The 71602-nt window shown below is 44.1% G+C and overlaps 2 protein-coding genes and 3 non-coding genes across 12 annotated transcripts in view; 3 read left to right on the top strand and 2 right to left on the bottom strand.

Moving 5' to 3' along the window:
- The window catches only part of LOC116716573 (V-set and transmembrane domain-containing protein 5-like), an 8442-nt gene extending 6555 nt beyond the window's left edge, over positions 1-1887 (bottom strand). The window contains exon 1 of one of the 2 annotated variants that reach the window (XM_032557413.1): positions 1494-1887. In XM_032557413.1, coding sequence (XP_032413304.1) covers positions 1494-1557 — 64 coding nt within the window. In that variant the 5' untranslated portion in view covers positions 1558-1887. The remainder of the gene's footprint in view (positions 1-1493) is intronic. The other variant, XM_032557412.1, reaches the window with a different exon arrangement.
- Positions 1888-47636: 45749 nt separating this feature from the next.
- LOC116716582 (U1 spliceosomal RNA) lies at positions 47637-47799 on the top strand. The gene has a single exon (XR_004338549.1). It is a non-coding gene; the product is annotated as a U1 spliceosomal RNA (small nuclear RNA).
- Positions 47800-51014: 3215 nt separating this feature from the next.
- LOC116716580 (U1 spliceosomal RNA) lies at positions 51015-51177 on the top strand. Its single transcript, XR_004338547.1, has one exon. It is a non-coding gene; the product is annotated as a U1 spliceosomal RNA (small nuclear RNA).
- A 579-nt stretch (positions 51178-51756) lies between these two features.
- LOC116716578 (U1 spliceosomal RNA) lies at positions 51757-51920 on the top strand. The gene has a single exon (XR_004338545.1). It is a non-coding gene; the product is annotated as a U1 spliceosomal RNA (small nuclear RNA).
- Positions 51921-52797: 877 nt separating this feature from the next.
- LOC116716563 (heterogeneous nuclear ribonucleoprotein L-like) lies at positions 52798-70772 on the bottom strand. Of its 7 annotated transcripts, none has more exons than XM_032557394.1 (14): positions 70640-70717; positions 69437-69552; positions 66175-66412; positions 64945-65030; positions 64679-64775; positions 62521-62593; positions 58832-58864; positions 57333-57404; positions 56633-56880; positions 56439-56560; positions 56157-56358; positions 56020-56077; positions 55016-55126; positions 52798-53648 (listed from the first exon to the last, which is right to left on the bottom strand). In XM_032557394.1, the coding sequence occupies exons 1-14, from the start codon at positions 70715-70717 to the stop codon at positions 53590-53592; spliced, it is 1593 nt and encodes a 530-aa protein (XP_032413285.1). In that variant the 3' UTR covers positions 52798-53589. The 7 variants fall into 7 exon arrangements, with proteins under 7 accessions (XP_032413285.1, XP_032413280.1, XP_032413282.1 ...); XM_032557389.1 differs by having other exon boundaries at positions 53190-53648; positions 54980-55126; positions 70640-70772; XM_032557391.1 differs by having other exon boundaries at positions 53190-53648; positions 54980-55126; positions 57333-57401; positions 70640-70772.
- Between the last annotated feature and the right edge of the window lie 830 nt (positions 70773-71602).

Here is a 71602-nt window from a genome sequence, read left to right as displayed (position 1 = left end):
ACTGAGTTCCCTTAAATTAAGGCTACAGCCCTTTTTCTCTAGAGCTGCATTAATAACAACTTTAGGATTCCCTGGAGAGTCAGAAAGTTTCAGTCTGGGCTGAACGGCTTCCTGCAGAAACCTGCTGCACAAACAAACCTGAGGTGGATGAAACTTATGAGCTGCAGCAGATCGTGAAACTGAACAGTTAAAAATTTTTTAACTGGAGGATCCGGTTGAAATTCTTCCAACAAACCAGCAGGCAGAGCGAAGCTTCAGACGGAGAGTGAAGCTTCAGAGAACGAAGCTTCAGAGAACGAAGCTTCAGAGAGTGAAGCTTCAGACGGAGAGTGAAGCTTCAGAGAACGAAGCTTCAGAGAACGAAGCTTCAGAGAGTGAAGCTTCAGACGGAGAGTGAAGCTTCAGACGGAGATCGAAGTTTCAGACGGAAAGCGAAGTTTCAGAGAGCGAAGCTTCAGAGAGTGAAGCTTCAGAGAGCGAAGCTTCAGAGAGTGAAGCTTCAGACGGAGAGTGAAGCTTCAGACGGAGATCGAAGTTTCAGACGGAGAGCGAAGTTTCAGACAGCGAAGCTTCAGAGAGCGAAGCTTCAGAGAGCGAAGCTTCAGAGAGTGAAGTTTCAGACGGAGAGCGAAGCTTCAGACAGAGATCGAAGTTTCAGACGGAGAGCGAAGCTTCAGACGGAGAGCGAAGTTTCAGACGGAGAGCGAAGCTTCAGACGGAGAGCGAAGTTTCAGACGGAGAGCGAAGCTTCAGAGAGCGAAGCTTCAGACGGAGAGCGAAGTTTCAGACGGAGAGCGAAGCTTCAGAGAGCGAAGCTTCAGACGGAGAGCGAAGTTTCAGACGGAGAGCGAAGCTTCAGAGAGCGAAGCTTCAGAGAGCGAAGCTTCAGACGCAGAGTGAAGCTTCAGACGCAGAGTGAAGCTTCAGACAGACAGACAGACAAGCTTTCAGGAGAGCAGCTTGGAAATTTGTGAGCGCCAAAAGCTCACAAATTTCTGAGAAAAAACTCAGAAATGTAGAGATTAATCACGGAAAAAAACTTGCCATTTTATTAGTTTGAGAAGTCGAAGGTTCGTAAGAGAAAAAACTCAGAAATTTTGAGCTTCCACTTAGAAATTTTCTAGAAAAAAAACTTTAAATATTATGAGGTTCAAAAGTAGAAAATATTTGACTTTTCAAGGTTAGAAATGTCTAAGATTTTCCTAAAAAAAATCTGAGATTAATCTGAACATGTGATGTTTCTAGCAGAAATCGTCTCCTGTTTTCTGTCAGCAGTGGCCCTGATGCGGCAGGTCCGACTGGTTCCATAGTTTCAGTTCTGGTTCTGCTGGAATGTGTTTATTTAAACATTTCAGGCCCGAGAGAAGGAAGGCAGATGATTAAACATTAAACTTCCGAGGTTCTGTTCGACAGAAATGTTGATTTTTCTAACCTAAGCAGCAGATTAACGCGCGCAGCTGCACAAAATCCCGCTTTGAGTTGGAGAAACTCACCTGAGTGGCACAGGTAGAGCGTGATACTGAGGAACAGCGCGGCGTCGTGGACCTCCCACAACATTAGAACCGCAGGCCCATCTGATGATCCAATTCTGGACCGTCCCGGTTCCGTTTCCTTCCTCGCTCACCTGGTTCTCGCGTTTTCTTGGAAATCGGAGAGAAGAAGCGGAGTTCCGCCTAAGACTGCGAGCTGTTCCTCCTCATACCTGCAGTCAGCTCCGGCCCGGTCCACACCCTCCAGACAGGTTGAGCCGCAGATTACACAGACCCGGGACCAGAACCGGAACCACTCACCTGGAGGATCGCAGTCCGACGCACCTGGAAAAACGTGCCAAACAGGAAGTGCACACGTATGCAAAACACAAACCCCGTGAACACGTTTTAGAACATTTTAACGCAAAGTGGGAAGAACTACGGAGCCCCCTGCAGGACAAACTGCGAAACAGCAACAAACAAAAACGAGATGGTTTGGTTTTTATTACAAACAACATTTGAAATTGGACAAAACTAACTTACAAGTAACTTTTTGAGAGAGATAGGAGCGTGTTTTAAGCAAATAATTCCTTAATTTAAATAAAAAGTACAAATTCCACTTACAGATTATTTTACTTAAAACATGACATTGTTACAAATAAGTAAAATAATCTGCCAGTGGAACTGTTTTAAAATCAATACTAAGAAATTATTAGTTAAAATAGGCTTAATTCACGTGTTCTAAGGATATTTGCATGAGAGACTAGATAAATGCTAGATAAATAATAATAATAATTAAAGCTGCAAGCAGCCTCGGGCGGCCCTCGCAGCAAGCGCCGCTCCGGCCTATTGGCCACCGCGGGGGTTCCGGCCACCGCAGAAGCTCTCGCTCGGTTTCCAGAGCCGCAGCCCGCTCCCCACCGCGGAAGCTCCGCCGCAGTTTCCAGCACCGCCGCCCGCCAGCCGCCGCAGAAGCTGTCGCGCATTTTCCCCGCCCGTCCACCGGGCGATACGCGTGAATGCGTTCGGCGGCGCTGCCCGACGACTGTCGAAAAATCTGGCGCAGATCGGTCGATGCGTCGAGGAGATACAACCCATGTATTAACTTAGGGGGCGCAGTGGAGCCAAATTACATTTCAAACCCGTTGGGCTCTTTAGAGGTGAACAAAGGTCATACATATCCAGTTTGGCGCCAATCGGATGATCCATGCCTGAATAAGAGCCAAACGTATGCATATGGCGAGGGACTGATATTCGCCATTTGGCCACGCCCACACGGTTCAGCCAGCAGCGAGCATTGACAGAGTTTATCATCCGAATCATCTTGATTAGGTCAAGAGAGCCATAAACGGAGCTTTCCAAGTAAAAAAACGGCACTTCCTGTTCTGAGGGGGCGGGGCTTAGATGACGTCATAATATGATGACATAGGGTCGTCAAGGATCCCACCAGGGTCACTCGTGCAAAGTTTGGTGCAGAAGCTATCGACCGTTCACAGTAAAATACAAGACTTCCTGTTGTCAGAGGGCGTGGCCTACGTGATGTCATCATTTGACCATTGGATATTATTCTACACCCGAGGATGATCAATAACTCAAACTTTGGTGTCTCTGTCAGTTTTTGTGTTAGAATTACAAATTATTTAATTTTTTCCTCTATAATTCAACATTGAACTGTCATTCCGTAGGGCAATGCTGCCCTCTGGTGTCGAATTACTGAAATTACTGAAATAGTTTCATTATTTCAGTAATTCGACACCAGAGGGCAGCATTGCCCTACACATGACAAAGCCCTTTGTATTACACAGTCGATCACAGGGGAACTTTGAGCCTTGCTAACCCCCCTTCAACATGCTCCAAAACTCACCAATTTGATAACTTTAAATCAGACATGCCTTATGATCAGACTGACCAAGTTTGAAGTCGATCAATCGAAATCCCTAGGAGGAGTTTGATCAAATACGAAGGCTGTAAACGTCAAAATCGAGGTCAAATGAACTTCAATCTAAAATGGCCGACTTCCTGTTGGGTTTAGAGCATGGCTCTAAGAGACTTTTTTGTACGTCCCGACAAGATACACATGTGTACCAAGTTTCGTAATTCTAGGTTTAAGCATGGCCTGGGGCTGTTCATTTAAAATACTCTAGGGGTCGCTATAGAGAAATTAGGCCACGCCCACCAAATTTTGTTATGAATTCCTGTCGGAGGGTGGATAAGGATCCATCCTAGTGAGTTTGGAGCAGCTCACCCCGAAACTGTGGAATTCAGAGCCAAACGAAATTCGACGGCGTTCGCAATGCCGCCACGCCCACCTGCTTCATCGCAGCCGGTCGGTGTTGGAATCCACAACACACCAACATGTCTTCTGTCTCTGGACACAGTTTCATGTTGATTAGGTCAAAGGGCTAAGATAGCGACCGTTCACAGTAAAACATGACACTTCCTGTTCTCAGGGGGCGTGGCCTACTTAAAAAAATAATTTCACCACAGGGTATTTTAGGACACCCGATGTCGATCAATCAATGAAAGTTTGGTCCCTCTCTGTGTTTTTGTATAGGAAATATAAGAGTTTCGTGTTTCATGGCGAGTAGGTGAACTTTGACCCCTGCTAACCCCCCTTCAACATGCTCCAAAACTCACCAATTTGATAACTTTAAATCAGACATGCCTTATGATCAGACTGACCAAGTTTGAAGTCGATCAATCGAAATCCCTAGGAGGAGTTTGATCAAATACGAAGGCTGTAAACGTCAAAATCGAGGTCAAATGAACTTCAATCTAAAATGGCCGACTTCCTGTTGGGTTTAGAGCATGGCTCTAAGAGACTTTTTTGTACGTCCCGACAAGATACACATGTGTACCAAGTTTCGTAATTCTAGGTTTAAGCATGGCCTGGGGCTGTTCATTTAAAATACTCTAGGGGTCGCTATAGAGAAATTAGGCCACGCCCACCAAATTTTGTTATGAATTCCTGTCGGAGGGTGGATAAGGATCCATCCTAGTGAGTTTGGAGCAGCTCACCCCGAAACTGTGGAATTCAGAGCCAAACGAAATTCGACGGCGTTCGCAATGCCGCCACGCCCACCTGCTTCATCGCAGCCGGTCGGTGTTGGAATCCACAACACACCAACATGTCTTCTGTCTCTGGACACAGTTTCATGTTGATTAGGTCAAAGGGCTAAGATAACGACCGTTCACAGTAAAACATGACACTTCCTGTTCTCAGGGGGCGTGGCCTACGTAAAAAAATAATTTCACCACAGGGTATTTTAGGTAACCCCATAACGATCAATCCCAGAAAGTTTGGTCCCTCTATGTGTTTTTGTATAGGAAATATAAGAGTTTCGTGTTTCATGGCGAGTAGGTGAACTTTGACCCCTGGTAACCCCCCTTCAGCAAGCTCATACAGTCACCAATTTGATAACTTTAAATCAGACATGCCTTATGATCAGACTGACCGAGTTTGAAGCCGATCAATCGAAATCCCTAGGAGGAGTTCGATCAAATGCAAAGGCTGTAAACGTCAAACTCGAGGTCCAAAATGGACGTTCAATACAAAATGGCCGACTTCCTGTTGGGTTTCGACCATGGCTCTGATAGACTTTTTTGTACGTCCTGACAAGATACACATATGTACCAAGTTTCGTAATTCTAGGATAAAGCATGGCCTGGGGCTGTTCATTTAAAATACTCTAGGGGTCGCTATAGAGAAATTAGGCCACGCCCACCAAATTTTGTTATGAATTCCTGTCGGTAGCTGGATAAGGATCCATCCTAGTGAGTTTGGAGCAGCTGGGCCCGAAATTGTGGAATTCAGAGCCAAACGAAATTCGACGGCGTTCGCAACGCCGCCACGCCCACCTGCTTCATCGCAGCCGGTCGGGGTTGGATTACTCAACACACCAACATGTCTTCTGTCTCTGGACACAGTTTCATGTTGATTAGGTCAAAGGGCTAAGATAGCGACCGTTCACAGTAAAACATGACACTTCCTGTTCTCAGGGGGCGTGGCCTAAGTGATGTCATCATTTGACCACAGGGTATTTTTGGACACCTAATGATGATCAATAATTTAAAGTTTGGTATCTCTGTGAGTTTCTGTGCAGGATATATAAGAGTTTCGTGTTTCATGGCGAGTAGGTGAACTTTGACCCCTGGTAACCCCCCTTCAGCAAGCTCATACAGTCACCAATTTGATAACTTTAAATCAAACATGCCTTATGATCAGACTGACCGAGTTTGAAGCCGATCAATCGAAATCCCTAGGAGGAGTTCGATCAAATACGAAGGCTGTAAACGTCAAACTCGAGGTCCAAAATGGACCTTCAATAGAAAATGGCCGACTTCCTGTTGGGTTTCGACCATAGCTCTAATAGACTTTTTTGTACGTCCTGACAAGATACACATATGTACCAAGTTTCGTAATTCTAGGTTAAAGCATGGCTTACGGCTGTTCATTTAAAATACTCTAGGGGTCGCTATAGAGAAATTAGGCCACGCCCACCAAATTTTGTTATGAATTCCTGTCGGTGGGTGGATAAGGATCCATCCTAGTGAGTTTGGAGCAGCTGGGCCCGAAATTGTGGAATTCAGAGTCAAACGAAATTCGACGGCGTTCGCAACGCCGCCACGCCCACCTGCTTCATCGCAGCCGGTCGGGGTTGGATTACTCAACACACCAACATGTCTTCTGTCTCTGGACACAGTTTCATGTTGATTAGGTCAAAGGGCTAAGATAGCGACCGTTCACAGTAAAACATGACACTTCCTGTTCTCAGGGGGCGTGGCCTAAGTGATGTCATCATTTCACCATAGGGTATTGTAGGGCACCCGATGCCGATCAATCACTGAAAGTTTGGTCCCTCTATGTGTTTTTATATAGGAAATATAAGAGTTTCGTGTTTCATGGCGAGTAGGTGAACTTTGACCCCTGCTAACCCCCCTTCAACATGCTCCAAAACTCACCAATTTGATAACTTTAAATCAAACATGCCTTATGATCAGACTGACCGAGTTTGAAGTCGATCAATCGAAATCCCTAGGAGGAGTTCGATCAAATACGAAGGCTGTAAACGTCAAAATCGAGGCAAAAAATGGACTTTCAATACAAAATGGCCGACTTCCTGTGATAGTTGGCTTATAACATTAAATGTAAGTTCTGAGTCTTTTGGTGAGCTCTACAAGTGTACCAAATTTCATGTCTGTACGATGAAGTACGTTCATACCATTGTGTCAACAGAAAATTGCTAGTTGCTGCCGTTGAGCAATTTTTTTGGCGATTTTTGCGACAACCTTAAAATTCAAAATTTTTAATTTTTCTAGTTGCGACCGCCAAGTTTGGTGAGTTTTTGAATATGATAAAGCCCCCAAAAAGGCTCCTCTTTGGGGGGGCAGAATAATAATAATAATTAAAGCTGCAAGCAGCCTCGGGCGGCCCTCGCAGCAAGCGCCGCTCCGGCCTATTGGCCACGGCGGGGGTTCCGGCCACCGCAGAAGCTCTCGCGCGTTTTCCAGAGCCGCAGCCCGCTCCCCACCGCGGAAGCTCTGCCGCAGTTTCCAGCACCGCCGCCCGCTAGCCGCCGCAGGAGCTGTCGCGCATTTTTGCCGCCCGTCCAAGGGCGACATGTGTGAATGCGTTCGGCGGCGCTCCCCGACGACTGTCAAAAAATCTGGTGCAGATCGGTCGATGCGTCGAGGAGATACGGCCGATGTATTAACTTAGGGGGCGCAGTGGAGTCAAATTACATCTCAAACCCGTTGGGCTCTTTAGAGGTGAACAAAGGTCATACATATCCAGTTTGGCGCCAATCGGATGATCCATGCCTGAATAAGAGCCAAACGTATGCATATGGCGAGGGACTGATATTCGCCATTTGGCCACGCCCACACGGTTCAGCCAGCAGCGAGCATTGACAGAGTTTATCATCCGAATCATCTTGATTAGGTCAAGAGAGCCATAAACGGAGCTTTCCAAGTAAAAAAACGGCACTTCCTGTTCTGAGGGGGCGGGGCTTAGATGACGTCATAATATGATGACATAGGGTCGTCAAGGATCCCACCAGGGTCACTCGTGCAAAGTTTGGTGCAGAAGCTATCGACCGTTCACAGTAAAATACAAGACTTCCTGTTGTCAGAGGGCGTGGCCTACGTGATGTCATCATTTGACCATTGGATATTATTCTACACCCGAGGATGATCAATAACTCAAACTTTGGTGTCTCTGTCAGTTTTTGTGTTAGAATTACAAATTATTTAATTTTTTCCTCTATAATTCAACATTGAACTGTCATTCCGTAGGGCAATGCTGCCCTCTGGTGTCGAATTACTGAAATTACTGAAATAGTTTCATTATTTCAGTAATTCGACACCAGAGGGCAGCATTGCCCTACACATGACAAAGCCCTTTGTATTACACAGTCGATCAAAATTGAACTCTGTCATTCCGTAGGGCAATGCTGCCATCTGGTGTCGAATTACTGAAATTACTGAAATAGTTTCATTATTTCAGTAATTCGACACCAGAGGGCAGCATTGCCCTACACATGACAAAGCCCTTTGTATTACACAGTCGATCACAGGGGAACTTTGAGCCTTGCTAACCCCCCTTCAACATGCTCCAAAACTCACCAATTTGATAACTTTAAATCAGACATGCCTTATGATCAGACTGACCGAGTTTGAAGCCGATCAATCGAAATCCCTAGGAGGAGTTCGATCAAATACGAAGGCTGTAAACGTCAAAATCGAGGTCAAATGAACTTCAATCTAAAATGGCCGACTTCCTGTTGGGTTTAGAGCATGGCTCCAAGAGACTTTTTTGTACGTCCTGACAAGATACACATGTGTACCAAGTTTCGTAATTCTAAGCTAAAGCATGGCTTGGGGCTGATTTTTTGAAATATTCTAGGGGGCGATATAGAGAAATTAGGCCACGCCCACCAAATTTTGTTATGAATTCCTGTCGGGGGCTGGATAAGGATCCATCCTAGTGAGTTTGGAGCAGCTCTCCCCGAAACTGTGGAATTCAGAGCCAAACGAAATTCGACGGCGTTCGCAATGCCGCCACGCCCACCTGCTACATCGCAGCCAGTCGGGGTTGGAATCCACAACACACCAACATGTTTTCTGTCTCTGGACACAGTTTCATGTTGATTAGGTCAAAGGGCTAAGATAGCGACCGTTCACAGTAAAACATGACACTTCCTGTTCTCAGGGGGCGTGGCCTACTTAAAAAAATAATTTCACCACAGGGTATTTTAGGACACCCGATGTCGATCAATCAATGAAAGTTTGGTCCCTCTCTGTGTTTTTGTATAGAAAATATAAGAGTTTCGTGTTTCATGGCGAGTAGGTGAACTTTGACCCCTGCTAACGCCCCTTCAGCAAGCTCATACAGTCACCAATTTGATAACTTTAAATCAGACATGCCTTATGATCAGACTGACCGAGTTTGAAGCCGATCAATCAAAATCCCTAGGAGGAGTTCGATCAAATGCAAAGGCTGTAAACGTCAAACTCGAGGTCCAAAATGGACCTTCAATACAAAATGGCCGACTTCCTGTTGGGTTTCGACCATGGCTCTAATAGACTTTTTTGTACATCCTGACAAGATACACATATGTACCAAGTTTCGTAATTCTAGGATAAAGCATGGCCTGGGGCTGTTCATTTAAAATACTCTAGGGGTCGCTATAGAGAAATTAGGCCACGCCCACCAAATTTTGTTATGAATTCCTGTCGGTGGGTGGATAAGGATCCATCCTAGTGAGTTTGGAGCAGCTGGGCCCGAAATTGTGGAATTCAGAGCCAAACGAAATTCGACGGCGTTTGCAACGCCGCCACGCCCACCTGCTTCATCGCAGCCGGTCGTGGTTGGAATACTCAACACACCAACATGTCTTCTGTCTCTGGACACAGTTTCATGTTGATTAGGTCAAAGGGCTAAGATAGCGACCGTTCACAGTAAAACATGACACTTCCTGTTCTCAGGGGGCGTGGCCTACTTAAAAAAATAATTTCACCACAGGGTATTTTAGGACACCCGATGTCGATCAATCAATGAAAGTTTGGTCCCTCTCTGTGTTTTTGTATAGGAAATATAAGAGTTTCGTGTTTCATGGCGAGTAGGTGAACTTTGACCCCTGCTAACCCCCCTTCAACATGCTCCAAAACTCACCAATTTGATAACTTTAAATCAGACATGCCTTATGATCAGACTGACCAAGTTTGAAGCCGATCAATCAAAATCCCTAGGAGGAGTTCGATCAAATACGAAGGCTGTAAACGTCAAAATCAGGGTCCAAATTTGACCTTCAGTCCAAAATGGCGGACTTCCTGTGATATTTGCACTTCTAAATCTATACCTAATTCTGAGCATCTCGGTGAGCTCTACATGTGTACCAAATTTCATGTTTCTGCGATGAAGTAAATGAATAGCAAAATTTCCTTTGAAAATTGCTAGTTGGCGCCGTTGAGCCATTTTTTTGGCGATTTTTGCATTGACCTTAAAATTCAAAATTTTTAAACCGCCTAGTCGCGACCGCCAAGTTTGGTGAGTTTTTGAATATGATAAAGCCCCCAAAAAGGCGCCTCTTTGGGGGGTAAGAATAATAAGAATAATAATAAACAGTACAGATACAATAGGCCTTCGCAGCGCTTTGCTGCTCGGGCCTAATAATAATTAAAGCTGCAAGCAGCCTCGGGCGGCCCTCGCAGCAAGCGCCGCTCCGGCCTATTGGCCACCGCGGGGGTTCCGGCCACCGCAGAAGCTCTCGCTCGGTTTCCAGAGCCGCATCCCGCTCCCCACCGCGGAAGCTCCGCCGCAGTTTCCAGCACCGCCGCCCGCCAGCCGCCGCAGAAGCTGTCGCGCGTTTTCCCCGCCCGTCCACCGGGTGATACGCGTGAATGCGTTCGGCGGCGCTGCCCGACGATTGTCGAAAAATCTGGCGCAGATCGGTCGATGCGTCGAGGAGATACAACCCATGTATTAACTTAGGGGGCGCAGTGGAGCCAAATTACATTTCAAACCCGTTGGGCTCTTTAGAGGTGAACAAAGGTCATACATATCCAGTTTGGCGCCAATCGGATGATCCATGCCTGAATAAGAGCCAAACGTATGCATATGGCGAGGGACTGATATTCGCCATTTGGCCACGCCCACACGGTTCAGCCAGCAGCGAGCATTGACAGAGTTTATCATCCTAATCATCTTGATTAGGTCAAGAGAGCCATAAACGGAGCTTTCCAAGTAAAAAAACGGCACTTCCTGTTCTGAGGGGGCGGGGCTTAGATGACGTCATAATATGATGACATAGGGTCGTCAAGGATCCCACCAGGGTCACTCGTGCAAAGTTTGGTGCAGAAGCTATCGACCGTTCACAGTAAAATACAAGACTTCCTGTTGTCAGAGGGCGTGGCCTACGTGATGTCATCATTTGACCATTGGATATTATTCTACACCCGAGGATGATCAATAACTCAAACTTTGGTGTCTCTGTCAGTTTTTGTGTTAGAATTACAAATTATTTAATTTTTTCCTCTATAATTCAACATTGAACTGTCATTCCGTAGGGCAATGCTGCCCTCTGGTGTCGAATTACTGAAATTACTGAAATAGTTTCATTATTTCAGTAATTCGACACCAGAGGGCAGCATTGCCCTACACATGACAAAGCCCTTTGTATTACACAGTCGATCAAAATTGAACTCTGTCATTCCGTAGGGCAATGCTGCCCTCTGGTGTCGAATTACTGAAATTACTGAAATAGTTTCATTATTTCAGTAATTCGACACCAGAGGGCAGCATTGCCCTACACATGACAAAGCCCTTTGTATTACACAGTCGATCACAGGGGAACTTTGAGCCTTGCTAACCCCCCTTCAACATGCTCCAAAACTCACCAATTTGACAACTTTAAATCAGACATGCCTTATGATCAGACTGACCAAGTTTGAAGTCGATCAATCGAAATCCCTAGGAGGAGTTTGATCAAATACGAAGGCTGTAAACGTCAAAATCGAGGTCAAATGAACTTCAATCTAAAATGGCCGACTTCCTGTTGGGTTTAGAGCATGGCTCCAAGAGACTTTTTTGTACGTCCTGACAAGATACACATGTGTACCAAGTTTCGTAATTCTAAGCTAAAGCATGGCTTGGGGCTGATTTTTTGAAATATTCTAGGGGGCGATATAGAGAAATTAGGCCACGCCCACCAAATTTTGTTATGAATTCCTGTTGGCGGGTCAATAAGGATCCATCCTAGTGAGTTTGGAGCAGCTCACCCCGAAACTGTGGAATTCAGAGCCAAACGAAATTTGACGGCGTTCGCAACGCCGCCACGCCCACCTGCTTCATCGCAGCCGGTCGGGGTTGGAATCCACAACACACCAACATGTCTTCTGTCTCTGGACACAGTTTCATGTTGATTAGGTCAAAGGGCTAAGATAGCGACCGTTCACAGTAAAACATGACACTTCCTGTTCTCAGGGGGCGTGGCCTACGTAAAAAAATAATTTCACCACAGGGTATTTTAGGACACCCGATGACGATCAATCCCAGAAAGTTTGGTCCCTCTATGTGTTTTTGTATAGGAAATATAAGAGTTTCGTGTTTCATGGCGAGTAGGTGAACTTTGACCCCTGGTAACCCCCCTTCAGCAAGCTCATACAGTCACCAATTTGATAACTTTAAATCAGACATGCCTTATGATCAGACTGACCAAGTTTGAAGCCGATCAATCGAAATCCCTAGGAGGAGTTCGATCAAATGCAAAGGCTGTAAACGTCAAACTCGAGGTCCAAAATGGACCTTCAATACAAAATGGCCGACTTCCTGTTGGGTTTAGAGCATGGCTCCAAGAGACTTTTTTGTACGTCCTGACAAGATACACATGTGTACCAAGTTTCGTAATTCTAGGATAAAGCATGGCATGGGGCTGTTCATTTAAAATACTCTAGGGGTCGCTATAGAGAAATTAGGCCACGCCCACCACATTTTTTTATGAATTCCTGTCGGTGGGTGGATAAGGATCCATCCTAGTGAGTTAGGAGGAGCTGGGCCCGAAATTGCGGAATTCAGAGCCAAACGAAATTCGACGGCGTTCGCAACGCCGCCACGCCCACCTGCTTCATCGCAGCCGGTCGGGGTTGGATTACTCAACACACCAACATGTCTTCTGTCTCTGGACACAGTTTCATGTTGATTAGGTCAAAGGGCTAAGATAGCGACCGTTCACAGTAAAACATGACACTTCCTGTTCTCAGGGGGCGTGGCCTACTTATAAAAATAATTTCACCACAGGGTATTTTAGGACACCCGATGACAATCAATCAATGAAAGTTTGGTCCCTCTCTGTGTTTTTGTATAGGAAATATAAGAGTTTCGTGTTTCATGGCGAGTAGGTGAACTTTGACCCCTGCTAACCCCCCTTCAACATGCTCCAAAACTCACCAATTTGATAACTTTAAATCAGACATGCCTTATGATCAGACTGACCGAGTTTGAAGCCGATCAATCAAAATCCCTAGGAGGAGTTCGATCAAATACGAAGGCTGTAAACGTCAAAATCGAGGTAAAAAATGGACTTTCAATACAAAATGGCCGACTTCCTGTGATAGTTGGCTTATAACATTAAATGTAAGTTCTGAGTCTTTTGGTGAGCTCTACAAGTGTACCAAATTTCATGTCTCTACGATGAAGTACGTTCATACCATTGTGTCAACAGAAAATTGCTAGTTGCCGCCGTTGAGCAATTTTTTTTGCGATTTTTGTGACAACCTTAAAATTCAAAATTTTGAATTTTTCTAGTCGCGACCGCCAAGTTTGGTGAGTTTTTGAATATGATAAAGCCCCCAAAAAGGCGCCTCTTTAGGGGGGCAGAAAAATAAGAATAATTAAAGCTGCAAGCAGCCTCGGGCGGCCCTCGCAGCAAGCGCCGCTCCGGCCTATTGGCCACCGCGGGGGTTCCAGCCACCGCAGAAGCTCTCGCACGATTTCCAGAGCCGCAGCCAACTCCCCACCGCAGAAGCTCCGCCGCAGTTTCCAGCACCGCCGCCCGCTAGCCACCGCAGAAGCTGTCGCGCATTTTCCACACCCATCCACCAGGCGACACGCGTGAATGCGTTCGGCAGCGCTCCCCGACGACTGTCAAAAAATCTGGCGCAGATCGGTCGATGCGTCGAGGAGATACAGCCCATGTATTAACTTAGGGGGCGCAGTGGAGTCAATTTACATTTCAAACCCGTCGGGCTCTTTAGAGGTGAACAAAGGTCATACATATCCAGTTTGGCGCCAATCGGATGATCTATGTGTGAATTAGAGCCAAACGTATGAATATGGCGAGGGACTGATATTCGCCATTTGGACACGCCCACACGGTTCAGCCAGCAGCGAGCATTGACAGAGTTTCTCATCCGAATCATCTTGATTAGGTCAAGAGAGCCATAAACGTAGCTTTCCAAGTAAAAAAACGGCACTTCCTGTTCGGAGGGGGCGGGGCTTAGATGACGTCATAATATGATGACATAGGGTCGTCAAGGATCCCACCAGGGTCACTCGTGCAAAGTTTGGTGCAGAAGCTATCGACCGTTCACAGTAAAATACGAGACTTCCTGTTGTCAGGGGGCGTGGCCTAAGTGATGTCATCTTTTGACCATTGGATATTATTGTACACCCGATGATTATCCATAGCTGAACGTTTGGTGTCTCTCTTAGTTTTTGTGTTAGAATTACAAATTATTTAATTTTTTCCTCTTCAATTCAACATTGAACTGTCATTCCGTAGGGCAATGCTGCCCTCTGGTGTCGAATTACTGACATTACTGAAATAGTTTCATTATTTCAGTAATTCGACACCAGAGGGCAGCATTGCCCTACGGAATGACAAAGGATCCCCTTTGTAATTACATATTACACAGTCGATCACAGGGGAACTTTGAGCCCTGCTAACCCCCCTTCAACATGCTCCAAAACTCACCAATTTGATAACTTTAAATCAAACATGCCTTATGATCAGACTGACCGAGTTTGAAGCCGATCAATCGAAATCCCTAGGAGGAGTTCGATCAAATACGAAGGCTGTAAACGTCAAAATCGAGGTCAAATGAACTTCAATCTAAAATGGCCGACTTCCTGTTGGGTTTAGAGCATAGCTCCAAGAGACTTTTTTGTACGTCCTGACAAGATACACATGTGTACCAAGTTTCGTAATTCTAGGTTTAAGCATGGCCTGGGGCTGTTCATTTAAAATACTCTAGGGGTCACTATAGAGAAATTAGGCCACGCCCACCAAATTTTGTTATGAATTCCTGTCGGTGGGTGTACAAGCATCCATCCTAGTGAGTTTGAAGCAGCTGGGCCCGAAATTGTGGAATTCAGAGCCAAACGTATGGCAACGGCGTTACAGGTCACTTCGCCACGCCGCCACGCCCACCTGCTATGTCAAAGCCGGTCGGGGTTGGAATCCACAACACATCAACATGTCTTCTGTCTCTGGACACAGTTTCATGTTGATTAGGTCAAAGGGCTAAGATAGCGACCGTTCACAGTAAAACATGACACTTCCTGCTCTCAGGGGGCGTGGCCTATTAAAAAAAAAAATTTCACCACAGGGTATTGTAGGACACCCGATGTCGATCAATCTCTGAAAGTTTGATACCTCTATGTGTTTTTGTATAGGAAATATAAGAGTTTCGTGTTTCATGGCGAGTAGGTGAACTTTGACCCCTGCTAACCCCCCTTCAACATGCTCCAAAACTCACCAATTTGATAACTTTAAATCAAACATGCCTTATCATCAGACTGACCAAGTTTGAAGTCGATCAATCGAAATTCCTAGGAGGAGTTCGATCAAATACGAAGGCTGTAAACGTCAAAATCGAGGTAAAAAATGGACGTTCAAGACAAAATGGCCGACTTCCTGTGATAGTTGGCTAATAACATTAAATGTAAGTTCTGAGTCTTTTGGGGAGCTCTACAAGTGTACCAAATTTCATGTCTCTACGATGAAATACGTTCATACCATTGTGTCAACAGAAAATTGCTAGTTGCCGCCGTTGAGCAATTTTTTTTGCGATTTTTGCGACAACCTTAAAATTCAAAATTTTTAAATTTTCTAGTCGCCACCGCCAAGTTTGGTGAGTTTTTGAATATGATAAAGCCCCCAAAAAGGCGCCTCTTTGGGGGGGCAGAATCGTAATAATAATAATAATAATAATAATAATTAAAGCTGCAAGCAGCCTCGGGCGGCCCTCGCAGCAAGCGCCGCTCCGGCCTATTGGCCACCGCGGGGGTTCCGGCCAGCGCAGAAGCTCTCGCACGTTTTCCAGAGCCGCAGCCCGCTCCCCACCGCAGAAGCTCTGCCGCAGTTTCCAGCATCGCCGCCCGCTAGCCGCCGCAGAAGCTGTCGCGCGTTTTCCCCGCCCGTCCACCGGGCGACAGGCGTGAATGCGTTCGGCGGCGCTCCCCGACGACTGTCGAAAAATCTGGCGCAGATGGGTCGATGCGTCGAGGAGATACAACCCATGTATTAACTTAGGGGGTGCAGTGGAGCCAAATTACATTTCAAACCCGTTGGGCTCTTTAGAGGTGAACAAAGGTCATACATATCCAGTTTGGCGCCAATCGGATGATCCATGCCTGAATAAGAGCCAAACGTATGCATATGGCGAGGGACTGATATTCGCCATTTGGCCACGCCCACACGGTTCAGCCAGCAGCGAGCATTGACAGAGTTTATCATCCGAATCATCTTGATTAGGTCAAGAGAGCCATAAACGGAGCTTTCCAAGTAAAAAAACGGCACTTCCTGTTCTGAGGGGGCGGGGCTTAGATGACGTCATAATATGATGACATAGGGTCGTCAAGGATCCCACCAGGGTCACTCGTGCAAAGTTTGGTGCAGAAGCTATCGACCGTTCACAGTAAAATACAAGACTTCCTGTTGTCAGAGGGCGTGGCCTACGTGATGTCATCATTTGACCATTGGATATTATTCTACACCCGAGGATGATCAATAACTCAAACTTTGGTGTCTCTGTCAGTTTTTGTGTTAGAATTACAAATTATTTAATTTTTTCCTCTATAATTCAACATTGAACTGTCATTCCGTAGGGCAATGCTGCCCTCTGGTGTCGAATTACTGAAATTACTGAAATAGTTTCATTATTTCAGTAATTCGACACCAGAGGGCAGCATTGCCCTACACATGACAAAGCCCTTTGTATTACACAGTCGATCACAGGGGAACTTTGAGCCTTGCTAACCCCCCTTCAACATGCTCCAAAACTCACCAATTTGATAACTTTAAATCAGACATGCCTTATGATCAGACTGACCAAGTTTGAAGTCGATCAATCGAAATCCCTAGGAGGAGTTTGATCAAATACGAAGGCTGTAAACGTCAAAATCGAGGTCAAATGAACTTCAATCTAAAATGGCCGACTTCCTGTTGGGTTTAGAGCATGGCTCCAAGAGACGTTTTTGTACGTCCTGACAAGATACACATGTGTACCAAGTTTCGTAATTCTAAGCTAAAGCATGGCTTGGGGCTGATTTTTTGAAATATTCTAGGGGGCGATATAGAGAAATTAGGCCACGCCCACCAAATTTTGTTATGAATTCCTGTTGGCGGGTCAATAAGGATCCATCCTAGTGAGTTTGGAGCAGCTCACCCCGAAACTGTGGAATTCAGAGCCAAACGAAATTTGACGGCGTTCGCAACGCCGCCACGCCCACCTGCTTCATCGCAGCCGGTCGGGGTTGGAATCCACAACACACCAACATGTCTTCTGTCTCTGGACACAGTTTCATGTTGATTAGGTCAAAGGGCTAAGATAGCGACCGTTCACAGTAAAACATGACACTTCCTGTTCTCAGGGGGCGTGGCCTACGTAAAAAAATAATTTCACCACAGGGTATTTTAGGACACCCGATGACGATCAATCCCAGAAAGTTTGGTCCCTCTATGTGTTTTTGTATAGGAAATATAAGAGTTTCGTGTTTCATGGCGAGTAGGTGAACTTTGACCCCTGGTAACCCCCCTTCAGCAAGCTCATACAGTCACCAATTTGATAACTTTAAATCAGACATGCCTTATGATCAGACTGACCGAGTTTGAAGCCGATCAATCGAAATCCCTAGGAGGAGTTCGATCAAATGCAAAGGCTGTAAACGTCAAACTCGAGGTCCAAAATGGACCTTCAATACAAAATGGCCGACTTCCTGTTGGGTTTAGAGCATGGCTCCAAGAGACTTTTTTGTACGTCCTGACAAGATACACATGTGTACCAAGTTTCGTAATTCTAGGATAAAGCATGGCATGGGGCTGTTCATTTAAAATACTCTAGGGGTCGCTATAGAGAAATTAGGCCACGCCCACCAAATTTTGTTATGAATTCCTGTCGGTGGGTGGATAAGGATCCATCCTAGTGAGTTAGGAGGAGCTGGGCCCGAAATTGTGGAATTCAGAGCCAAACGAAATTCGACGGCGTTCGCAACGCCGCCACGCCCACCTGCTTCATCGCAGCCGGTCGGGGTTGGATTACTCAACACACCAACATGTCTTCTGTCTCTGGACACAGTTTCATGTTGATTAGGTCAAAAGGCTAAGATAGCGACCGTTCACAGTAAAACATGACACTTCCTGTTCTCAGGGGGCGTGGCCTACTTAAAAAAATAATTTCACCACAGGGTATTTTAGGACACCCGATGACAATCAATCAATGAAAGTTTGGTCCCTCTCTGTGTTTTTGTATAGGAAATATAAGAGTTTCGTGTTTCATGGCGAGTAGGTGAACTTTGACCCCTGCTAACCCCCCTTCAACATGCTCCAAAACTCACCAATTTGATAACTTTAAATCAGACATGCCTTATGATCAGACTGACCGAGTTTGAAGCCGATCAATCAAAATCCCTAGGAGGAGTTCGATCAAATACGAAGGCTGTAAACGTCAAAATCGAGGTAAAAAATGGACTTTCAATACAAAATGGCCGACTTCCTGTGATAGTTGGCTTATAACATTAAATGTAAGTTCTGAGTCTTTTGGTGAGCTCTACAAGTGTACCAAATTTCATGTCTCTACGATGAAGTACGTTCATACCATTGTGTCAACAGAAAATTGCTAGTTGCCGCCGTTGAGCAATTTTTTTTGCGATTTTTGTGACAACCTTAAAATTCAAAATTTTGAATTTTTCTAGTTGCGACCGCCAAGTTTGGTGAGTTTTTGAATATGATAAAGCCCCCAAAAAGGCGCCTCTTTAGGGGGGCAGAAAAATAAGAATAATTAAAGCTGCAAGCAGCCTCGGGCGGCCCTCGCAGCAAGCGCCGCTCCGGCCTATTGGCCACCGCGGGGGTTCCAGCCACCGCAGAAGCTCTCGCACGATTTCCAGAGCCGCAGCCAACTCCCCACCGCAGAAGCTCCGCCGCAGTTTCCAGCACCGCCGCCCGCTAGCCACCGCAGAAGCTGTCGCGCATTTTCCACACCCATCCACCAGGCGACACGCGTGAATGCGTTCGGCAGCGCTCCCCGACGACTGTCAAAAAATCTGGCGCAGATCGGTCGATGCGTCGAGGAGATACAGCCCATGTATTAACTTAGGGGGCGCAGTGGAGTCAATTTACATTTCAAACCCGTCGGGCTCTTTAGAGGTGAACAAAGGTCATACATATCCAGTTTGGCGCCAATCGGATGATCTATGTGTGAATTAGAGCCAAACGTATGAATATGGCGAGGGACTGATATTCGCCATTTGGACACGCCCACACGGTTCAGCCAGCAGCGAGCATTGACAGAGTTTCTCATCCGAATCATCTTGATTAGGTCAAGAGAGCCATAAACGTAGCTTTCCAAGTAAAAAAACGGCACTTCCTGTTCGGAGGGGGCGGGGCTTAGATGACGTCATAATATGATGACATAGGGTCGTCAAGGATCCCACCAGGGTCACTCGTGCAAAGTTTGGTGCAGAAGCTATCGACCGTTCACAGTAAAATACGAGACTTCCTGTTGTCAGGGGGCGTGGCCTAAGTGATGTCATCTTTTGACCATTGGATATTATTGTACACCCGATGATTATCCATAGCTGAACGTTTGGTGTCTCTCTTAGTTTTTGTGTTAGAATTACAAATTATTTAATTTTTTCCTCTTCAATTCAACATTGAACTGTCATTCCGTAGGGCAATGCTGCCCTCTGGTGTCGAATTACTGACATTACTGAAATAGTTTCATTATTTCAGTAATTCGACACCAGAGGGCAGCATTGCCCTACGGAATGACAAAGGATCCCCTTTGTAATTACATATTACACAGTCGATCACAGGGGAACTTTGAGCCCTGCTAACCCCCCTTCAACATGCTCCAAAACTCACCAATTTGATAACTTTAAATCAAACATGCCTTATGATCAGACTGACCGAGTTTGAAGCCGATCAATCGAAATCCCTAGGAGGAGTTCGATCAAATACGAAGGCTGTAAACGTCAAAATCGAGGTCAAATGAACTTCAATCTAAAATGGCCGACTTCCTGTTGGGTTTAGAGCATAGCTCCAAGAGACTTTTTTGTACGTCCTGACAAGATACACATGTGTACCAAGTTTCGTAATTCTAGGTTTAAGCATGGCCTGGGGCTGTTCATTTAAAATACTCTAGGGGTCACTATAGAGAAATTAGGCCACGCCCACCAAATTTTGTTATGAATTCCTGTCGGTGGGTGTACAAGCATCCATCCTAGTGAGTTTGAAGCAGCTGGGCCCGAAATTGTGGAATTCAGAGCCAAACGTATGGCAACGGCGTTACAGGTCACTTCGCCACGCCGCCACGCCCACCTGCTATGTCAAAGCCGGTCGGGGTTGGAATCCACAACACATCAACATGTCTTCTGTCTCTGGACACAGTTTCATGTTGATTAGGTCAAAGGGCTAAGATAGCGACCGTTCACAGTAAAACATGACACTTCCTGCTCTCAGGGGGCGTGGCCTATTAAAAAAAAAATTTCACCACAGGGTATTGTAGGACACCCGATGTCGATCAATCTCTGAAAGTTTGATACCTCTATGTGTTTTTGTATAGGAAATATAAGAGTTTCGTGTTTCATGGCGAGTAGGTGAACTTTGACCCCTGCTAACCCCCCTTCAACATGCTCCAAAACTCACCAATTTGATAACTTTAAATCAAACATGCCTTATCATCAGACTGACCAAGTTTGAAGTCGATCAATCGAAATTCCTAGGAGGAGTTCGATCAAATACGAAGGCTGTAAACGTCAAAATCGAGGTAAAAAATGGACGTTCAAGACAAAATGGCCGACTTCCTGTGATAGTTGGCTAATAACATTAAATGTAAGTTCTGAGTCTTTTGGGGAGCTCTACAAGTGTACCAAATTTCATGTCTCTACGATGAAATACGTTCATACCATTGTGTCAACAGAAAATTGCTAGTTGCCGCCGTTGAGCAATTTTTTTTGCGATTTTTGCGACAACCTTAAAATTCAAAATTTTTAAATTTTCTAGTCGCCACCGCCAAGTTTGGTGAGTTTTTGAATATGATAAAGCCCCCAAAAAGGCGCCTCTTTGGGGGGGCAGAATCGTAATAATAATAATAATAATTAAAGCTGCAAGCAGCCTCGGGCGGCCCTCGCAGCAAGCGCCGCTCCGGCCTATTGGCCACCGCGGGGGTTCCAGCCACCGCAGAAGCTCTCGCACGATTTCCAGAGCCGCAGCCAACTCCCCACCGCAGAAGCTCCGCCGCAGTTTCCAGCACCGCCGCCCGCTAGCCACCGCAGAAGCTGTCGCGCATTTTCCACACCCATCCACCAGGCGACACGCGTGAATGCGTTCGGCAGCGCTCCCCGACGACTGTCAAAAAATCTGGCGCAGATCGGTCGATGCGTCGAGGAGATACAGCCCATGTATTAACTTAGGGGGCGCAGTGGAGTCAATTTACATTTCAAACCCGTCGTGCTCTTTAGAGGTGAACAAAGGTCATACATATCCAGTTTGGCGCCAATCGGATGATCTATGTGTGAATTAGAGCCAAACGTATGAATATGGCGAGGGACTGATATTCGCCATTTGGACACGCCCACACGGTTCAGCCAGCAGCGAGCATTGACAGAGTTTCTCATCCGAATCATCTTGATTAGGTCAAGAGAGCCATAAACGTAGCTTTCCAAGTAAAAAAACGGCACTTCCTGTTCGGAGGGGGCGGGGCTTAGATGACGTCATAATATGATGACATAGGGTCGTCAAGGATCCCACCAGGGTCACTCGTGCAAAGTTTGGTGCAGAAGCTATCGACCGTTCACAGTAAAATACGAGACTTCCTGTTGTCAGGGGGCGTGGCCTAAGTGATGTCATCTTTTGACCATTGGATATTATTGTACACCCGATGATTATCCATAGCTGAACGTTTGGTGTCTCTCTTAGTTTTTGTGTTAGAATTACAAATTATTTGATTTTTTCCTCTATAATTCAACATTGAACTGTCATTCCGTAGGGCAATGCTGCCCTCTGGTGTCGAATTACTGACATTACTGAAATAGTTTCATTATTTCAGTAATTCGACACCAGAGGGCAGCATTGCCCTACGGAATGACAAAGGATCCCCTTTGTAATTACATATTACACAGTCGATCACAGGGGAACTTTGAGCCCTGCTAACCCCCCTTCAACATGCTCCAAAACTCACCAATTTGATAACTTTAAATCAAACATGCCTTATGATCAGACTGACCGAGTTTGAAGCCGATCAATCGAAATCCCTAGGAGGAGTTCGATCAAATACGAAGGCTGTAAACGTCAAAATCGAGGTCAAATGAACTTCAATCTAAAATGGCCGACTTCCTGTTGGGTTTAGAGCATAGCTCCAAGAGACTTTTTTGTACGTCCTGACAAGATACACATGTGTACCAAGTTTCGTAATTCTAGGTTTAAGCATGGCCTGGGGCTGTTCATTTAAAATACTCTAGGGGTCACTATAGAGAAATTAGGCCACGCCCACCAAATTTTGTTATGAATTCCTGTCGGTGGGTGTACAAGCATCCATCCTAGTGAGTTTGAAGCAGCTGGGCCCGAAATTGTGGAATTCAGAGCCAAACGTATGGCAACGGCGTTACAGGTCACTTCGCCACGCCGCCACGCCCACCTGCTATGTCAAAGCCGGTCGGGGTTGGAATCCACAACACATCAACATGTCTTCTGTCTCTGGACACAGTTTCATGTTGATTAGGTCAAAGGGCTAAGATAGCGACCGTTCACAGTAAAACATGACACTTCCTGCTCTCAGGGGGCGTGGCCTATTAAAAAAAAAAATTTCACCACAGGGTATTGTAGGACACCCGATGTCGATCAATCTCTGAAAGTTTGATACCTCTATGTGTTTTTGTATAGGAAATATAAGAGTTTCGTGTTTCATGGCGAGTAGGTGAACTTTGACCCCTGCTAACCCCCCTTCAACATGCTCCAAAACTCACCAATTTGATAACTTTAAATCAAACATGCCTTATCATCAGACTGACCAAGTTTGAAGTCGATCAATCGAAATTCCTAGGAGGAGTTCGATCAAATACGAAGGCTGTAAACGTCAAAATCGAGGTAAAAAATGGACGTTCAAGACAAAATGGCCGACTTCCTGTGATAGTTGGCTAATAACATTAAATGTAAGTTCTGAGTCTTTTGGGGAGCTCTACAAGTGTACCAAATTTCATGTCTCTACGATGAAATACGTTCATACCATTGTGTCAACAGAAAATTGCTAGTTGCCGCCGTTGAGCAATTTTTTTTGCGATTTTTGCGACAACCTTAAAATTCAAAATTTTTAAATTTTCTAGTCGCCACCGCCAAGTTTGGTGAGTTTTTGAATATGATAAAGCCCCCAAAAAGGCGCCTCTTTGGGGGGGCAGAATCGTAATAATAATAATAATAATAATAATAATAAGAAACAGTACAGGAACAATAGGCCTTCGCAGCGCTTTGCTGCTCGGGCCTAATAATAATAATAAGAAACAGTACAGGAACAATAGGCCTTCGCAGCGCTTTGCTGCTCGGGCCTAATTAAAGCTGCAAGCAGCCTCGGGCGGCCCTCGCAGCAAGCGCCGCTCCGGCCTATTGGCCACCGCGGGGGTTCCAGCCACCGCAGAAGCTCTCGCACGATTTCCAGAGCCGCAGCCAACTCCCCACCGCAGAAGCTCCGCCGCAGTTTCCAGCACCGCCGCCCGCTAGCCACCGCAGAAGCTGTCGCGCATTTTCCACACCCATCCACCAGGCGACACGCGTGAATGCGTTCGGCAGCGCTCCCCGACGACTGTCAAAAAATCTGGCGCAGATCGGTCGATGCGTCGAGGAGATACAGCCCATGTATTAACTTAGGGGGCGCAGTGGAGTCAATTTACATTTCAAACCCGTCGGGCTCTTTAGAGGTGAACAAAGGTCATACATATCCAGTTTGGCGCCAATCGGATGATCTATGTGTGAATTAGAGCCAAACGTATGAATATGGCGAGGGACTGATATTCGCCATTTGGACACGCCCACACGGTTCAGCCAGCAGCGAGCATTGACAGAGTTTCTCATCCGAATCATCTTGATTAGGTCAAGAGAGCCATAAACGTAGCTTTCCAAGTAAAAAAACGGCACTTCCTGTTCGGAGGGGGCGGGGCTTAGATGACGTCATAATATGATGACATAGGGTCGTCAAGGATCCCACCAGGGTCACTCGTGCAAAGTTTGGTGCAGAAGCTATCGACCGTTCACAGTAAAATACGAGACTTCCTGTTGTCAGGGGGCGTGGCCTAAGTGATGTCATCTTTTGACCATTGGATATTATTGTACACCCGATGATTATCCATAGCTGAACGTTTGGTGTCTCTCTTAGTTTTTGTGTTAGAATTACAAATTATTTAATTTTTTCCTCTTCAATTCAACATTGAACTGTCATTCCGTAGGGCAATGCTGCCCTCTGGTGTCGAATTACTGACATTACTGAAATAGTTTCATTATTTCAGTAATTCGACACCAGAGGGCAGCATTGCCCTACGGAATGACAAAGGATCCCCTTTGTAATTACATATTACACAGTCGATCACAGGGGAACTTTGAGCCCTGCTAACCCCCCTTCAACATGCTCCAAAACTCACCAATTTGATAACTTTAAATCAAACATGCCTTATGATCAGACTGACCGAGTTTGAAGCCGATCAATCGAAATCCCTAGGAGGAGTTCGATCAAATACGAAGGCTGTAAACGTCAAAATCGAGGTCAAATGAACTTCAATCTAAAATGGCCGACTTCCTGTTGGGTTTAGAGCATAGCTCCAAGAGACTTTTTTGTACGTCCTGACAAGATACACATGTGTACCAAGTTTCGTAATTCTAGGTTTAAGCATGGCCTGGGGCTGTTCATTTAAAATACTCTAGGGGTCACTATAGAGAAATTAGGCCACGCCCACCAAATTTTGTTATGAATTCCTGTCGGTGGGTGTACAAGCATCCATCCTAGTGAGTTTGAAGCAGCTGGGCCCGAAATTGTGGAATTCAGAGCCAAACGTATGGCAACGGCGTTACAGGTCACTTCGCCACGCCGCCACGCCCACCTGCTATGTCAAAGCCGGTCGGGGTTGGAATCCACAACACATCAACATGTCTTCTGTCTCTGGACACAGTTTCATGTTGATTAGGTCAAAGGGCTAAGATAGCGACCGTTCACAGTAAAACATGACACTTCCTGCTCTCAGGGGGCGTGGCCTATTAAAAAAAAAAATTTCACCACAGGGTATTGTAGGACACCCGATGTCGATCAATCTCTGAAAGTTTGATACCTCTATGTGTTTTTGTATAGGAAATATAAGAGTTTCGTGTTTCATGGCGAGTAGGTGAACTTTGACCCCTGCTAACCCCCCTTCAACATGCTCCAAAACTCACCAATTTGATAACTTTAAATCAAACATGCCTTATCATCAGACTGACCAAGTTTGAAGTCGATCAATCGAAATTCCTAGGAGGAGTTCGATCAAATACGAAGGCTGTAAACGTCAAAATCGAGGTAAAAAATGGACGTTCAAGACAAAATGGCCGACTTCCTGTGATAGTTGGCTAATAACATTAAATGTAAGTTCTGAGTCTTTTGGGGAGCTCTACAAGTGTACCAAATTTCATGTCTCTACGATGAAATACGTTCATACCATTGTGTCAACAGAAAATTGCTAGTTGCCGCCGTTGAGCAATTTTTTTTGCGATTTTTGCGACAACCTTAAAATTCAAAATTTTTAAATTTTCTAGTCGCCACCGCCAAGTTTGGTGAGTTTTTGAATATGATAAAGCCCCCAAAAAGGCGCCTCTTTGGGGGGGCAGAATCGTAATAATAATAATAATAATAATAATTAAAGCTGCAAGCAGCCTCGGGCGGCCCTCGCAGCAAGCGCCGCTCCGGCCTATTGGCCACCGCGGGGGTTCCGGCCACCGCAGAAGGTCTCGCACGATTTCCAGAGCCGCAGCCCGCTCGCCACCGCAGAAGCTCTGCCGCAGTTTCCAGCACCGCCGCCCGCCAGCCGCCGCAGGAGCTGTCGCGTATTTTCGCCGCCCGTCCACTGGGCGACACGCGTGAATGCGTTCGGCGGCGCTCCCCGACGACTGTCAAAAAATCTGATGCAGATCGGTCGATGCATCGAGGAGATACAGCCCAGGTATTAACTTAGGGGGCGCAGTGGAGTCAAATTACATTTCAACCTCGTTGGGCTCTTTAGAGGTGAACAAAGGTCATACATATCCAGTTTGGCGTCAATCGGATGATCCATGTGTGATTTAGAGCCAAACGTATGTATATGGCGAGGGACTGATATTCGCCATTTGGCCACGCCCACACGGTTCAGCCAGAAGCGAGCATTGACAGAGTTTATCATCCGAATCATCTTGATTAGGTCAAAAGAGCCATAAACAGAGCTTTCCAAGTAAAAAAATAGCACTTCCTGTTCCGAGGGGGCGGGGCCTAAGTGATGTCATCATTTGACCATTGGATATTATTGGACACTCGATTATGATCAATCACTGAACGTTTGGTGTCTCTGTGAGTTTTTGTGTTAGAATTACAAATTATTTAATTTTTTCCTCCATTACAACATTGAACTTTCATTCCGTAGGGCAATGCTGCCCTCTGGTGTCGAATTACTGAAATAATGAAACTATTTCAGTGGGCAGCAGAGGGCAGCATTGCCCTACAAACAACGAACATGGACTGTTTATTATGTAATTACACAGAAGATCTCTCTAATTCATTCTGAGGGGGCGGGGCTTAGATGACGTCATAATATGATGACAAAGCATTGTCAGGCATCAGACCAGGATGAGTCAGGCCAAGTTTGGTGCAGCTCGGTCGAAACATGTGGAATCTAGAAGCAAACGTATGGCCTCGGCGTTACAGGTCACTTCGCCACGCCGCCACAGCCAGCTGCTTCATCGCAGCCAGTCAGGGTTTGAATCCACAACACACCAACATGTCTTCTGTCTCTGGACACAGTTTAATATTGATTATGTCAAAGGGCTAAGATAGCAACCGTTCACAGTAAAACATGACACTTCCTGTTCTCAGGGGGCGTGGCCTAATTGATGTCATCATTTGACCACAGGGTATTTTTGGACACCTAATGATGATCAATAATTTAAAGTTTGGTATCTCTGTGAGTTTCTGTGCAGGATATATAAGAGTTTCGTGTTTCATGGCGAGTAGGTGAACTTTGACCCCTGGTAAGCCCCCTTCAGCAAGCTCATGCAGTCACCAATTTGATAACTTTAAATCAAACATGCCTTATGATCAGACTGACCGAGTTTGAAGCCGATCAATCGAAATCCCTAGGAGGAGTTCGATCAAATGCAAAGGCTGTAAACGTCAAAATCGAGGTCAAATGAACTTCAATCTAAAATGGCCGACTTCCTGTTGGGTTTAGAGCATGGCTCTAAGAGACTTTTTTGTACGTCCCGACAAGATACACATGTGTACCAAGTTTCGTAATTCTAGGTTTAAGCATGGCTTGGGGCTGTTCATTTAAAATACTCTAGGGGTCGCTATAGAAAAATTAGGCCACGCCCACCAAATATCGCTATGGATTCCTGTTCGGGGATGGATAAGGATCCATCCTAGTGAGTTTGGAGCAGCTCACCCCGAAACTGTGGAATTCAGAGCCAAACGAAATTCGATGGCGTTCGCAACGCCGCCACGCCCACCTGCTTCATCGCAGCCGGTCGGGGTTGGAATCCACAACACACCAACATGTCTTCTGTCTCTGGACACAGTTTCATGTTGATTAGGTCAAAGGGCTAAGATAGCGACCGTTCACAGTAAAACATTACACTTCCTGCTCTCAGGGGGCGTGGCCTACATAAAAAAAAAATTTCACTGCAGGGTATTTTAGGGCACCCGATGACAACCAATCACTGAAAGTTTGGTCCCTCTATGTGTTTTTGTATAGGAAATATAAGAGGTTTTTGTTTCATGGCGTGTAGGTGAACTTTGACCCCTGCTAACCCCCCTTCAACATGCTCCAAAACTCACCAATTTGATAACTTTAAATCAGACATGCCTTATGATCAGACTGACCGAGTTTGAAGCCGATCAATCGAAATCCCTAGGAGGAGTTCGATCAAATACGAAGGCTGTAAACGGCCAAATCAGGGTCCGAAATGGACCTTCAATCCAACATGGCCGACTTCCTGCGATACTTGCACTATGACATTACTTGTAAATTCTGAGCGTCTTAGTGAGCTCTACAACTGTACCGAATTTCAAGTCTCTACGATGAAGTAAGTGAATAGCAATGGGTCTGTTGAAAATTGCTAGTTGCCGCCGTTGAGCAATTTTTTTTGCGATTTTTGCAACGACCTTAAAATTCAAAATTTTTAAACCGCCTAGTCGCTTCCGCCAAGTTTGGTGAGTTTTTGAATATGATAAAGCCCCCAAAAAGGCACACGAAGAGGTGGGAAGAATAATAATAATTAAAGCTGCAAGCAGCCTCGGGCGGCCCTCGCAGCAAGCGCCGCTCCGGCCTATTGGCCACCGCGGGGGTTCCGGCCACCGCAGAAGCTCTCGCTCGGTTTCCAGAGCCGCAGCCCGCTCCCCACCGCGGAAGCTCCGCCGCAGTTTCCAGCACCGCCGCCCGCCAGCCGCCGCAGAAGCTGTCGCGCGTTTTCCCCGCCCGTCCACCGGGCGATACGCGTGAAGGCGTTCGGCGGCGCTGCCCGACGATTGTCGAAAAATCTGGCGCAGATCGGTCGATGCGTCGAGGAGATACAACCCATGTATTAACTTAGGGGGCGCAGTGGAGCCAAATTACATTTCAAACCCGTTGGGCTCTTTAGAGGTGAACAAAGGTCATACATATCCAGTTTGGCGCCAATCGGATGATCCATGCCTGAATAAGAGCCAAACGTATGCATATGGCGAGGGACTGATATTCGCCATTTGGCCACGCCCACACGGTTCAGCCAGCAGCGAGCATTGACAGAGTTTATCATCCGAATCATCTTGATTAGGTCAAGAGAGCCATAAACGGAGCTTTCTAAGTAAAAAAACGGCACTTCCTGTTCTGAGGGGGCGGGGCTTAGATGACGTCATAATATGATGACATAGGGTCGTCAAGGATCCCACCAGGGTCACTCGTGCAAAGTTTGGTGCAGAAGCTATCGACCGTTCACAGTAAAATACAAGACTTCCTGTTGTCAGAGGGCGTGGCCTACGTGATGTCATCATTTGACCATTGGATATTATTCTACACCCGAGGATGATCAATAACTCAAACTTTGGTGTCTCTGTCAGTTTTTGTGTTAGAATTACAAATTATTTAATTTTTTCCTCTATAATTCAACATTGAACTGTCATTCCGTAGGGCAATGCTGCCCTCTGGTGTCGAATTACTGAAATTACTGAAATAGTTTCATTATTTCAGTAATTCGACACCAGAGGGCAGCATTGCCCTACACATGACAAAGCCCTTTGTATTACACAGTCGATCAAAATTGAACTCTGTCATTCCGTAGGGCAATGCTGCCCTCTGGTGTCGAATTACTGAAATTACTGAAATAGTTTCATTATTTCAGTAATTCGACACCAGAGGGCAGCATTGCCCTACACATGACAAAGCCCTTTGTATTACACAGTCGATCAAAATTGAACTCTGTCATTCCGTAGGGCAATGCTGCCCTCTGGTGTCGAATTACTGAAATTACTGAAATAGTTTCATTATTTCAGTAATTCGACACCAGAGGGCAGCATTGCCCTACACATGACAAAGCCCTTTGTATTACACAGTCGATCACAGGGGAACTTTGAGCCTTGCTAACCCCCCTTCAACATGCTCCAAAACTCACCAATTTGATAACTTTAAATCAGACATGCCTTATGATCAGACTGACCAAGTTTGAAGTCGATCAATCGAAATCCCTAGGAGGAGTTTGATCAAATACGAAGGCTGTAAACGTCAAAATCGAGGTCAAATGAACTTCAATCTAAAATGGCCGACTTCCTGTTGGGTTTAGAGCATGGCTCCAAGAGACTTTTTTGTACGACCTGACAAGATACACATGTGTACCAAGTTTCGTAATTCTAAGCTAAAGCATGGCTTGGGGCTGATTTTTTGAAATATTCTAGGGGGCGATATAGAGAAATTAGGCCACGCCCACCAAATTTTGTTATGAATTCCTGTTGGCGGGTCAATAAGGATCCATCCTACTGAGTTTGGAGCAGCTCACCCCGAAACTGTGGAATTCAGAGCCAAACGAAATTTGACGGCGTTCGCAACGCCGCCACGCCCACCTGCTTCATCGCAGCCGGTCGGGGTTGGAATCCACAACACACCAACATGTCTTCTGTCTCTGGACACAGTTTCATGTTGATTAGGTCAAAGGGCTAAGATAGCGACCGTTCACAGTAAAACATGACACTTCCTGTTCTCAGGGGGCGTGGCCTACTTAAAAAAATAATTTCACCACAGGGTATTTTAGGACACCCGATGACGATCAATCCCAGAAAGTTTGGTCCCTCTATGTGTTTTTGTATAGGAAATATAAGAGTTTCGTGTTTCATGGCGAGTAGGTGAACTTTGACCCCTGGTAACCCCCCTTCAGCAAGCTCATACAGTCACCAATTTGATAACTTTAAATCAGACATGCCTTATGATCAGACTGACCAAGTTTGAAGCCGATCAATCGAAATCCCTAGGAGGAGTTCGATCAAATGCAAAGGCTGTAAACGTCAAACTCGAGGTCCAAAATGGACCTTCAATACAAAATGGCCGACTTCCTGTTGGGTTTAGAGCATGGCTCCAAGAGACTTTTTTGTACGTCCTGACAAGATACACATGTGTACCAAGTTTCGTAATTCTAGGATAAAGCATGGCATGGGGCTGTTCATTTAAAATACTCTAGGGGTCGCTATAGAGAAATTAGGCCACGCCCACCAAATTTTGTTATGAATTCCTGTCGGTGGGTGGATAAGGATCCATCCTAGTGAGATAGGAGGAGCTGGGCCCGAAATTGTGGAATTCAGAGCCAAACGAAATTCGACGGCGTTCGCAACGCCGCCACGCCCACCTGCTTCATCGCAGCCGGTCGGGGTTGGATTACTCAACACACCAACATGTCTTCTGTCTCTGGACACAGTTTCATGTTGATTAGGTCAAAGGGCTAAGATAGCGACCGTTCACAGTAAAACATGACACTTCCTGTTCTCAGGGGGCGTGGCCTACTTAAAAAAATAATTTCACCACAGGGTATTTTAGGACACCCGATGACAATCAATCAATGAAAGTTTGGTCCCTCTCTGTGTTTTTGTATAGGAAATATAAGAGTTTCGTGTTTCATGGCGAGTAGGTGAACTTTGACCCCTGCTAACCCCCCTTCAACATGCTCCAAAACTCACCAATTTGATAACTTTAAATCAGACATGCCTTATGATCAGACTGACCGAGTTTGAAGCCGATCAATCAAAATCCCTAGGAGGAGTTCGATCAAATACGAAGGCTGTAAACGTCAAAATCGAGGTAAAAAATGGACTTTCAATACAAAATGGCCGACTTCCTGTGATAGTTGGCTTATAACATTAAATGTAAGTTCTGAGTCTTTTGGTGAGCTCTACAAGTGTACCAAATTTCATGTCTCTACGATAAAGTACGTTCATACCATTGTGTCAACAGAAAATTGCTAGTTGCCGCCGTTGAGCAATTTTCTTTGCGATTTTTGTGACAACCTTAAAATTCAAAATTTTGAATTTTTCTAGTCGCGACCGCCAAGTTTGGTGAGTTTTTGAATATGATAAAGCCCCCAAAAAGGCAATTCATTTGGGTGGAAGAATAATAAGAATAATAATAATAATAATTAAAGCTGCAAGCAGCCTCGGGCGGCCCTCGCAGCAAGCGCCGCTCCGGCCTATTGGCCACCGCGGGGGTTCCGGCCAGCGCAGAAGCTCTCGCGCGTTTTCCAGAGCCGCAGCCCGCTCCCCACCGCAGAAGCTCTGCCGCGGTTTCCAGCATCGCCGCCCGCTAGCCGCCGCAGAAGCTGTCGCGCGTTTTCCCCGCCCGTCCACCGGGCGACACGCGTGAATGCGTTCGGCGGCGCTCCCCGACGACTGTCGAAAAATCTGGCGCAGATCGGTCGATGCGTCGAGGAGATACAGCCGATGTATCAACTTAGGGGGCGCAGTGGAGTCAAATTACATCTCAAACCCGTCGGGCTCTTTAGAGGTGAACAAAGGTCATACATATCCATTTTGGTGCCAATCGGATGATCCATGCCTGAATAAGAGCCAAACGTATGTATATGGCGAGGGACTGATATTCGCCATTTGGCCACGCCCACACGGTTCAGCCAGCAGCGAGCATTGACAGAGTTTATCATCCGAATCATCTTCATTAGGTCAAGAGAGCCATAAACGGAGCTTTCCAAGTAAAAAAACGGCACTTCCTGTTCTGAGGGGGCGGGGCTTAGATGACGTCATAATATGATGACATAGGGTCGTCAAGGATCCCACCAGGGTCACTCGTGCAAAGTTTGGTGCAGAAGCTATCGACCGTTCACAGTAAAATACAAGACTTCCTGTTGTCAGAGGGCGTGGCCTACGTGATGTCATCATTTGACCATTGGATATTATTCTACACCCGAGGATGATCAATAACTCAAACTGTGGTGTCTCTGTCAGTTTTTGTGTTAGAATTACAAATTATTTAATGTTTTTCCTCTATAATTCAACATTGAACTGTCATTCCGTAGGGCAATGCTGCCCTCTGGTGTCGAATTACTGAAATTACTGAAATAGTTTCATTATTTCAGTAATTCGACACCAGAGGGCAGCATTGCCCTACACATGACAAAGCCCTTTGTATTACACAGTCGATCAAAATTGAACTCTGTCATTCCGTAGGGCAATGCTGCCCTCTGGTGTCGAATTACTGAAATTACTGAAATAGTTTCATTATTTCAGTAATTCGACACCAGAGGGCAGCATTGCCCTACACATGACAAAGCCCTTTGTATTACACAGTCGATCACAGGGGAACTTTGAGCCTTGCTAACCCCCCTTCAACATGCTCCAAAACTCACCAATTTGATAACTTTAAATCAGACATGCCTTATGATCAGACTGACCAAGTTTGAAGTCGATCAATCGAAATCCCTAGGAGGAGTTTGATCAAATACGAAGGCTGTAAACGTCAAAATCGAGGTCAAATGAACTTCAATCTAAAATGGCCGACTTCCTGTTGGGTTTAGAGCATGGCTCCAAGAGACGTTTTTGTACGTCCTGACAAGATACACATGTGTACCAAGTTTCGTAATTCTAAGCTAAAGCATGGCTTGGGGCTGATTTTTTGAAATATTCTAGGGGGCGATATAGAGAAATTAGGCCACGCCCACCACATTTTGTTATGAATTCCTGTTGGCGGGTCAATAAGGATCCATCCTAGTGAGTTTGGAGCAGCTCACCCCGAAACTGTGGAATTCAGAGCCAAACGAAATTTGACGGCGTTCGCAACGCCGCCACGCCCACCTGCTTCATCGCAGCCAGTCGGGGTTGGAATACTCAACACACCAACATGTCTTCTGTCTCTGGACACAGTTTCATGTTGATTAGGTCAAAGGGCTAAGAGAGCGACCGTTCACAGTAAAACATGACACTTCCTGTTCTCAGGGGGCGTGGCCTACTTAAAAAAATAATTTCACCACAGGGTATTTTAGGACACCCGATGACAATCAATCAATGAAAGTTTGGTCCCTCTCTGTGTTTTTGTATAGGAAATATAAGAGTTTCGTGTTTCATGGCGAGTAGCTGAACTTTGACCCCTGGTAACCCCCCTTCAGCAAGCTCATACAGTCACCAATTTGATAACTTTAAATCAGACATGCCTTATGATCAGACTGACCGAATTTGAAGCCGATCACTCGAAATCCCTAGGAGGAGTTCGATCAAATGCAAAGGCTGTAAACGTCAAACTCGAGGTCCAAAATGGACCTTCAATACAAAATGGCCGACTTCCTGTTGGGTTTAGAGCATGGCTCCAAGAGACTTTTTTGTACGTCCTGACAAGATACACATATGTACCAAGTTTCGTAATTCTAGGATAAAGCATGGCCTGGGGCTGTTCATTTAAAATACTCTAGGGGTCGCTATAGAAAAATTAGGCCACGCCCACCAAATATCGCTATGGATTCCTGTTCGGGGATGGATAAGGATCCATCCTAGTGAGTTTGGAGCAGCTCACCCCGAAACTGTGGAATTCAGAGCCAAACGAAATTCGACGGCGTTCGCAACGCCGCCACGCCCACCTGCTTCATCGCAGCCGGTCGGGGTTGGAATACTCAACACACCAACATGTCTTCTGTCTCTGGACACAGTTTCATGTTGATTAGGTCAAAGGGCTAAGATAGCGACCGTTCACAGTAAAACATGACACTTCCTGTTCTCAGGGGGCGTGGCCTACTTAAAAAAATAATTTCACCACAGGGTATTTTAGAACACCTGATGACAATCAATCCCTGAACGTTTGGTCCCTCTATGTGTTTTTATATCGGAAATATAAGAGTTTCGTGTTTCATGGCGAGTAGGTGAACTTTGACCCCTGCTAACCCCCCTTCAACATACTCCAAAACTCACCAATTTGATAACTTTAAATCAAACATGCCTTATGATCAGACTGACCAAGTTTGAAGCCGATCAATCGAAATCCCTAGGAGGAGTTCGATCAAATACGAAGGCTGTAAACGTCAAAATCGAGGTAAAAAATGGACGTTCAAGACAAAATGGCCGACTTCCTGTGATAGTTGGCTAATAACATTAAATGTAAGTTCTGAGTCTTTTGGGGAGCTCTACAAGTGTACCAAATTTCATGTCTCTACGATGAAATACGTTCATACCATTGTGTCAACAGAAAATTGCTAGTTGCCGCCGTTGAGCAATTTATTTTGCGATTGTTGCGACAACCTTAAAATTCAAAATTTTTTAATTTTCTAGTCGCCAGCGCCAAGTTTGGTGAGTTTTTGAATATGATAAAGCCCCCAAAAAGGCACACGAAGAGGTGGGAAGAATCGTAATAATAATAATAATAATAATAATAATAATAAACAGTACAGATACAATAGGCCTTCGCAGCGCTTTGCTGCTCGGGCCTAATAAACAGTACAGATACAATAGGCCTTCGCAGCGCTTTGCTGCTCGGGCCTAATAATAAGAAACAGTACAGGAACAATAGGCCTTCGCAGCGCTTTGCTGCTCGGGCCTAATTAAAGCTGCAAGCAGCCTCGGGCGGCCCTCGCAGCAAGCGCCGCTCCGGCCTATTGGCCACCGCGGGGTTTCCAGCCACCGCAGAAGCTCTCGCGCGATTTCCAGAGCCGCAGCCCGCTCCCCACCGCAGAAGCTCTGCCGCAGTTTCCAGCACCGCCGCCCGCCAGCCGCCGCAGAAGCTGTCGCGCATTTTCCCCGCCCGTCCACCGGGCGACACGCGTGAATGCGTTCGGCGGCGCTCCCCGACGACTGTCGAAAAATCTGGCGCAGATCGGTCGATGCGTCGAGGAGATACAACCCATGTATTAACTTAGGGGGCGCAGTGGAGCCAAATTACATTTCAAACCCGTTGGGCTCTTTAGAGGTGAACAAAGGTCATACATATCCAGTTTGGCGCCAATCGGATGATCTATGCCTGAAAGAGAGCCAAACGTATGCATATGGCGAGGGACTGATATTCGCCATTTGGCCACGCCCACACGGTTCAGCCAGCAGCGAGCATTGACAGAGTTTCTCATCCGAATCATCTTGATTAGGTCAAGAGAGCCATAAACGTAGCTTTCCAAGTAAAAAAACGGCACTTCCTGTTCGGAGGGGGCGGGGCTTAGATGACGTCATAATATGATGACATAGGGTCGTCAAGGATCCCACCAGGGTCACTCGTGCAAAGTTTGGTGCAGAAGCTATCGACCGTTCACAGTAAAATACGAGACTTCCTGTTGTCAGGGGGCGTGGCCTAAGTGATGTCATCTTTTGACCATTGGATATTATTGTACACCCGATGATTATCCATAGCTGAACGTTTGGTGTCTCTGTTAGTTTTTGTGTTAGAATTACAAATTATTTAATTTTTTCCTCTTCAATTCAACATTGAACTGTCATTCCGTAGGGCAATGCTGCCCTCTGGTGTCGAATTACTGACATTACTGAAATAGTTTCATTATTTCAGTAATTCGACACCAGAGGGCAGCATTGCCCTACGGAATGACAAAGGATCCCCTTTGTAATTACATATTACACAGTCGATCACAGGGGAACTTTGAGCCCTGCTAACCCCCCTTCAACATGCTCCAAAACTCACCAATTTGATAACTTTAAATCAAACATGCCTTATGATCAGACTGACCGAGTTTGAAGCCGATCAATCGAAATCCCTAGGAGGAGTTCGATCAAATACGAAGGCTGTAAACGTCAAAATCGAGGTCAAATGAACTTCAATCTAAAATGGCCGACTTCCTGTTGGGTTTAGAGCATAGCTCCAAGAGACTTTTTTGTACGTCCTGACAAGATACACATGTGTACCAAGTTTCGTAATTCTAGGTTTAAGCATGGCCTGGGGCTGTTCATTTAAAATACTCTAGGGGTCACTATAGAGAAATTAGGCCACGCCCACCAAATTTTGTTATGAATTCCTGTCGGTGGGTGTACAAGCATCCATCCTAGTGAGTTTGAAGCAGCTGGGCCCGAAATTGTGGAATTCAGAGCCAAACGTATGGCAACGGCGTTACAGGTCACTTCGCCACGCCGCCACGCCCACCTGCTATGTCAAAGCCGGTCGGGGTTGGAATCCACAACACACCAACATGTTTTCTGTCTCTGGACACAGTTTCATGTTGATTAGGTCAAAGGGCTAAGATAGCGACCGTTCACAGTAAAACATGACACTTCCTGCTCTCAGGGGGCGTGGCCTATTAAAAAAAAAAATTTCACCACAGGGTATTGTAGGACACCCGATGTCGATCAATCTCTGAAAGTTTGATACCTCTATGTGTTTTTGTATAGGAAATATAAGAGTTTCGTGTTTCATGGCGAGTAGGTGAACTTTGACCCCTGCTAACCCCCCTTCAACATGCTCCAAAACTCACCAATTTGATAACTTTAAATCAAACATGCCTTATCATCAGACTGACCAAGTTTGAAGTCGATCAATCGAAATTCCTAGGAGGAGTTCGATCAAATACGAAGGCTGTAAACGTCAAAATCGAGGTAAAAAATGGACGTTCAAGACAAAATGGCCGACTTCCTGTGATAGTTGGCTAATAACATTAAATGTAAGTTCTGAGTCTTTTGGGGAGCTCTACAAGTGTACCAAATTTCATGTCTCTACGATGAAATGCGTTCATACCATTGTGTCAACAGAAAATTGCTAGTTGCCGCCGTTGAGCAATTTTTTTTGCGATTTTTGCGACAACCTTAAAATTCAAAATTTTTAAATTTTCTAGTCGCCACCGCCAAGTTTGGTGAGTTTTTGAATATGATAAAGCCCCCAAAAAGGCGCCTCTTTGGGGGGGCAGAATCGTAATAATAATTAAAGCTGCAAGCAGCCTCGGGCGGCCCTCGCAGCAAGCGCCGCTCCGGCCTATTGGCCACCGCGGGGGTTCCGGCCACCGCAGAAGCTCTCGCTCGGTTTCCAGAGCCGCAGCCCGCTCCCCACCGCGGAAGCTCTGCCGCAGTTTCCAGCACCGCCGCCCGCCAGCCGCCGCAGAAGCTGTCTCGCATTTTCCCCGCCCGTCCACCGGGCGACACGCGTGAATGCGTTCGGCGGCGCTCCCCGACGACTGTCAAAAAATCTGGTGCAGATCGGTCGATGCGTCGAGGAGATACGGCCGATGTATCAACTTAGGGGGCGCAGTGGAGTCAAATTACATCTCAAACCCGTCGGGCTGTTTAGAGGTGAACAAAGGTCATACATATCCAGTTTGGCGCCAATCGGATGATCCATGTGTGAATTAGAGCCAAACGTATGTATATGGCGAGGGACTGATATTCGCCATTTGGCCACGGCCACACGGTTCAGCCAGCAGCGAGCATTGACAGAGTTTATCATCCGAATCATCTTGATTAGGTCAAGAGAGCCATAAACGGAGCTTTCTAAGTAAAAAAACGGCACTTCCTGTTCTGAGGGGGCGGGGCTTAGATGACATCATAATATGATGACATAGGGTCGTCAAGGATCCCACCAGGGTCACTCGTGCAAAGTTTGGTGCAGAAGCTATCGACCGTTCACAGTAAAATACAAGACTTCCTGTTGTCAGAGGGCGTGGCCTACGTGATGTCATCATTTGACCATTGGATATTATTCTACACCCGAGGATGATCAATAACTCAAACTTTGGTGTCTCTGTCAGTTTTTGTGTTAGAATTACAAATTATTTAATTTTTTCCTCTATAATTCAACATTGAACTGTCATTCCGTAGGGCAATGCTGCCCTCTGGTGTCGAATTACTGAAATTACTGAAATAGTTTCATTATTTCAGTAATTCGACACCAGAGGGCAGCATTGCCCTACACATGACAAAGCCCTTTGTATTACACAGTCGATCAAAATTGAACTCTGTCATTCCGTAGGGCAATGCTGCCCTCTGGTGTCGAATTACTGAAATTACTGAAATAGTTTCATTATTTCAGTAATTCGACACCAGAGGGCAGCATTGCCCTACACATGACAAAGCCCTTTGTATTACACAGTCGATCACAGGGGAACTTTGAGCCTTGCTAACCCCCCTTCAACATGCTCCAAAACTCACCAATTTGATAACTTTAAATCAGACATGCCTTATGATCAGACTGACCGAGTTTGAAGCCGATCAATCGAAATCCCTAGGAGGAGTTCGATCAAATACGAAGGCTGTAAACGTCAAAATCGAGGTCAAATGAACTTCAATCTAAAATGGCCGACTTCCTGTTGGGTTTAGAGCATGGCTCCAAGAGACTTTTTTGTAAGTCCTGACAAGATACACATGTGTACCAAGTTTCGTAATTCTAAGCTAAAGCATGGCTTGGGGCTGATTTTTTGAAATATTCTAGGGGGCGATATAGAGAAATTAGGCCACGCCCACCAAATTTTGTTATGAATTCCTGTCGGGGGCTGGATAAGGATCCATCCTAGTGAGTTTGGAGCAGCTCACCCCGAAACTGTGGAATTCAGAGCCAAACGAAATTCGACGGCGTTCGCAATGCCGCCACGCCCACCTGCTACATCGCAGCCAGTCGGGGTTGGAATCCACAACACACCAACATGTTTTCTGTCTCTGGACACAGTTTCATGTTGATTAGGTCAAAGGGCTAAGATAGCGACCGTTCACAGTAAAACATGACACTTCCTGTTCTCAGGGGGCGTGGCCTACTTAAAAAAATAATTTCACCACAGGGTATTTTAGGACACCCGATGTCGATCAATCAATGAAAGTTTGGTCCCTCTCTGTGTTTTTGTATAGAAAATATAAGAGTTTCGTGTTTCATGGCGAGTAGGTGAACTTTGACCCCTGCTAACCCCCCTTCAGCAAGCTCATACAGTCACCAATTTGATAACTTTAAATCAGACATGCCTTATGATCAGACTGACCGAGTTTGAAGCCGATCAATCGAAATCCCTAGGAGGAGTTCGATCAAATGCAAAGGCTGTAAACGTCAAACTCGAGGTCCAAAATGGACCTTCAATACAAAATGGCCGACTTCCTGTTGGGTTTCGACCATGGCTCTAATAGACTTTTTTGTACGTCCTGATAAGATACACATATGTACCAAGTTTCGTAATTCTAGGATAAAGCATGGCATGGGGCTGTTCATTTAAAATACTCTAGGGGTCGATATAGAGAAATTAGGCCACGCCCACCAAATTTTGTTATGAATTCCTGTCGGTGGGTGTACAAGGATCCATCCTAGTGAGTTTGAAGCAGCTGGGCCCGAAATTGTGGAATTCAGAGCCAAACGAAATTCGACGGCGTTCGCAACGCCGCCACGCCCACCTGCTTCATCGCAGCCGGTCGGGGTTGGAATACTCAACACACCAACATGTCTTCTGTCTCTGGACACAGTTTCATGTTGATTAGGTGAAAGGGCTAAGATAGCGACCGTTCACAGTAAAACATGACACTTCCTGTTCTCAGGGGGCGTGGCCTACTTAAAAAAATAATTTCACCACAGGGTATTTTAGGACACCCGATGACAATCAATCAATGAAAGTTTGGTCCCTCTCTGTGTTTTTGTATAGGAAATATAAGAGTTTCGTGTTTCATGGCGAGTAGGTGAACTTTGACCCCTGCTAACCCCCCTTCAACATGCTCCAAAACTCACCAATTTGATAACTTTAAATCAAACATGCCTTATGATCAGACTGACCAAGTTTGAAGCCGATCAATCGAAATCCCTAGGAGGAGTTCGATCAAATACGAAGGCTGTAAACGTCAAAATCGAGGTAAAAAATGGACATTCAATACAAAATGGCGGACTTCCTGTGATATTTGCACTTCTAAATCTATACCTAATTCTGAGCATCTTGGTGAGCTCTACATGTGTACCAAATTTCATGTCTCTACGATGAAGTAAATGAATAGCAAAATTTCCTTTGAAAATTGCTAGTTGGCGCCGTTGAGCCATTTTTTTGGCGATTTTTGCATTGACCTTAAAATTCAAAATTTTTAAACCGCCTAGTCGCGACCGCCAAGTTTGGTGAGTTTTTGAATATGATAAAGCCCCCAAAAAGGCGCCTCTTTGGGGGGTAAGAATAATAAGAATAATTAAAGCTGCAAGCAGCCTCGGGCGGCCCTCGCAGCAAGCGCCGCTCCGGCCTATTGGCCACCGCGGGGGTTCCGGCCAGCGCAGAAGCTCTCGCACGTTTTCCAGAGCCGCAGCCCGCTCCCCACCGCGGAAGCTCTGCCGCGGTTTCCAGCATCGCCGCCCGCTAGCCGCCGCAGAAGCTGTCGCGCGTTTTCCCCGCCCGTCCACCGGGCGACAGGCGTGAATGCGTTCGGCGGCGCTCCCCGACGACTGTCGAAAAATCTGGCGCAGATCGGTCGATGCGTCGAGGAGATACAACCCATGTATTAACTTAGGGGGCGCAGTGGAGCCAAATTACATTTCAAACCCGTCGGGCTCTTTAGAGGTGAACAAAGGTCATACATATCCAGTTTGGCGTCAATCGGATGATCCATGCCTGAATAAGAGCCAAACGTATGCATATGGCGAGGGACTGATATTCGCCATTTGGCCACGCCCACACGGTTCAGCCAGCAGCGAGCATTGACAGAGTTTATCATCCGAATCATCTTGATTAGGTCAAGAGAGCCATAAACGGAGCTTTCCAAGTAAAAAAACGGCACTTCCTGTTCTGAGGGGGCGGGGCTTAGATGACGTCATAATATGATGACATAGGGTCGTCAAGGATCCCACCAGGGTCACTCGTGCAAAGTTTGGTGCAGAAGCTATCGACCGTTCACAGTAAAATACAAGACTTCCTGTTGTCAGAGGGCGTGGCCTACGTGATGTCATCATTTGACCATTGGATATTATTCTACACCCGAGGATGATCAATAACTCAAACTTTGGTGTCTCTGTCAGTTTTTGTGTTAGAATTACAAATTATTTAATTTTTTCCTCTATAATTCAACATTGAACTGTCATTCCGTAGGGCAATGCTGCCCTCTGGTGTCGAATTACTGAAATTACTGAAATAGTTTCATTATTTCAGTAATTCGACACCAGAGGGCAGCATTGCCCTACACATGACAAAGCCCTTTGTATTACACAGTCGATCAAAATTGAACTCTGTCATTCCGTAGGGCAATGCTGCCCTCTGGTGTCGAATTACTGAAATTACTGAAATAGTTTCATTATTTCAGTAATTCGACACCAGAGGGCAGCATTGCCCTACACATGACAAAGCCCTTTGTATTACACAGTCGATCACAGGGGAACTTTGAGCCTTGCTAACCCCCCTTCAACATGCTCCAAAACTCACCAATTTGATAACTTTAAATCAGACATGCCTTATGATCAGACTGACCAAGTTTGAAGTCGATCAATCGAAATCCCTAGGAGGAGTTTGATCAAATACGAAGGCTGTAAACGTCAAAATCGAGGTCAAATGAACTTCAATCTAAAATGGCCGACTTCCTGTTGGGTTTAGAGCATGGCTCCAAGAGACTTTTTTGTACGTCCTGACAAGATACACATGTGTACCAAGTTTCGTAATTCTAAGCTAAAGCATGGCTTGGGGCTGATTTTTTGAAATATTCTAGGGGGCGATATAGAGAAATTAGGCCACGCCCACCACATTTTGTTATGAATTCCTGTTGGCGGGTCAATAAGGATCCATCCTAGTGAGTTTGGAGCAGCTCACCCCGAAACTGTGGAATTCAGAGCCAAACGAAATTTGACGGCGTTCGCAACGCCGCCACGCCCACCTGCTTCATCGCAGCCAGTCGGGGTTGGAATACTCAACACACCAACATGTCTTCTGTCTCTGGACACAGTTTCATGTTGATTAGGTCAAAGGGCTAAGAGAGCGACCGTTCACAGTAAAACATGACACTTCCTGTTCTCAGGGGGCGTGGCCTACTTAAAAAAATAATTTCACCACAGGGTATTTTAGGACACCCGATGACAATCAATCAATGAAAGTTTGGTCCCTCTCTGTGTTTTTGTATAGGAAATATAAGAGTTTCGTGTTTCATGGCGAGTAGGTGAACTTTGACCCCTGGTAACCCCCCTTCAGCAAGCTCATACAGTCACCAATTTGATAACTTTAAATCAGACATGCCTTATGATCAGACTGACCGAATTTGAAGCCGATCACTCGAAATCCCTAGGAGGAGTTCGATCAAATGCAAAGGCTGTAAACGTCAAACTCGAGGTCCAAAATGGACCTTCAATACAAAATGGCCGACTTCCTGTTGGGTTTAGAGCATGGCTCCAAGAGACTTTTTTGTACGTCCTGACAAGATACACATATGTACCAAGTTTCGTAATTCTAGGATAAAGCATGGCCTGGGGCTGTTCATTTAAAATACTCTAGGGGTCGCTATAGAAAAATTAGGCCACGCCCACCAAATATCGCTATGGATTCCTGTTCGGGGATGGATAAGGATCCATCCTAGTGAGTTTGGAGCAGCTCACCCCGAAACTGTGGAATTCAGAGCCAAACGAAATTCGACGGCGTTCGCAACGCCGCCACGCCCACCTGCTTCATCGCAGCCGGTCGGGGTTGGAATACTCAACACACCAACATGTCTTCTGTCTCTGGACACAGTTTCATGTTGATTAGGTCAAAGGGCTAAGATAGCGACCGTTCACAGTAAAACATGACACTTCCTGTTCTCAGGGGGCGTGGCCTACTTAAAAAAATAATTTCACCACAGGGTATTTTAGAACACCTGATGACAATCAATCCCTGAACGTTTGGTCCCTCTATGTGTTTTTATATAGGAAATATAAGAGTTTCGTGTTTCATGGCGAGTAGGTGAACTTTGACCCCTGCTAACCCCCCTTCAACATACTCCAAAACTCACCAATTTGATAACTTTAAATCAAACATGCCTTATGATCAGACTGACCAAGTTTGAAGCCGATCAATCGAAATCCCTAGGAGGAGTTCGATCAAATACGAAGGCTGTAAACGTCAAAATCGAGGTAAAAAATGGACGTTCAAGACAAAATGGCCGACTTCCTGTGATAGTTGGCTAATAACATTAAATGTAAGTTCTGAGTCTTTTGGGGAGCTCTACAAGTGTACCAAATTTCATGTCTCTACGATGAAATACGTTCATACCATTGTGTCAACAGAAAATTGCTAGTTGCCGCCGTTGAGCAATTTATTTTGCGATTGTTGCGACAACCTTAAAATTCAAAATTTTTTAATTTTCTAGTCGCCACCGCCAAGTTTGGTGAGTTTTTGAATATGATAAAGCCCCCAAAAAGGCACACGAAGAGGTGGGAAGAATCGTAATAATAATAATAATAATAATAATAATAATAAACAGTACAGATACAATAGGCCTTCGCAGCGCTTTGCTGCTCGGGCCTAATAATAATAATTAAAGCTGCAAGCAGCCTCGGGCGGCCCTCGCAGCAAGCGCCGCTCCGGCCTATTGGCCACCGCGGGGGTTCCGGCCAGCGCAGAAGCTCTCGCACGTTTTCCAGAGCCGCAGCCCGCTCCCCACCGCAGAAGCTCTGCCGCAGTTTCCAGCATCGCCGCCCGCTAGCCGCCGCAGAAGCTGTCGCGCGTTTTCCCCGCCCGTCCACCGGGCGACAGGCGTGAATGCGTTCGGCGGCGCTCCCCGACGACTGTCGAAAAATCTGGCGCAGATGGGTCGATGCGTCGAGGAGATACAACCCATGTATTAACTTAGGGGGTGCAGTGGAGCCAAATTACATTTCAAACCCGTTGGGCTCTTTAGAGGTGAACAAAGGTCATACATATCCAGTTTGGCGCCAATCGGATGATCCATGCCTGAATAAGAGCCAAACGTATGCATATGGCGAGGGACTGATATTCGCCATTTGGCCACGCCCACACGGTTCAGCCAGCAGCGAGCATTGACAGAGTTTATCATCCGAATCATCTTGATTAGGTCAAGAGAGCCATAAACGGAGCTTTCCAAGTAAAAAAACGGCACTTCCTGTTCTGAGGGGGCGGGGCTTAGATGACGTCATAATATGATGACATAGGGTCGTCAAGGATCCCACCAGGGTCACTCGTGCAAAGTTTGGTGCAGAAGCTATCGACCGTTCACAGTAAAATACAAGACTTCCTGTTGTCAGAGGGCGTGGCCTACGTGATGTCATCATTTGACCATTGGATATTATTCTACACCCGAGGATGATCAATAACTCAAACTTTGGTGTCTCTGTCAGTTTTTGTGTTAGAATTACAAATTATTTAATTTTTTCCTCTATAATTCAACATTGAACTGTCATTCCGTAGGGCAATGCTGCCCTCTGGTGTCGAATTACTGAAATTACTGAAATAGTTTCATTATTTCAGTAATTCGACACCAGAGGGCAGCATTGCCCTACACATGACAAAGCCCTTTGTATTACACAGTCGATCACAGGGGAACTTTGAGCCTTGCTAACCCCCCTTCAACATGCTCCAAAACTCACCAATTTGATAACTTTAAATCAGACATGCCTTATGATCAGACTGACCAAGTTTGAAGTCGATCAATCGAAATCCCTAGGAGGAGTTTGATCAAATACGAAGGCTGTAAACGTCAAAATCGAGGTCAAATGAACTTCAATCTAAAATGGCCGACTTCCTGTTGGGTTTAGAGCATGGCTCCAAGAGACGTTTTTGTACGTCCTGACAAGATACACATGTGTACCAAGTTTCGTAATTCTAAGCTAAAGCATGGCTTGGGGCTGATTTTTTGAAATATTCTAGGGGGCGATATAGAGAAATTAGGCCACGCCCACCAAATTTTGTTATGAATTCCTGTTGGCGGGTCAATAAGGATCCATCCTAGTGAGTTTGGAGCAGCTCACCCCGAAACTGTGGAATTCAGAGCCAAACGAAATTTGACGGCGTTCGCAACGCCGCCACGCCCACCTGCTTCATCGCAGCCGGTCGGGGTTGGAATCCACAACACACCAACATGTCTTCTGTCTCTGGACACAGTTTCATGTTGATTAGGTCAAAGGGCTAAGATAGCGACCGTTCACAGTAAAACATGACACTTCCTGTTCTCAGGGGGCGTGGCCTACGTAAAAAAATAATTTCACCACAGGGTATTTTAGGACACCCGATGACGATCAATCCCAGAAAGTTTGGTCCCTCTATGTGTTTTTGTATAGGAAATATAAGAGTTTCGTGTTTCATGGCGAGTAGGTGAACTTTGACCCCTGGTAACCCCCCTTCAGCAAGCTCATACAGTCACCAATTTGATAACTTTAAATCAGACATGCCTTATGATCAGACTGACCGAGTTTGAAGCCGATCAATCGAAATCCCTAGGAGGAGTTCGATCAAATGCAAAGGCTGTAAACGTCAAACTCGAGGTCCAAAATGGACCTTCAATACAAAATGGCCGACTTCCTGTTGGGTTTAGAGCATGGCTCCAAGAGACTTTTTTGTACGTCCTGACAAGATACACATGTGTACCAAGTTTCGTAATTCTAGGATAAAGCATGGCATGGGGCTGTTCATTTAAAATACTCTAGGGGTCGCTATAGAGAAATTAGGCCACGCCCACCAAATTTTGTTATGAATTCCTGTCGGTGGGTGGATAAGGATCCATCCTAGTGAGTTAGGAGGAGCTGGGCCCGAAATTGTGGAATTCAGAGCCAAACGAAATTCGACGGCGTTCGCAACGCCGCCACGCCCACCTGCTTCATCGCAGCCGGTCGGGGTTGGATTACTCAACACACCAACATGTCTTCTGTCTCTGGACACAGTTTCATGTTGATTAGGTCAAAAGGCTAAGATAGCGACCGTTCACAGTAAAACATGACACTTCCTGTTCTCAGGGGGCGTGGCCTACTTAAAAAAATAATTTCACCACAGGGTATTTTAGGACACCCGATGACAATCAATCAATGAAAGTTTGGTCCCTCTCTGTGTTTTTGTATAGGAAATATAAGAGTTTCGTGTTTCATGGCGAGTAGGTGAACTTTGACCCCTGCTAACCCCCCTTCAACATGCTCCAAAACTCACCAATTTGATAACTTTAAATCAGACATGCCTTATGATCAGACTGACCGAGTTTGAAGCCGATCAATCAAAATCCCTAGGAGGAGTTCGATCAAATACGAAGGCTGTAAACGTCAAAATCGAGGTAAAAAATGGACTTTCAATACAAAATGGCCGACTTCCTGTGATAGTTGGCTTATAACATTAAATGTAAGTTCTGAGTCTTTTGGTGAGCTCTACAAGTGTACCAAATTTCATGTCTCTACGATGAAGTACGTTCATACCATTGTGTCAACAGAAAATTGCTAGTTGCCGCCGTTGAGCAATTTTTTTTGCGATTTTTGTGACAACCTTAAAATTCAAAATTTTGAATTTTTCTAGTTGCGACCGCCAAGTTTGGTGAGTTTTTGAATATGATAAAGCCCCCAAAAAGGCACACGAAGAGGTGGGAAGAATAATAATAATAATAATAATAATAATAATAATAATAATAAACAGTACAGATACAATAGGCCTTCGCAGCGCTTTGCTGCTCGGGCCTAATAATAATAATAAGAAACAGTACAGGAACAATAGGCCTTCGCAGCGCTTTGCTGCTCGGGCCTAATAATAATAATAATAAACAGTACAGATACAATAGGCCTTCGCAGCGCTTTGCTGCTCGGGCCTAATAATAAACAGTACAGATACAATAGGCCTTCGCAGCGCTTTGCTGCTCGGGCCTAATAAACAGTACAGATACAATAGGCCTTCGCAGCGCTTTGCTGCTCGGGCCTAATAATAATAATAATAATACTTATTATTATTATTATTATTAGACTATTTCCTTTTTTCTTACATAAATTTATTATTTCTCAATTTCTGAATGTGAACTCAAATCCTGAGTATGAAAGTTGAAAATTTGCTAGAAAAAGCAATTCTCCACCGTCTTTCTCAATCTCTGGAATATTTAATTTCCCACCGTGAGTCAGAACCAGATGTGTGAAGTTGCTAATCGCCAGCCAGAGGAATGAACGGCATACTTACCTGGCAGGGGCGACTCCATGATCCTGTAGGTGGATCGTCCAGGGTGAGGATCAGCCATTGCACTGCGGCGATCTGACCTCTGTGAATTCTCCACATGGGAGAATCTCAACTGCACAATTTATGGTAGTGGGGGACTGCGTTCGCGCTCTCCCCTGGTACTGATGTCAAATGATAAATATTTGTTCAATCATCGTTCGTATATTTAGGCCCGAGCAGCAAAGCGCTGCGAAGGCCTATTGTATCTGTACTGTTTCTTATTATTACGATTCTGCCCCCCTAAAGAGGAGCCTTTTTGGGGGCTTTATCATATTCAAAAACTCACCAAACTTGGCGGTCGCAACTAGAAAATTTAAAAATTTTGAATTTTAAGGTTGTCGCAAAAATCGCAAAAAAAATTGCTCAACGGCGGCAACTAGCAATTTTCTGTTGACACAATGGTATGAACGTACTTCATCGTAGAGACATGAAATTTGGTACACTTGTAGAGCTCACCAAAAGACTCAGAACTTACATTTAATGTTATAAGCCAACTATCACAGAAAGTCGGCCATTTTGTATTGAACGTCCATTTTTTACCTCGATTTTGACGTTTACAGCCTTCGTATTTGATCGAACTCCTCCTAGGGATTTCGATTGATCGGCTTCAAACTCGGTCAGTCTGATCATAAGGCATGTTTGATTTAAAGTTATCAAATTGGTGAGTTTTGGAGCATGTTGAAGGGGGGTTACCAGGGGTCAAAGTTCACCTACTCGCCATGAAACACGAAACTCTTATATTTCCTATACAAAAACACATAGAGGTATCAAACTTTCAGTGATTGATCGTCATCGGGTGTCCTAAAATACCCTGTGGTGAAATGATGATATCACTTAGGCCACGCCCCCTGAGAACAGGAAGTGTCATGTTTTACTGTGAACGGTCGCTATCTTAGCCCTTTGACCTAATCAACATGAAACTGTGTCCAGAGACAGAAGACATGTTGGTGTGTTGTGGATTCCAACCCCGACCGGCTGCGATGAAGCAGGTGGGCGTGGCGGCGTTGCGAACGCCATCGAATTTCGTTTGGCTCTGAATTCCACAGTTTCGGGGTGAGCTGCTCCAAACTCACTAGGATGGATCCTTATCCATCCCCGAACAGGAATCCATAGCGATATTTGGTGGGCGTGGCCTAATTTTTCTATAGCGACCCCTAGAGTATTTTAAATGAACAGCCCCAGGCCATGCTTTATCCTAGAATTACGAAACTTGGTACATATGTGTATCTTGTCAGGACGTACAAAAAAGTCTATTAGAGCCATGGTCGAAACCCAACAGGAAGTCGGCCATTTTGTATTGAAGGTCCCTTGTGGACCTCGATTTTGACGTTTACAGCCTTTGCATTTGATCGAACTCCTCCTAGGGATTTCGATTGATCGGCTTCAAACTCGGTCAGTCTGATCATAAGGCATGTCTGATTTAAAGTTATCAAATTGGTGACTGTATGAGCTTGCTGAAGGGGGGTTACCAGGGGTCAAAGTTCACCTACTCGCCATGAAACACGAAACTCTTATATTTCCTATACAAAAACACATAGAGGGACCAAACGTTCAGTTATTGATCGTCATCGGGTGTCCTACAATACCCTGTGGTGAAATTTTTTTTTTTCGTAGGCCACGCCCCCTGAGAACAGGAAGTGTCATGTTTTACTGTGAACGGTCGCTATCTTAGCCCTTTGACCTAATCAATATTAAACTGTGTCCAGAGACAGAAGACATGTTGGTGTGTTGTGGATCCAAGCCCTGACCAGCTGCGATGAAGCAGCTGGGTGTGGCGGCGTGGCGAAGTGACCTGTAACGCCGATGCCATACGTTTGCTTCTAGATTCCACAAGTTTCGACCGAGCTGCACCAAACTTGGCTTGAGTGGTGCTGGTGTGATGCCTGAAAATTCTATGTCATCAGATTATGACGTCATCTAAGCCCCGCCCCCTCAGAACAGGAAGTGCTATTTTTTTCCTTGGAAACTTTCATCTATGGCTCTCTTGACCTAATCAAGGTGATTCTGTGTTGGATGACAGATAGGAAGTTGGTCTCGCTTGCTTTAAAGTGCCAAGAGTTTTCAATGGCGGCAACGCCGTTCGTATACGTTTGCCTCTACATTCCACATATTTTGACCGAGCTGCATCAAACTTGGCCTGAGTGATCCTGGAGGCTTGCCCGTCAATCCTACGTCATCACATTATGACGTCATCTAAGCCCCGCCCCCTCGGAACCGGAAGTGCCATTTTTTTCCTTGGAAAGCTCTGTTTATGGCTCTCTTGACCTAATCAAGATGATTCGGATGATAAGCTCTGTCAATGCTCGCTGCTGGCTGAACCGTGTGGGCGTGGCCAAATGGCGAACATCAGTCCCTCGCCATATGCATACGTTTGGCTCTAAATCACACATGGATCATCCGATTGGCGCCAAACTGGATATGTATGACCTTTGTTCACCTCTAAAGAGCCCGACGAGGTTGAAATGTAGTTTGACTCCACTGAGCCCCCTAAGTTAATACATGGGCCGTGTCTCCTCGACGCATCGACCGATCTGCACCAGATTTATCGACAGTCGTCGGGGAGCGCCGCCGAACGCATTCACGCGTGTCGCCAGGCGGACGGGCGGGGAAAATGCGCGACAGCTTCTGCGGCGGCTGGCGGGCGGCTGTGCTGGAAACTGCGGCGGAGCTTCCGCGGCGGGGACCGGGCTGCGGCTCTGGAAACCGCGCAAGAGCTTCTGCGGTGGCCGGAACCCCCGCGGTGGCCAATAGGCCGGAGCGGCGCTTGCTGCGAGGGCCGCCCGAGGCTGCTTGCAGCTTTAATTGGTATTAAAATTTTCTGTTTTTTGTCAATCACTCTGGTGCCCAGAGAATAAAACAAAGTGTATCTGTTGTCGTTCATTCAGTTTGTTTATTCCATTAAATGTCATTTCCCGCTCTGACCAGCAGGTGGCAGCAGCAGAGCGGCCAGGAACTCCGTTATTGATACAAAATAACAAAAAATAGTTTTGTTGTCCTTTACATTTTAGATATGCGAATACAAATTAATAAGTTATTGCAGACGTAATCAGTTCTTAATATATTTAGGTTGCTTAGGTTAATTTGAGGGACGCAATACTTTTTAAATGCTAAAATTACTTTAAAATGCTTCAGCATTCTCGCAATGCATTTTGGGAGCTATAAACCGTCTATATTTTGGTTTATTTTGATTTCTCTTACATATTTTTTATATTTATTTGAATTTCTGATTGTGTTTAGTTAAATCCTAAAGTGACTCAGCGAATATTTAATTTCCCACCGTGAGTCAGAACCAGATGTGTGAAGTTGCTAATCGTCAGCCAGAGGAATGAACGGCATACTTACCTGGCAGGGGCGACTCCATGATCCTGTAGGTGGATCGCCCAGGGTGAGGATCAGCCATTGCACTGCGGCGATCTGACCTCTGTGAATTCTCCACATGGGAGAATCTCAACTGCACAATTTATGGTAGTGGGGGACTGCGTTCGCGCTCTCCCCTGGTACTGATGTCAAATGATAAATATTTGTTCAATCATCGTTCGTATATTTGGTATTAAAATTTTCTGTTTTTTGTCAATCACTCTGGTGCCCAGAGAATAAAACAAAGTGTATCTGTTGTCGTTCATTCAGTTTGTTTATTCCATTAAATGTCATTTCCCGCTCTGACCAGCAGGTGGCAGCAGCAGAGCGGCCAGGAACTCCGTTATTGATACAAAATAACAAAAAATAGTTTTGTTGTCCTTTACATTTTAGATATGCGAATACAAATTAATAAGTTATTGCAGACGTAATCAGTTCTTAATATATTTAGGTTGCTTAGGTTAATTTGAGGGACGCAATACTTTTTAAATGCTAAAATTACTTTAAAATGCTTCAGCATTCTCGCAATGCATTTTGGGAGCTATAAACCGTCTATATTTTGGTTTATTTTGATTTCTCTTACATATTTTTTATATTTATTTGAATTTCTGATTGTGTTTAGTTAAATCCTAAAGTGACTCAGCGAATATTTAATTTCCCACCGTGAGTCAGAACCAGATGTGTGAAGTTGCTAATCGCCAGCCAGAGGAATGAACGGCATACTTACCTGGCAGGGGCGACTCCATGATCCTGTAGGTGGATCGCCCAGGGTGAGGATCAGCCATTGCACTGCGGCGATCTGACCTCTGTGAATTCTCCACATGGGAGAATCTCAACTGCACAATTTTATGGTAGTGGGGGACTGCGTTCGCGCTCTCCCCTGGTACTGATGTCAAATGATTAATCTTCCTGAAACCTTTTATTTTCCTCACCACAAGCCGCTATTTACCCTTTGAACCACGGTGGACCCAGTGGCTTATAGCAGGTGCAGCTTTTCTGTGGACTTTTCTTCAACCACCAGGGGGCTCTTTAGAAGGAAATGAATCATTGGAAGTCAAAATTTGGAAATCAAAGAAATTGCTAATTTTCATTTAGCAGAAATTTCTTCAAACTCATACCCCTCATTATGGAAACACGAAGAAATTAATTTGATGCCGGTTTTAAGTTTAGGTCTATCGATCTGGTAGTACAGGAGGGAAACTGCAGGTAAAGCTCGCTGTTAACAATCCATCGTTCAGCGTTGGAGACGGAGGGCTGCGACCTTAATTAATGTAGCGGATTTATTACTGCGGCCTTGCGAAAAACCGAGCAGCGGCGATATCAGCCTGTCGATGCGGCCTGTACTAAGATGCGCTCTATAGACCGCAAAATACAATATTTAAATCAATGTGAGCAGCTGAAGTGTGAGAGTCCTGATACTCCGTTCTTAGATACAGGGAAACTGTTTGTCCACGGTTATTCGGGACAATGCTAACTAGCCTAGCATTCATGGCAGGGAAGTGGGGGCTAATCTCATTCAGATTGAAATTTTCAAATTTTCAACAGAAAAGTTTGAAAAGTAAAAAATATGCCAGAAAAAAACTATTTGAGATGTCTAATCTTTCAAAGTTCTTTCCTAGACAATGAAAAGTAGAAAATTAGATTTTCAGTTTATTTTTCTAAGTATTTTTTTTCATTATTTTAGGAAAAAAAAACACATTAATCTCAAACTTAAGTTTTTATTTTTGACAACATTTCTGAGAAAAACTCAAATGTTGAGATTAAGTTTCTTCCTAGTTTATTTTATTTATTTTTAACAGCGCTACACATAGGGTGATTGACAACGCTCAGACCCGCCTTCTGGCTGATTGGTTGTTTCCATCTAGCACTGAAAAAGAAGTCAGACAATTTGTCTTTCACAGATTTTCAGTCTAACTGGTTACACAACTAATAACATGGCTATACTTTCAAACATCTAAAATATATATTTTATGAAAGTTGAATACTGCAGCTTTAAACACCTCAAAGTGTTTCCATGTTCTTCACATGAGACAGTAAAGCAAGTTTTCAGTGTGCCAGCGTTGACCTTTGTACATCTTAATAAAGTGTTTGAAACAGCAGGGGGAGGGCACTAGGACCCAGGGCATGAGAACCAGCAGAAACATGGCCGCCGGCCTGTTGAGCGTTTTTCTTTATTTTCTTAGAACAAAAACATTTTTTTCTCCAGCTGCATATCAGGTCTGAACACACAGAACTAAACCATCAACAATTAAAACAACAAAAAACACGATTGAATAATAAAAAGTTCAGAAAGCCGCTGCCGTCTTGAGCCATTAAACCGTCGGGGCGTCGAAGTGGCTCCTGCCTAGGCGGCCATCTTGGAATACAAAAAGTCAAAGTGACAGCCAGATGGTGTGGAAACAAACCGACACTATGCAGCTCGTCTGTGCTGCAGATGTTGGATTTAAAAGCTCGGCTGTCGGTTTAAACTCCAGACTGATAAAGTTGTCCTGGTTGATGGAGGCCAGCTGGGTCCGGTTCCGTCCTCTGGACCCAGAAGGGCCGGTTCTTTCTCAGTTGGCGTGAGAGACGGTGGAGAAGCACAGCTTTAATGTGTAGGGGTACGGTCCACCTGCAACAGGAAGGGACAGATTGAGACGCAGCAGTGGAGCCGGGCCCGGTCGGGCAGCAGGATGTGGATGAAGCTCAGAGTTGGTCCAAACCGGCTGAGAGCCAATTCTCAAAAACAGAAAACTGAGGCGGGAATTTATTCTGCTTCAGCTTCACAGACATACAACGGCCTGTTAGGGACATTATACACAAGAGGAGCACATTTCTGTTAAAAAACAAAACATTTTGAGATTTCAGAAATTTTCACGAGAAAAGTTGGAAATTTCAGTTTGAAAAATACTAAATATGTTAGAAAAAAACAAAAAAAAACAAATTTATACATACATTTATCTAAAATTTTCCAGAAAAACAAGACACTTCCATGCTCAAAGAGAAAAAAACTCAGTTAGGTTAATCTCAGAAATTTCTTTGTAAGAAAAAAGAAATCTTTATTGAACGTTTCTTCCAAGTTTATATTTTTTTTTTCAACAATTTCTGAGTTTGAAAATCTGAAAATTTGTAATTTTTTTTGTCTGGAAAATCTCTGGAAATAATTTCAACATTTGAGGGGTTTTTTTCCAAGCAAATTTTTTGACTTTTTTCTAAAACTGGACATTTTTCAAAGCTTGAAACTCAGAAATGTTGAGTAATTTCAGAAATTGTTAAAACATTTGGAAGTCTTTGAGTTTGACAAGTGCAAAATTTGCTGGAAAAACTAAAATGTTCTAGAAAAAAAAAAGCAATTTCTGTGATTAATCTCAAAATTTACCAGTCGTTTTCTATTTACAATGGCCGTACAATTCTTTAACTTATAACATGGAAAAATGTTATAAATGAAATTGTCAGCGGAACTATTTCATCAATCTTAAAAACAATCTTGAACATTTCTGAGCTACAAACAGGAATGTTTGTAGCAACAACAACAAAAAAAAGTTAGATATTTCTGAGTTTCAAATATAAAATTTTTGGCTTTGGAAATTTTTTGAGTTTCAGAAGTCAAATATTAGACTTTGCCAAGTTTTTTTTCCCTAGAAATTTTATGAGATCGTTCTAAAAATTTCCGAGTTTAAAAAAAAATTCTACTACGTCCCGAAGCCGCCATCAGATTACAGTCTGCATAAACTGAGCCGTTTTATCGCGCTGTCACTTTAAATCCAAGTGAGCTGCTGCTGGCCACGCCCCCAGCTCAACGTTTACACTTTATACACATTTAACTGGCTGTAAAAAGACGAGTAATTACACAGCCGTTCATCTTTGAAAAGCATTAGTGGGGCCTCCTGCCCAGCCTTCAGCCTAGTGGGACCAACAGTGAGCAGTGAGAGAGGAGATAGTAGATGAGTGATCGAGACAAACCCTTTGATGACCCTTTGCTCGCCTGCCCCCCCACACCTGGGTTTTTCATCTGGTAGTGGTTCATCAGCGCCAGCGCCTCCATGGCATCGTTGATGGACTCCCATTCCAGCAGGCCGGAGGCGCTGCGGTCGCTGGGAGCAGCGCCACCTGTTGGCAGAAAACAGCAGGGTCAGATCCAGAACAGGAATGAATCGGTTCTGGTACCGATATCTGAGGGTTAGCACTGGCAGATCCCAAAAAACAGAACTGAGTATTGGGACATTTATAGATAGAAAAAAAGGTCAAGTTGGTCAAAAACATCAAATCTCAGAAATTTTCTAGAATTTTTTTTTTTCCCCCGCTAGCAAATTTTTGAAGTTTTAAGTTGTCTAGAACATTTATGAGATTCTGAGTTTCTTGGCAGAAATTTCCTCAATTATTCCATCAGTGAATAATTGATCCCAACTGATGGGAAAATGTCTCGTCATAAGTGAATCTTTACACGATGCACCGATTCACTTTTTTCACATCTGATACCGATATCTGAGATTTAGTATCGACTAAATTGACTTAAAATAATTTTTTTTAAAACACAGATTTAGATGTACTCAATTAGACGTTAATCTGATAAGTCTGCACCAGAACAGCACACTTAAAAACACCAAAAACTTAATCAAACATGTAAAAACAACTGTAATTTGTTCAATCAGTGCAGTTAGAAGTAGAACAGCCAATAGAAAATAATACAGAAAATGATAAAAAAAATAGCAGCAAACCTTTCAAATGGTTCAGAAAGTGCAATCAGGAAATCTTAATTTAAAACAAATAAATCATGACGACGCTCAGAGCCCAAAGTATAGAACTAGACTGAATAGATCTGCCAACATGGATTGGGAATATTGATCAGATCTAAAATTTTTTCAATGCTGGTACCAATAAAAATATTAGAACTGCATTGGTAAAATTCTAGCTCAGAAACAAAATTATTTTGATTTTAATCTTTTAATTTAATTTCTACACTTTAAAAAAAGGAAAGAAAAAAGGTGTTTTAAAGTTCTTACTTTTTCCTGTGAACATTTTGACGTTAACTGGACTCTTAACTCCGAGTTCTTCACAAATCTGTAAAACATCAGGGTGAAACATGAAGGTTCGTGTTTTTTAAGATGGCGTCCTGCCTGCGGCGGCGGCGGCGGCAGACCTGAGCAAAGATCTCGGGCGTGACGTCGGGCTGCGCGTTGAAGAAGTGCAGCACGTTGCTCGGGTGCTGGATGCGGTTCTTGGCCGCCTGCTCCGGCGAGGAGAAGCGGTTGTTCCGGGAGCCGTGGAAGTCCTTGAAGCTGCTGGTGCCGTCCTCCAGTTCGTAGCACTGGCCGGGGACGATGGCCTGCTGCTTGGAGACGCTGCAGGGGGCGGAGCCACATGGTTAGGCCACTCCCCATCGGCGCAGGAGGGGCGGGGTCACAGGGCCGACTGAACTCACCACACGTTGAGCTTCTGGCCAAACAGGAAGTTGTTGTTGAGGTGAGTGATGGCCCGGTCCACAGCGTAGCAGTCGCCCATCTCCACCATGGCGGCTCCGGGTTTACTCTTCATGAACTTCACCTGGCAGGAGAACAGAACCGGGTCAGACAGCGACTGGACCGGGTCAGAAAACTGCAGCGCTCCTTCACTGACCCGCTCCACGTTTCCATAGAGACAGAAGATGTTGAAGACCCGGTCTGCGTTCATCTTGGCCGTGTCGAGCCCGTAAGCCATAACGACCGGCGAGTCGGCGTGGGCGCCGTATTCACCGGGCGGCGGCGGCGGAGGCCCGTAACCCGGTCCATAGCTTCGGCTGCCGCGGCCCCTCATCGGGGGGCCCATCCGACGGCCCTCATAGGGAGGGGACCCGTAGCTCTCCTCGTAGCCATGGTAACCGCCTCCTACAGGACGACAGGGACACGAGACAGGAAAACGTGATGCACCAAACCTGAGGCTTCGGTCGATCCAACACAGAAGAACTGACTTTAAACCAATTTAAAAAAATGTACTGAATAGAAATTAATTTGATAATGCTGCAGCAGCACAGATTACTGAAATTCAACGATGCTTCGCAAGTTTGGCAGAAACGACTTTAATCTGTTCAGTCAGAGAAGTTAGGAGTAGGACAGTCGATGTAAAATAAATAACTGATAAAAACAGGTCAACTTTTCTGCAAACTGCAGAAAGTGCAATTAGGAAGTTAAATACAATGTAAAATAAATGAGCACAAAACATAGAATTAGACCACATAGATCTGCCCTTATGGATTTCACCTCATGTATAATGTTTTTCAATAACTGGTGGATATTGGCTCTCTGATGCTAGATCAGGGGTCAGAGGTCAGCAGACTCACCGTACTCTGGAGGATGGTCCCCCAGCAGAGCCGGCTGCCTCTGGCGCTTGTTGGGGTTCGCATTCACGTCTTCTGAGGACAGGAAGTCAGGAGGAGGAAGAGACACACAAACATGACTCCAGTTAATGTGACGGCAGGACGACCAGCAAACAATGAGCCGACAGGCCGCCCGCCGCCCAAGGAGCGCCAGGCTAAACGGAGCTCCGGGTTAGCAGACATGCTGCTCAAGGCTCATCATCTAACCAAGACCCCCCACAGTCAGACTGCCTCAGTGATCAGGGTTGAGGGGAGAGGCGTGAAATGCAACAAACTGCAAGAAGAGCAGTATGTCTGACTTCAGGTTCTGTCCGTCCAGAACCAAACAGACTGGGCCCATTAAGACAACCTGAGTGGAGTAAGCAGAAACGCTGAAGGATGAGGTGAATGCAGATGATCGGCGGCCGCATTCAGACCTGGCAGCAGCATGACCCGGGAGGACGACTGAAACCTGGAGAAACCTCAACAAACTGCTGCGCTTAACGCAACCTTATTAGAAACAAAACAAACAGACCCAGAGTTTTGGCCATAGCATCAGCCTGGCAGCCCGCCAGGCTTTACCTGACTCCTACACCAGGCGTAGCATTGCTTGGTTTTTATTTAAATCTTTTTTTTTTAATTTCACCATAGGGTTTCCGCCAAGGGATTATAAGCTTGGAGATGAAAGGCTTTAGCCTCTCTCAGCTAGCTAAACTGATGGAATCAACCAACTCACTTTGGTTGCCTAGCAACAACCACTCACTGATGAGTGACTTAACTGCTTAAAACAAGAGAAATCCCCAAAATGGAGTAAAAACTGAATAAAATAGGAAATGTCACACAACCCGTTTGTTTTAAATATCTGAAATTCTGCCAAACAAAAATCAATTATACATAGGCTGATATGAAATGCTCACATCGCGATACGTTTCTCGGCCATATTGTCCAGCCCTGATTTTCAACCAAAGTAAATGGAACAATGTCCAACACGCCTGAAACCTGGAGAAATTTTGTCAAGTGCAACTGTATTAGGAAAAAACAGAAGTTCTGATGTGTATTGATGATTTTAACAGTGGCACTTGACAAAATTCAGATGTTTATGTTTTTATGATGTAAAGCGTAAAAAAAAAAAAAAAACTTCAATGGATGTTTGAATAAAACCGAGGAGGTATGTAGCGCTGAATTATCCTTAGACTGAAGTACAACCAGTTCATAATAAACATTTCTAAATACATTTTAATCAAAATGTCTTCCTCAGATGTTTGATTTGAGACAATGGAACATTTTTTGAACGTTAAAGGCAGAGATAAAATTAAGCTAGCTTTGATCCAGGTAGCAATAGGGATCCAGGGTGGATGTTAGTGCCAGGTCTGAACAGGAGCCCAACAGGTGAACTGGGGGAGGGGGGGGGGGACCAAACACACAGTCACTCTGGGTCACAAATGGCTCAGTTAAAGTAAAGAGGTTTGTACGCTCACACACACCTGCACCGCTCCCATTGCCATCTGCATCACCATCTGTACAGGTGCGACAATCAGAGAGTCACAGTGGAAGCCATGTTATTCACCGTTACATGTTCACACAAGAGACAACAGCCGGCATAAATGTCAGGGGGGCGGGGGGAAGAGGGGTAAATGAGGAAACCTGAACCCAGCTGTGCTAACTCAGAGTCAGTATGAATACTTTTGGCTCCTTTGAAAAAACCCCAGGATGTAAATCGTGTGTTGTTGCGCTTTGGAAGGGTGGTGGTGGTGGTGGGGGTCTCGCATTACTTACTGCATGTTTACCAACACGGAGAGGGGGGGGGGGCATTAGCTGCAGCAGATCCCTCACTCTCCATTCACTTCATTTCATCCAAACCCTCCTCTTCCTCCTGCTCCTCTTCATCATCATCATCTCCTGGTTTTACCAAAGGCAGCAGCGCTCACTGACGGCTGAGCCGGGGCTCCATCTCTAGAGGAATAATCCTGCTTTAGCGTCCGCCACAGAGCACAGTTCAGAGTGGGGGAGGGCTGTGGCTCCTCTTAGCCGCAAATTGCCAAACCTGCATTACATGGAAGGCATTAAAAAAAAAAAAAAAAAAACTAAACAAGGAATGAGCAGAAAAAGAAGAGAAGGAGCAGAGAGAATGGGCGGTGGTCAGTGGCTCCGGTGTGAGTGGTGTTGGTTGGAGGTGGGTGGGTTCTGTATCAGTATGCATCGTCTGTGGGTCGTCTTGACTCTCCGTTCAGTGAGGCGCTGTAGATGTGGCAGGAGGGGGGGGACCGAGTGTAGCTCAGAGCCCCAAACGCATCGCCGTGGCTCAATGAGTCCTACTTCGTCGTGTTGGGTGGGTGGGTGTCTCCTCTGTCCCTCTGTGTGAGCGCGGCTGTGCTTTGACGATGCGTGTTCTCTGCAGATCAGACTACAGGTACTGATGCTGGTCCATGCCTCTGCTCTCGCTTTTTAAACCTCCTCAAGCCAGGTTTGGCTTTTTAAGAAACAAACAGACTCCGTTTCCATTTGTCTTTGTTTTTTTAAAAACAAGAGGTGACCTCCAGAAATATGCGGTCACGCGACAGCGGAAAAGACCAGAATCAGTCTTATGTCACAAAAACTCCAGGCGTTTGTATGAATCAGTCATGAATCCCCCAAGAAGATAACTCGTTACTCGTCATCCAAGTTAATGTTTGATTGATGTGATATCTTACTTGCAAAACACAACCAATAATTATACGAGTTTAAAAAAAATTCCCATCTTGCAACAGAACATTAACTTTTAACTGTATTTTCACTTCAATTGAAAAGCAAATATGGATCATTTTCTACAACCCAAGTTTCCAAAGATGGGATTAAAATCTCCAGAGGAAACTGGATAAAGTAGAAAAAGGTCACATCACCAATTTGGAAGTACTTGAAGATATTCAAAAAAACAACAACAAAAAAAACCTAATCAATAATAATCGATACCGACTGATGTAGAATAGGTGTGCCCCGATTGCAGTTTGGACCGATCTTTAAAAAGCCTGACCTGCTAATTACAATTTTAGCCGATATCAATATTTTTGTTTGAATTTTTGATAAATGTTAGGTCTGCCACAATAACCGATAAATCAATTAATCACATGATAAATTACAATAATTCAAGAATTTTTATTTCCTTGAGTAATTGTCTCTAACATGTGTTGAATGATAAAAGTCTTCAGTTTGGTGCTTTGTTTACAGAGACTTTAATTTTATTTGCTGTTTTGTTTATATATTTTGGATATTTAAAATGTCCAGTGTTAAATGTTCATTACAATTTAAAGTTTATTCTTAATGTGTTCTTGCATTATTATCCCATTATATTACTTTAGAACAACAATATTATCGTTTATCGCAATAACTTGTGTGAAAATTTATCGTCCAGCGGCTTCAGTTATTGAGACAGACCCACATGTAAATCCTCTGACCTGGTGGGTCTGTTGGTGCTTTATTTTCAGACTTAAGATCGGTTTCACAGTAAAGTATCAACCGATCACCGATCTCCAAAAATTCAGGAAATCAGGGCCGATTTATTGGTGCACCTCTCGTATAAAATGCTTTTATCTTGAAATGATTTCCAGCCATATCGTCCGCCCTTCAATCAAACAGAAAACCACATGTCCACTGTCTACTTTACTGGTGACTGTTGCAGATGTCTGAGTTGTTCTGTTTGTGCTTCTGTGTGTTTAGAACTGTGAGAACAAATAATCGTCCACAGCAGCCTCAGTAAAACAGAAACAATGTGGAGCCGCCCGCCGCTCACCTGATGTGCAGCAGCAGGAACTCGGCTGGCAGCAGAAAGAAAAACAAAAAACACTCCTGGATCAAACAATGGGGGGCCAATGAGGCGAGCGAGCAAACGCCTGGCGAACAAAAGCCTCGCTGTTCTCACCTGCTTAGCAGCTTCTTTAATTCAGCTGATCATTTCCACTCACTTTAAAAAAACAGTTAGGGAAAAATTTTGATTTTCAGATCTCTATTAGAAACACAAATTTTTCTACATGAGGTTTGAGAAATAAAAACTCGCTGGTCTGACTCGTTTACACCGAGTTTCAGAGCGACAGCGATAAAGTTCTGGTCAAACCCAGGCAGAAACTTTCTGAAGGTTCACCAGGTAAAAATTTTAAAAATGGGAAACGAAAAAAAAACACAAAACATTTTTAATCAAATTATCAAAACACCTGGCTCTGACAGTCACATCACAATTATTTAACATTTCCAGAATGAAAAAACTGTTTTCAGTTTGTTTCAGAAATCAACTTTTGATCATAAAAACTGAATTTTTGCTGTTAAATTTAAGAAATACAGTAACTATTTGCTAAATATGATAAAACCTTGAATCACTAAAGAAATACTGCTATTGCATTTTAGAAATACTGCTATTGCATTTTAGGCAATATGATGCTCATGTTTTAATAAAGGAATTTAATTATTTGCATTTTTGGGCATTTAATGCTATGCAAAATAAGTTACTTTGGTTAAATGAATGTGCCAGTTTTCATTCCGATTAACTGTAATTAGTGAAATAGTCATTAGCTACATTATACAAAAATAAAAAAAGCTAAATCTTAAAACGTTGATTATTTCTATCAATTCTCATTTTAAAATTAAGTTTTTAATCATATAAACTTGAAAAACATGAGGAATATTTACCAGAAATGCTGAATCTAGTTTTGGAAACCATGCTGGATAAACGGACTCATGTAGGAACATTTCTGTTTCTTTGAGCTTTAGTATGAATAAGATTAAAGGTGACTCCGATCCCGACACGGTGTTGTGTGTTTACTGGTTTTCTGAACAGACTGGAGCGTTCCTGCTGGTGAAGCCAGCTGAATCACAGCTGCCTGACAGTATCAGGTAACCTGCAGGCCCCTTACTGTCAATCAGTTGTAAATGTCGGCGTGTTGCCAAGCTGGAACAATAACATACCAGCAGCATGAAGAATGCTAGCCAGCAGAAACGGAGCAGAAAAGCCCTTCCAGTCTAATAGCGTAGCTGCAGGGTGTCATCTTTCTGCTGCCAGCGTGTTCCTGCACATCCCAGCTCCCGGTCAGCGTTCACCCGGACCGGACCCGCCCCGGAGGAGACCCTGAATCATCACTAATCAGGAGGCAAAGTGAGCCGACTGACTGGAGGTCAGCGGCGCTCTGGCGCCCTCTGCAGGTTTTACCTGGGCCACCCAGGTTGGGGTTGGTGTAGTCCCAGGTGTCCTGGTCGTTCTTGAACACGTTGAGGCGGGTCGGCTGGGGAAACAGAGCGGCACAGAAAGTCACTTTAACGCTAAAACAGGGCTTTTCAATGTGGAGGAAGGAGAAAAACAAAAAAAAACAAATATTTTCTAGCTGCTGTTAAGGATTTATAGATCAATAATCCCTTTGCTTCCTTCACGCAACTCCAATCAAAATTTGGTCTTCCTTCTAGCCACTTTTCCAGGTACTTGTAAGTTCGTAATTTTGCCAGACAGCATTTCCCCACTTTGAAACCATACCGGTGCAGCACAGTTTCTGTGAGCTTATAAAAAAGCCCCCTACCTCTAAAGAGCTAATTTCTCAGTTTGTTAATCTTTTCAGTTCATCCCCTTCCACTAATCATATAAAAGAGGCCTGGGCCTCTGATACACCAGGTGAGATTTCAGGTGAGCTGTGGGATCTGAGTCTGTCAAGAACCAAAACCTGTTCCATTAATTCTAGATCGCAACTTATTCAATTCAAAGTTATCCATCGTCTGCACTTTTCTAAAACCAAACTTAACAAAATATTTCCCTGTGTCTCACCAACATGTGACAAATGTAAATCAGACGATGGGACTTTGGGTCATCTGTTTTGCTCCTGCTCTAAACTTATGAACTTCTGGTGCAGGACATTTAAATTTGATAGTAACGCTCTTGGCAAGCTTCCATCTCCGGATAAACATTTGATAATTTTGGGTTGCTCTAAATTCTCTTACTCTTCCCAGGCTCTAATGTTTGGTTTAGTGGTTGCAAAACGAGTTATTCTGAGGGAATGGAAATCCTCTACCCCTCCTTGTTTTAAGAAATGGTTTAATGACGTGGTGTCCCGTCTCCTTCTTGAAGAAATTCAATACTTTTTGTCAGACAACCATCATAACATCCTTGATGTGTGGGGTCCTTTCAATAGATACATACTAATAATGGGTTAAAATGACTGTCGTACTCATCTGGACCTGCATTTTTAATTTTTTTCTTCTTTATTATTATTACTGTCATTATAATGTATTGCTTTCATCTTTTATTGATATTCCGTATTTTATGGTGAACTGTTTAATAAAATGTCTCCAGAAATGTCTGTTGTTCCCTTTGACTCTGTCTTGTGCTTGATTACGCTCTACGGACTCTTATCAGTTCTCCAGAAAGCAGACACTGTTTTGTCTTGTTGATTTTTGTTTTTGTTGTATTTGTTTACTTTTTGTTGTTGTTTTTTTTCTTCCGTCTTGGCTGTTTAACTCCGAAAAAAATCATAAATAAATTTATTTTTAAAAAAATAAATTTTTTAACATCCTTTTTGTTCCGTTATATTTTATTTGATTTAAAAAAAAGTTAAAATAATTGATGCAAATGTAACTTCTGCCAGTCAAATTCATCCAGCTGCTTTGCTTTTCAAGCTATTGTAGCAGAAAAAACCAAAGAAAATGCAAAACACCACAAGAACTGCAGAAATAAAATGAAACCTGATGTGATTAATGAAAGAAAAATTACATATTTTCTCATAATCAAAAGACGGGATTGTGATGATCACATTTTCCACCACCGAACTCAAAGCCATCTAAACTCAGAAGCTGAGGTCAGCATTATGCTCAATGAATGTAATAATTATTTAATAGAAAATATCCTAGAAGTCAATGCTTCTTTGTAGATTTTCCAGTATTGTCTCTCAGATGGGGTCAAAGGTTAGTGTCTATGGAGGCACAGTGACATGGAAACGTTTGGGAACCAATTCTCTAATTAACTCATGCTCTGATTGGCTGGAGAGTCTAAAAATCATCTTTAAGCTCCAATTTAGGTCTGAACTACAGCTCCAGGAAAAAAATTATTTAAAAAAAACTTACAAAGGAAATAATTTTTTTTAAAGTTAGAAATCCAAAAGAAAAAGAAAAAATAAAAACTTGGAATTCCAAAGAGAGGAAGAAAATTGAGTTCTGAGGAAATTAAAGTAAAATGAAATGATGTTTTGGTGCAACTGTTGGCAGGTTAGTGTTGACTGACACCGAGCGGATGGAAGTAGAGTTTATATTGGACTGTGGTACATTTAACAGGATCGCTGCCTAATCTAAACATTATTCAGATCTAGCTGAACGGAGTCCTGTCATACCTTTGCGTATTCGATCTTCAGGGTGCAGCAGCCGGAGTAGATGTCGGCTCCGTTGAGCGACGCCTTGGCCCGCTGGGCGCTCTGCACCGAGTCGAACGTGGCGACAGTTAAGGAGGCGACGGCGCTTCAGCTTTCCTGACCCTGGCTGTTCTTTCGGTTATCGTGTCTCAATCTACGTGCTCGCCTGTCACTCTGCTTCCCCCCCCTGTATTTAACCAGGTAAACCCTGTTGAGATCACAGCCAGGTTTTCCAACAGAAAGGATATTCCACCATGGCCTGGACGCCGTTCTTCCGGAAGATGACGATTCTCTGGACGGGTCCACAGTTGTTGCAGATGGTGTAGAGGACGTCCTGTAGGGGAGAGCAAACGCACAACAGAAATCTCTGAAACTCTGACGCAACAGACCTCAGTCTAAAAGAAAAGGCTGGGGAATGTTTTCAGTTAATCTGATTGTTCCTAGGAGTGCTGGCTTCCTGATGTTTGTTCTAGACGGGTTTTTACCATCATGACCATTTAGGCTCCGTCACAATCTGATAAACAAAAACTCAAATGAGCCTTTCTCAGATTAAACACTATTTTCAAAACCGTCCATTTCTATAGCTGTAATTCACAAAATGTCTCCTCATTCGTCCCGACCGGTCCTCGTTAAACAGCTCAAGTTCAGCTTATTATTGAATCACTAAGTTTTTATATCTAAGGAAACCCAGCAGATTGTATTGACTCAATGACTTGCAGTATTTCTTCCTCCTGGTTGAGCGACAGCAGATAAAAAACTGTCCTGCTACAGGAAGAAACCCGTATAAATGCAGTCGAAAAGCCACTTCATCCTAGTGTAATTAAAAAAAAAAAAAATCAAATAAACTTGTTTTCTCAGAGTTAGTGTGTTTCCATTAAGCTAATTTATTTTTGTAATTCCAACAAAAACGCAGCTTCCAGTTAAGAGCAAACTAATGTTTTTAAACATAGATAAAAACAAACCCGGGTTTGGGAGTTTCTCAGCTCTTCATGGAAAAATTGGATTGAATTTCCACGACAGAATGTCACTAAAATTAACCAGCAATATTTTTCAGAGCAAGTTGTCCATCAAGTTGAAAAATGTGCCTCTCATAAGCAGTTTTTCCAGAAATATCAATATCCTGCTAAACTTATGTTTTGCTTTTATTTTAAAGCCTAAAAAACAATAAAATTGTTTCTTCAAAAAAAAAAAAAAACTGATTCCCATTGGTAGACATTTAGCAAAAATATCTGCCAAGATATTTTATCAAAAGGTGATAAATAGACACTGCAATTATAAATTTGAATCGAGTCGTACCTCTGTTTTTTATAACTTGAATAAATTTCAGACTAAAATTGCAGGTAAACCGTTTCCAAGGCGACACCAGCTGGTTTTTATTCCAACTCTTTTAGCTTCTCCTGTTTTTTTTAAATGCGATTTAGGCTGAAAACCCAACCAGAAGCTAATTTACCCCTCTGAGGAGGAGGCGTGTCGGTTACCGTGGTGATGGGGTAGATGGGGTTCATGATGGTGAAGAGCAGAACGTTGTTGACGCTCCTGGAGTCGTCAGAGTCTCCCGGCCTGGAGATCTTCTTGCTGGTGGAGTAGTTGATGAAGGCCGGGTGTCCGGCGATGTAGACCTGGTTGTCGGCCGCGTACGTGACGGCGGTCGACGAGCCGTTCATGTCCTCGTACTCCACCAGAGCCTGCCGCTTGTTTGGCATCACGACCACATAGCTGGAACGTAAACACACGGCGTTTCCTGCTCTGATCTCTTCACACACACAGACTGCTTCGTAACAAACCGTGGAGATTCATCTCTCTAAACTGGTTAAATGAATCAACCAGTTCGGCATCATTGTTACACGCCTGGCTGTAATCACAACAACATCTTTACAGGATGCTGTCCAGCTGCAGCATCTGCTCTGATTGTAGATCATGGCTTCTTTAAAGCTCAGCTGAGGTTAATCTGATCTAGAATCAGTTAATCTGCATCTAACCAGGCCAGAAGAGAACTGCATGTCGCAGGAACAATGATCACATCTGTTAGCAGCAGCCAGGCCTGTCGCAATAAATCAATTAAAAGAATGACAAATTAAAACAAGCTCAATAATTTACATTTGCATGATTTATCATCTCTACCAAAAACTGGGTGATAAAAGCCTTCAGTCTGGTGTTTTGGTCTCAACTGAACCTTATTTGTAGAATAATTTTGTTTATAGAAACTTCATAATTCATCTGTTTTGTTCATTTATTTTGGATATTTAAAAAGAAAGACTAAAGCAGACATCAGGTGCATTTCCACTGAAAGACCAAAATAAAAAGTGTAACAACTCTAAAGGGCTGCAACTAATTATTCATTCTGTCGATTACTCAATTAATCGGATAAAAAGAATGGGCAAATTCTGCAGATTTTACAGCTAAACCTTTTATACAATATGAAAAATAAGTCAAAAAGATGCTAATTAATCACTTTAAAAAAACAGTAGCATTCTTGCATTCACTGAAAATTCAGTTTCTATGATACAAAATGTGATTTAAAATGAGAATCAACAGGAAATAGTTTTCCCATCAGTAAAAGCTAAATGTTGGATTATCAGATGTTGGCGTCTTAAGATTTAGCATGATTGATTTTTGCATAATGTAGCTACAGCTAACAATTATTTTAGAACTCATTTAATCGGGTAAAAATCAGCACATCATGCAGATTTTTCATTTAACCACTCAAGCACATTTTAAAAACTATTCAGTGCCTAAAAAGGCAAATAATGAATTTTATTTAATAAATCTCAACCAAGTGAAGCTAAATCTGTCGAACAGATTTACAGCCAAAGGGTTGAACACATTATTTGTACAGTTTTGGCTTTATTACTGCTATTCAGAAAACAAAAATCCTATTTTAAAGCCTGTGTACTCCAGTCGACGACTGATTGAAGACGTGATTAAACTCTGATCAGGACCAGACTGGATGCATCAGCCGATCAGCTGCAGTGACAACGTCGTCTCTCCAGGCCGGTAGTTTACCTGGTGATGCTCGTTTAACGTAATAAATCGTGTTTTAAAGGATCTTTAAGATGTTACAGTAACATCTGCCAGGTAAAACTTATTGAATGAACCAGTGCCAAATCAGATAATCATGATAACAAGCGCTACCTTTCAGCGCTGTTTCAAGATATTGATGTGAAGATAAGACACTTCCTGGTAATCCTTAGCCCCGCCCCCTTTCTCCTCTCCTCTGAGTAAACAGACAGCTGTATTTACAAAGTTTGGCCAAGTTTTTTCCATTAACTTGGCACAGTTCACTTAAATGTGGTTAAAATATGTGAAATAAAGAGGAAAAGCATCTGGAATTAGTAAGATGGTGAATCAGATGTTTAAACTGAATGAAGCACAAAACTTTAGTAATTTCAGATTTTGTTCCACAAAACAAAACTTTGGGGTAATCTGAGCTTCTTACGCCGTCAGACACCAGACCTGTCAATCGATTTTGCTGGACGATGAATTGTCCCGGTAATTATTGCAATAAACAATAACATTGTTTTGAGATCTTTTTGAAATAAAATATAAATAATGCAAGTTCACCCTCTTATAAACAAACTTTTGTAAAAAAACAAAACAAAATGTGCCTAAGACAAGAAGCAATAACTTAATTACTCGCATGATAAATTAAAACAAACCCAATAATTTGCATGATTTATTGTTTCTTTTTTTTCTCTTTCTACCAAAAACTGGATGACAAAAGTTCTCAGTCTGGTGTTTTGGTCTGAACTAGCCATTTTTAAAAGATAATTCTGTTTACAGAGACTCCAGAATTAATTTTATTTGTTGTTTTGTTTATTTATTTTGGATATTTAAAGTGTATTCCAATTCCAGAGTTAAACATTAATTAGAATTTAAAGTTTATTGATCTTTGAGAATGTGTTCTTGCACTATTAATATTATATTGCATGAAAATGGTCTCAAATCAACAATATTGTATATAGCAAATGACTTCTGGGGGAATTTATAGTCCAGAAAAATGTGTTATTGTAAAAAACTCTTATCTGGAAGACATTTTAAATATCCAAAATGAGATAAAAACAGAAATGCCCCCCCAAAACTAAACAAAATGGATTTGGAAATCTCAACAAAATTGTCCTTCAAAAAAACAACAACAATGAAAACCATCAAGCTCATTTCAGTTTATCATGTGATTAATTGATTAATCGTTCATTACGACAGGCTTTGTATACGTCCAAAATTTGCGTCTGGGCTCTTCTGGTGAAGAATTACGATTATACAAGTTGAATAAAATGCTACATGACTGCTTAGACAGATTCAGCTTCACAACTCTCTTTTTTGATTAAAGATCTTAATCGGGATACGGATCTGTGGAAGTAGCCTTGGATCCTGGTGATGTCCAACCACGGAGAAATGTTTGGCCTTCTCCCAGCATGCATCCTGATTGGCTAGATGCAGCAGAGACAAACCTACTGAGTCAACCATGCGCTGTGAGGTCAAACAAACCAGACAGAGGCCACCTGTGTGCCTGCAGAATCTGTCAACATTAAGGTGACTGAAAGGCAGGAAATACACCGCCTAACAAGCTGCCGAGTCACAACCTGGATTTGGTTTTCCAGCTTTTCTGTTTTAGATATGGCGGTGCGGTCACCGTGTTGTGACTGAACCATCAGCATAACGTTCTGATATGTTAGGAGGTGAAACATAACGTGTCACATGCAGCTGAAACAGTCCAGACTGCCTTGATTTAATCTTCTGTACCTAATGGCTCCGAACTCCTGCAGCGCCTCTACGAGGTCGGCCTCCGTGACCCCGTCCATCAGCCCCCGGACGTGAACCACCACCGAAGGAAGGGTCTTGTGTGGGTCTTCATATCCCTGCGGGAAGGAAAAACAGCAACTCACACAACCGGTTTGGTTTATTGGTCCGACTTGTTGGCTAAGGGAGGATAACGGAGCGCGACGTTGTGGACAACCCTGAGAATCTTAAGACATTAATTTTTTTGGTTCACTTTCTAAGATATTTCTTTTAATCTCCTATTTATTCAAACTTTCTAATTATTTTTGTCCATTGTAATTGCTTGTTTTTTTCCCCCTAGACCTTCGTTGATATTTGAGATCTCTTACAAATAAAATGTATTACGCTCTTCATGAAACTGCTTTACAACATAACCGCTGCAACACAGACTGCTACAGGAGATTATTCCTGCCTATAGCCATTAGCATCTACAAAACAAGTGAAGGACCTTAAATAATAAGTTACATTTCATTTATCTTTGGAATTGTTATTCGTTTTTTCTATTAAATTATTAAAAAGTTGCGCAAAAGGTAATTATTTTTTAGGGGGGAAAAAAAAAACGTTTGTAAGAGCCACTTGCTGCTCCGGAGCCGGAGGTTGCAGACCTCCGGTTTAGCGGAACCGAGGTGCTCGGTTTCAGTTTCAGTGGCAGCTGGGGGAACTGGAACCAACTGCTGCCGTTTCAGTTGATTTGTATGCAGTATTTATCCAGAGTGTATCTCTATTTGCAGCTTAATCTGAGTTACAGTTGGGGAAACTGCTGCATTAAACAGCGTTAGGCCCAATTAGCCAAACAGAACCATGCTAACGACCCCCGGTACTGGAACAAAGCAGGGCTCTGATAAGGCCCGGTGGGGAAACCGCCCTCCTTGGGTCCCGCTCAAAGCGAACCGCACGAACACGCATTGAAATAAACATATGGAGCTGTGCTGTATTTTATAACCCATCATTTTGAAAACTCAAAGCTAAGCTAGCCATTTTTTAAAAACGGGGAGTTCGGAGAATCAACGGTTTCCCGTCGCGGTGCTCCGCCGACCTGAAACCGCGTCGTGACCGCTTTCAAACGCGAACGTGAATGAATTAAAAGTGCACCGCAAAAAAAAAGCCCTCCAACAAAGTTTGGTCCGAAAATTCTGGACGTAAAAAGAAGTGTCGCAGCGGACTCACTGTGGCCATTCCGTCGGTTTTCTGTCGTTTTGTTGCCCTGCCGTCTTCGCTGTAGTAACGGCTCGCTGCAGTAGCCATGTTGTCCCGGTTAAAAAGAATGTTCGACTGAAATGGACGGGAAATTCATGAAAAACGAGGCATGCGTCGCCACGCCCATTATAGTGACGCAACGAAACGTGATAGGCTCAAGCGGCTGTCTATTTTAATGTAAGCCAATAGGAGAAGAGATGGCATAGCTTTTAGTTGGTTGGCCCCAAAGCTTGAATAAATAATGTCATTGAAGCATTCGTCACTTTCAAACTTTCTTTTCATATTCACTTGAAGTCTCATGGAAGAAAATATCTTGATTTTAATTTATGTTTAAATTCAATGTTTGTACGCTGTGAGCAAGTGAAAAACGAAGTCAATCCCTTGTTGATGCACATAAACATGGCTGATTCTGATTGTAAGCGGTTTTATTTACAGCACGATGTATTCCCAGAAATGGGTGGAGTAGACAAATACTTTATTCAAGTAAGAGTAGCATCACTACAACATATTTTTACTCTAGTAAAAGTAAAATAATGTTATCAGAAAGACAGACATATGAAGTTAGGAGCAAACTCCTGCATTTTAAAAACTAAACTGAAAAATTATACACCAACAGTTTTAAAATAACAGGTTCACTTTTCCAAAATATGAAACTTCCCAATAATGCATACATACCTCAGAGCAGGATATAGTAATTGGGCTTCTTCTTCAAAGAGTGTCCAAAATATTTACTCATGTAATTGCAGTGAGAGTATGATGTGGTAAAACGTCAAGAAATATATTTTTAACCCCCAACGTCACTCAAGTAAATACAAATAATAAGCTACTTTAAGATGCATTCAGTTCCAACTCAATTTAAATTGATGAGGTTTTTTAAAAATACAAACAGAAAACCAGTGATTTACAGTCTGGTCAGATTGCTTTTCCTGGTTT

The sequence above is a fragment of the Xiphophorus hellerii genome, unplaced genomic scaffold (assembly GCF_003331165.1).
Source record: "Xiphophorus hellerii strain 12219 unplaced genomic scaffold, Xiphophorus_hellerii-4.1 PGA_scaffold_71__1_contigs__length_207192, whole genome shotgun sequence".
Lineage (NCBI taxonomy): Eukaryota > Metazoa > Chordata > Actinopteri > Cyprinodontiformes > Poeciliidae > Xiphophorus > Xiphophorus hellerii.
This window is presented reverse-complemented; position numbering and strand designations above follow the sequence as displayed.

Bases quoted from the DNA above. Each gene is read 5' to 3' on its own strand.
- LOC116716563 (XM_032557389.1), bottom strand. From the start codon at position 70,717: ATGGCTACTGCAGCGAGCCGTTACTACAGCGAAGACGGCAGGGCAACA. The intron at 56,359-56,438 runs GTGAGTTCAGTC...CGCCCCCTGCAG, and splicing joins GGCCAGAAGCTCAACGTGTG to CGTCTCCAAGCAGCAGGCCA. The intron at 53,649-54,979 runs GTTTGTCTCGAT...TTCCTGTTGCAG, and splicing joins GAGCAAAGGGTCATCAAAGG to GTGGACCGTACCCCTACACA.